We start from the raw sequence: 72,089 nt of genomic DNA, 5'->3' as shown, positions 1-72,089 counted from the left end.
TGACATATTAATTTATAAAGAACTACTGTATACTTGAAGATGATACCATATTAGTTTCATTTGGCGGAAATAAGGAGAAAAGTGATAAAATCGGCTTTCCATGAGGGTAAAATTTCAAACACTTTCACAAAATACAGCTCAGATTTACACTTTTGCACATATTTTCTAACGGAATTGACTTTTGTTTTATATGCTTCATCATTAGGTGAAATTTCATTGCATTTGATATATAAACGAGCAGCATATACCCGATATTATGTTAGCGTTAAAAATGAATCTTGAGATTGCTCAGAAAGATGGCGGCTTCAAGCATTGAACATCAAAGGCACAAATGCACCTGTGGAATTCTTTTGTCCATCCATAGAAAACTGACAGCTGATTAAATAATTATAGTCAGTTGTAACTCCATCTCTCGAACCTCCTTGGAGATACCAAGACCTATTTTTTTTTTGTCAGTGTAGTTAGTTGCCATGGCATTTCATTGACATTATAAATGAGTAATGTCCAAGATATGATGGACCCTAAGTAAAGCAGGTTGAAAAAATGTTTGTTAAATACTTAAATCTATTTCTAACACCCCAAATTATATCAGTGAACAAGATAGTTGCCATCTGTATGGCATTTCATTTACATCATGAACTAGTACGTATATGTTCAGGTTACAAAGGGCACAAATTCAAGCCGTATGAGGTAATGCTTATACAATACCCATACAATATTCCAAATTTTGTTGATATAGTAGATAATTGCCATGGCATGTCAGTGACGTCATAGATGAGTACTGTAAACGTCAATATTTTCGCGCGATTAATTTTTCGCGCTGAGCGGCTCGAAAACATATTCGCAGGTTCTTAAATTCGCGCTCGGCAGCGGGTTAATACACAGTCGCTGTTTTCATCCTGCGATGCCAGCGTACGATAAGCGACGTAGCGAGCGGCGCGAGTGCGAGTACAAGCGCTCAACTACGTAGTACATGTATTTTACTCGATACATGTTCTGTAGGACTAGTACTGTAGTCGCGGGGATGTAGCACACCAATCGGCCGTGGGCTCGGTGTGTGCGGTGCGTGCGATGATACTGCTATATGCGTAAACATGTCTGTACTACGTAGCAGTATCATCGACGAAGCGCACCAGGCCGTTTAAAATGTGCATAGAAAATTGCGAAGATATATTCACGCGTTTTTGAATTCGCGCTAGCCGAACGTAGCGCGAAATCCGCGAAAATTAATGTACCGCGAAAATTTCCACGTTTACAGTAATGTTTGGGGTATGAAGGACCTTACTTTGAGTCGGTCGATGTCATGTATGTGAAATACTTTGCCCCTCTTTATTCTAGATTATGCAGAAATATGTAATCACAGCATTTCATTGAACAACACAGCTGTGCCATGGTTAGATGTTAAGGGCCCTAAGTTGAGGGGGATTAGTACTGTGTTTTGTTTTGTTTTTATATATGTTACCCCACTCCGGCGGGGGTGGACGGAACATAGGTATACTGAAGGAAGAGAAAATGACGTCCAGTCACAATGGATGCGGGAATGAAAGTGTGTTTCTTTATTCTGGTATAAATCATACCAGGTTTCAATGATCATATTAATCACAATCAAAATAATTATCAAACACTTCTTTTTATCAACACAATGTGAATGACACATGCTAATTGCTGACATGAATAACCAATTCTTCATCAGTGTAATTGATAATTTACTTTGCTCAATATTATGCTTAATTTATACCTCAAAAATCTCTAAAATCCCAGGTTAATTATAACACTTACTCATAACAATCAATCATAATATTCCTTTAAAATAAGCGTAATTAACTATAAAATTCTCCTTTAATAAAACAATCTAGCTTTACCTTAACCAATCATTTAAAATATTAATGATTTAATCAAATAAACGCAACTACATATCATTTGATTAATCTCTATTTGTATACATAAATAAATCAATCAATGATTAAATAAATCTAAACCTGGAATGTATTCACTTCTTTGGCAAGAATTGTTTCCACACATGCTCTCTCTCTGTGGGTGTGACCCTCTCCGTTGTTTTGTTTTCCCCTCGACAAGTTTCCTTTATCAGGTAATTATGTAGACAAACTCTCGCATGATTACTCGCGAGCCTCCGCTGGCTGGTGTGTTTATCCTCAATGTTATTGATGACGGATACAATTCCTAGTATTGAAAGCTACTCGACATAATATTTCTCTCTCGTGGCCGATCCCAGACACCGCTTGATAAGCACACGACTTCAGAGGCGGCCGCCGTATAATGGGTAAAGATAAGGCCGCCGATTGATAATATCCGAACACAGTAGACCCCTGTCAAAAGTGACAAATGATCTGTAACTTTCTTTAACCCCATTGTTTCACCGCCTACCGGAGATGTGAGTCATCTCCCTGCTGAGATTGTGTATAAATAGTGATTGCTGAATATTGTAAAGGGTTACTCGCACTAGTTTCCTTTTGTTTCTCTAACAGCCAGGTTTTCTCTCTCTTTCCTGCTCGCTTCTGTATTTTATTCCTCTGATATAAAACAAAACGCTTCTGTAAAATCCTTTACAATATACCCTTTCGACATTTGAGATGATCCCTGCCGTCAGGCAAAAGCGAAAGTATTTCAAGAATGCAAAACACATGCAAAAACAATCGCTCTGAAAACCAACTTTGGGGACGATCCCTGAATAATTTCCTTTTAGTTTCTTTATCAAAAAGTGAAAGATGGGCCAAAAGTGAGGAACCGAATAGCTGGGAAAGTGAGAGAAGTACTGACCACAACTATAAACACACCGTCCAGAGAGCTAGTGGTTTGCGCTCTGGCCGATAAGATGTGGAGGTTGCTGTGAGTCATACAGAGTGCGTGTTCATACTGAACCTTCGTTTCTACCTTCAGTCTATGTACACTGTGCCACTTGCCATTGTTTCTAGCTTATACAATACTACTATACTATTCTTAACTTTGTACAAATATCCATATCTATTGCATTCACAATTTGTGCACTTATTAAGGCATTAGGAGTATTTTCCATTCAGAAATGACATAAATATCAGCTAACCTGTATTCAGTCCCAAGATAGCCTATAAAGGTCAATGGACTCTGGTGCGGCGCACCACTGAGGAAAGTGTTTACACTGACTGCTCTACTCGTCCTTCTACACTGGATAATACAGCCTATGGCTTGTTCACACTCACACTAGCAGTATTTAATCCGAATTAAATCAGCTTAAGTAGCAATTATGCATTTTCCATAATGAAAGTGGCTAAATCACTACACAAATATGATAATGACACAAGAACTCATATCCATATAATCACTAGCACATCATAATCAAGCAGTCATATCCGGTATTAACAATAATGAATAACTATTCGATAACTTCACTGAGAACACCATTTGTAATCTGAATTCCTCTCTTTCTGAAGGAGGAACCCTGCAATTCAACTACAACACACTAAATATCATGTAATCTACCCAAATTTACCAGTCGAAAAGAATGATTTACAGAATCATTTAACACAAATAAAAGTTAGATTTCTTACCTGAAGGAAGAGAAAATGACGTCCAGTCACAATGGATGCGGGAATGAAAGTGTATGGCTCGAAACCACATCCATCGAGATGGAGTCAGTTTTCAGAATTTGAAGAAACTGGGTGAGCTCCATTCTGATTTCAGGGGTGGGTGGAATAAACTTATGAGGGTAAATTTCCCTATGTATACCATTCTAGAGACTTCCAAAAAAATTTGGGGGGTCTATTTTCCTGGGGCCTTTACATATACACTGTAATCTAATACTGCCACTTCATTCTAAATTACACCAGGAATAAGTTTTAAAGATCGTCCATGCCCTTTCATGAAGGATACTCTTCTTGTGGAATGCTTGTCACATGGACACTCATGTGAATCCTACCTGAAGATAATTTTTAGCAATCATCTAGGAGACAATGATTTATTATTGCAGACCAGTTACAGACCTGGTGCACTCCTGAAGATAAATCTAGTGATCTGTGAAAGGGAAATCCTACAGCAGGTATTAAAAGGTGATTGTACTGTGAAAGAGAGGATCTCAAGAACTAGATTGTACTGTAAAAGTGGAAATTTTTGCGGTGTTGAAATTTTCGTGCATTTCGCTCAACCAGAAACCAGCGCAAAAATAAAAGCACGCGAATATTTTTGCTTGCCATACGTTCCTGTTAGTGATGTCTTCATTCCGCGGAATTAAAAGCACACGAAACTCTTCTTACCCGGCCAAGCAAGAAAAATTAGTCGCGCAAGAATATCCACTTTTACAGTAGATGTTTTGTTCGAAGTGTGGCATCATTTCAGTCATAATGGCATAACTCAGCAGGATTGGTATTGTCTGTTTCTTTGTTAAACTAAGTGTAGACTCATAGACCCCACAAAGTGATGGTGATCTGTAGCACTCGTTAATCTTGTGACTTCACTTTTTTTTTCACCCTTCAGACCGAGACGAGCTGATTGAAAGGGACCAGGTGGAAAGATTCCAGGAACAAATCCTGGAGGCGATCCAGATGGAGCTGAGGACCAACCATAGCAACCACCGCCTCCTGCTTCCTCGCCTCCTCTCCCTCCTCGTGGACCTACGGCAACTGGTCCTGGACCACATCAAGCAGGTCCAGCAGCTCATGTTAATGGATGACCCCTCCTACTCTGGACCTCCTCCCCTCATCAAGGAGATATTTGGACTCTACTGAAGAGGGCGTGGGGGGCAGGGGCCCCCCCTCTTTACACCAATATCCAAGGGTGCTCGATGTCATCATGACACCTGTGTTCTGGAGCTGAAGTGTTTTTAAAGGATTAGACTCTTCATAGGACTGTGATGTACAGATGTCCACTGGGCTGATACCTCTTGTGTAACCTTGTTTTTGTCTAGACCCTATGTCAGTGCCGGGGGGTGGTATTCTGAAGCTCCGTGCTTTCAAATTCCTCCCGAATCTTCCTCTTCTGATTCAGACAAAGTGCTACACTGGCCGGCCGTGCTGTTTCTGTGAAGCAAGTCTTGTTCAGCTACTAAGACTGGGACTAGCCTATCACACACCCTCTACCAGAGTCAAGTTCTTCCTCTTTCATGTGAAATCTTGTTGATTTTTTAATCCTAAATATGACCGCACAATTGCCTTCCAACAGTTAGTTGTAAAAAAGAAAATATGGCCTCTTGTTCTAAACTCATGTAGCCAGTAAAGTTCAGTGAGTATCACTTTGAGATATAGAGAAGCATATCAAGAGATCTTGTACTCTGTGTCTGCGCTGATCATATGTGTTTTTATTGTGTGTTCATGGCAGATTATAATTATTTTAATACACACACACACACACATGCTTGCATGCACATGCTTGCATGCACATGCACACACTCATGCTCACACACATACACTTTATCTAAAGGCCTTTAACTTTTTATGTGCCACGTTCACACACCCGACTCAGTCCACGGCATGCCAGACTCACATATTTTGCTCAACCGCACAAACCCGCCCAAACTGATCAATAAATCGCCAAATGCCACAGTACAAATAAAGTTTCACTTTCGATCCCATTCCTGTCAGATATATCTTGCATTGTGTTGTGATTCAATATCAAGCGGTGTTCCCTGTTGAATTTTTCAAGTAAATTTAAGTATCTGTCACTGTTTTGTGTGTAAAAGTCATACCTGGACAATAATGTAGCTTCTAGTCATTTGAAAGAAATATAATCATAGATTTGTCATAAAATTTACATCAGGGGGGCATTTCATGAAGCATTCTGTCCGACAAAGTTGTCAGACAAATTTGCTCTCAGCCAAACTGATGCAAGGATTTCAGTAGCTTGTAACAGTTTGTCAGAAAAAATATCTGACCAAACGCTTCATGAAATGCCCCCCTGAGCAACATTTGAAATTTTCTGTACAACTTTGCTCATTGCATGTCCAGCAAAGCGAAGATATATAAATATTACCTGGGGATGAAAAATTGAATCTTTTCCCACCTCATGCCGACTTTGCAGTCTCAGAATAATGTGGCACACAGGAAGTTTACACAGTGGCACATAAAGAGTTAAGTATTAACGACTGCATAGGCTTCTTTTTTCTTTTCAGTCAACTATCGATGAAGCAGCCCTATTTTTGACAACAATCATGGTTTGCACACGTGCTGTTGAGTATTTTTGGAACAAGTATTTATAGAGATATTCGCCTTGAAAGTGCACTTTATAAAAAAAAAAGTAGGCCATTTGTAGCCTTAGGTTCGATTTCCATTGTCTGTATTCTTACTTTGAATAGAGAACTTTGGCCCAAGATTCCAAAGTTTTTCAGCCCTGTTTATTTTTCTTCAGAATACCACCCACAATGCACTGCATCTACTCTCTGCCTTATTATTTTTTTTTTACTGTATATTTTGTAACATGATATGAAGTCACTGATTTTTTCTTTCTGGTTTTTTTTTTTTGGGGGGGGGTGGGGGGGGGGGAGGGGCTGCAGACCTACTTATGGCACTTGACGTCTTAAGTGCTTCTTTGAATATGCATGTATGAAATGTGATGATTAGTGTATAGTTTTGACTGCCAGTCACATTGATTATTAAGCAGTCAAATGCCCATTGCCATTTGTCAGATGGGGGTAACATACAACTTTCCTACAGCACTGGACTACTCAGTACTATAGTACTTATGGATATAGGTTAAAATGTTGCTAACCCACTGCGCTTTCTGTTTCATTTTCCAAACCACCACTGTAAATGCTTTGGGTTGTGCTTTGTACAAGTGGTCTGGCCCAGTCCTGAAGAGGTTAAGTTAAGGGGCAGAATGTTATTAACAGATGTGGAAATTATTTGATAATTAAGATGGTGAGACAAGGGCTTACCAGTATGAGTTTATTACTAAGGAAATCTCTATTTTGTTCAGCTCAAGATAAAACATTTTTGTTGTTGTTTCTTTTGTGCTTTTACAACTCAGGAGGTCTTGGCAGATTTTCTGAGAACTTGTACATTTTGTAGAGGCTGCATATGTTTTTATTTATGTTCATACTAATTTCAGTATCTATGTATATATGTATCATAGCTAAAGAAAGTACTTTTTATGTTGCCTAGATTAATATTTGGTGTAATTTTATGTTTTTTTGCCAAAATATACTTTCAAATCATGTTTGCTATTTACTACAGAATGATTTGTTAAATATCATTTTCATTACAATTCTCCATGATTTGATTGTTTTTATATTTTTCGTCATGAGAAAAGTTCGTACTTTATAAAGCAATAAATTCAGCAGTAATTTATTGTCTCGTATCACATCATTTTCTTATCAAACTTATTATGGAAGCTACAGTGTGCATGTACCAAATGGCGAGATATCACTGTATTTACTAGTCTCGTGTTTTCACATTCTCAGACAACGAGATGTTATAGCTACACTATTACACCTTCACACATACACACGCACATACAAACACAAATGATAAATTGAGTAAATATTCCGAAACAAACCAGCTACACATATTATTTCCAATTAGTTACTATATATATGTGTGACCCGCCACAACAAAAGGATCCTAAAGTCGCTGACGGCTGAGCTGTGAAAATCGAGTTTGAAGTCATATCATCAAAACCGGTCAAAACAATCAGATTTCTGTTTTTGGCATAATTTTGTAGTCTAATGTATTGTCTGTCATCTGCCGAAATTTCGATGCTAAATGATCAAAGAAAAGGCAAGAAATTAATGTCTTCTCCGACTTTCAACGGAACAGAAATGTGTCCGAGGATTTGGATTTAGCGCTGCAGATAGACTCTGCCCCTAGCAACGAGGGAGTGATCATATTGGTCAGTGTGTGGCATCCTGGTTACTGATTGCTCGGGCGTAGACCGCTAGCGCTAAGCTTGAATGAACATCGCGGAGGTTGCTAGGAGCGCTTGAATGAACATCGCGGAGGTTGCTAGGAGCGCTTGAATGAACATCGCGGAGGTTGCTAGGAGCATACCTTTTATTGTCAAGAGGTGAAAACTGTCTTGCCTCCCCTTGATCATGAAAGCGTTGAATGGAAAACTTTGAAGGCAGTTTTCTCGAAACTCTGATTTCCTAAACCATTCGACGTGCACTAATAAAATCATCTATATCTCCACAGTCGAGTACTTTTATGAGTCGTGTTATATATGAAATTAAAGAAGAAGAGTAAGGGAATAATATCATGTCATTTTCAGAAAATCGTCCTCCCCCGATTTTCAGATCCTTTTGTTGTGGCAGGTCACATATGATTTCTTGATCCTTGATGGTTAAGGCACCAGACAAAATGATAAGAAACTTGCCAAGCTTGTTGAAAAGGTCCTGAACTTATCTGCTTGTGAGGTTTTCTGTAGTTTTTTACTTTTTTTTTTGGTTTATTTTTAATAAGGAAAGATCACAGTATTATCACTTTATGTGCCAAAGGGGTTCATTTTCAAAATGTTGCTGCTATTGTGCATAAATTCCAATTACTTGCATATTTTTTGCAAGGATTTTTTTTTCCCCATTTCAAATGACTGAGAGGAAAAAAAAAATCACAAAATTTGCGCCTCTCTCTGACTAGTGACTGTCTTTAAGAGTTGTACTTGGATGTCCTTAGGTGATTAATTCAAATTGTGATCCATCAATTTCTGTAAATTTTGTTATGTCAATGTACTGTATGTACCATATGTTTCCAGTGGACTTTGTTGCAAGTTGAGTGTCCCAAGTTGATTCTCTTTTCCCAAATTAATGACATGTTAAATCATCTCATGGATTACAATAATTATGTCATGTTGAATACAGTGAATATACTGTAAAAGCAGATATATTTTGCATGAGTAATTTTTTTGTGTCGACCGGGTCAGATGAATTTCGTATAGTATGATTCAAATTTTGTGGACGGTTAACAATTGATATGAATAATTGATTGATTGATATCTTCTAATCCACATTTGTGTACTCTCTGTAGTATAGGACACCTGTCATTATCTCGGGCTAGAACAGCTTGTGGCCTGCGATGGCTACTGTCAATATGAGAGTCCTGTTCAAAGAGCTCTGTGATTCTTGTACCACTGAGCAATGACAAATCACTTTTACCAAGAGTTAAAAGAATCATGCGAGAAAGCCCTTGGTTTTTTAAAAGAGGGTAAGGTATAGTCATAACATTTACTGGTCATCTGTGATGTTCATGATACCAGTCTTAAGCTGCATGTGCTGAACTGATGATCAGAGATATCAAAGTGTAACACTGCAGGGGTGAATGACACAATGCACCTTCAATAGTGGTATTCTTAGGGCATGGTGAAATAAGAACTGTTGAAATGGACCAGATAAAACGTGTATAATTTCTTCTTTCCACACATCCCTTGCACAACTCAATTTCCTACAGCCTTCATTGCTTCCTGCTGTCCAAAAAAAGAAAAAAAAGAAGAAGAAGAAATCTGCTTATGATGGCTAATAATATGTTTGCATGGTAGTAAATGGTAGAATAATTTGGTGGAAGTTACATTGACCTACATGTATGTCTGGCACAGAAAAGTGTGAGCGTAGCACACAGGAGGGCACAGAGATTTAGATTCAAAGTCCAGCAGACAGACTGGAACCAGGGCAATCAGTGATCATGCTCAGATAAATCAAAAACAACAAAATTGACTGAAAAGTAAATAAATAATCATCAAAGCCAAGTCTACTCTCCAGTTATATCTCTCAAGTGCTGTGTTCTTCTGATATCCTAATCTCCAACGTGCCCTAAGAGCACTCGTTGGCTGAGAACGAGATGCAGTCGAGACTGCCTTCGCCCAAAGGCTTCACTCATGCCTTTTGTTTGATTGATCTTCATATTTGCCAGTCATGCCAACAATGTGTGTAAGGGAGTAAATAATAATTGTAATCAGAAGTGAGCTTTATGATTAGGGTTGTGATATGACCGCTTCAAGCTGTAGAGATCAACAGTGTAGAATGTCCATGCAAGTCATACATTGCGCCCGCTCCGTGCCAGTGATCTCTATTGGAAATATTTCCTATAGATATCAGTGGTGTGTGCAGGTGTTCTGCTGACGTAAAGCCATAGTTAAACATCTCTTCCACTTTTCACTTTATGTACTCCGCACAGTAGTTGACACAGCCGAAAGCCACACAGTATTTGGTCTGTTTACGCAGTTCAAAGGTTAGCCGTGCTTGTTGCTCACAAACTTGATGTGTTGCTGTGTGCTTGGTACTTGATGTGAGTAATAGTGCAAACTATGCCTCTGCTGGGGGGGGGGGGGGGGGGTGGTGTGGCATTTCATATCTTCTTTGTTTCAAGTTGTTTGACAGTCAATTGTTCAATAAATACATTTCTTAGTATGCTTGTTGATTAAAAAATTGAGTGGGAAAAGATAATTGAATTGAACACTCAGAACCCTTTGTGGAGTCCTGCATCTATTATCTTAAAAAAAAAACAGAAGTGTATTTTGCATCATGCAAGTGAAATATTGCCTCCATGGGAACTTTTACTTGTCTCAAAAGATTTGACTCTCACAAAGTGGCATAGATTAATTAAGCAAACCTGACTGGTCGTCAAAACAAACAAATAAAAAAACAAAATTATATTTAAAATAAATTCTAAGAATATTAATAAAGTGAAAGTATTTTGGTGCTAAACCTCAAGCCTTTTGTGAAAAAGTGCAACTGATTCAGGCTTACACATTTAGCCCTTTAAATTTCTGAAAAGTGACAACTTTTGATGATATTTCGTGATGCTTTGTGCAATCTGAACTGACCAGGCCTTTTCTACCTTTTTTGAAGATCCATCATGGATGAAAGGTCACCGTCAAATTTTTACATATTAAAATTAGATTGGCAGAAACAAGGAAAATGTGAAATTGCCTTAATGATGATGATGATGATGATGATGATGATGATGATGATAATGATAACTAAGCAACCATCAAAAATCAGGGAAGATTACAGAATAAAAATTGGCTACCATTGCGTTGGATGTCGAGTGTGTGAATATTGCGAGGATATCACTTTATCTATACAGTTTTTACTCAAAAGTCTGTTAGAATATTCTGTTGGATCCATGAAGTTCATTATACTTTTGTTTCTAATCACGTTTCACATGTGCTAATGAAATGACTCTCATGTGAACCTTCCATCATGTACATTGAACACAATGCAAAACCAGGACATGGAGTATTAATGGCTAGAAAGAATCCTAAATATTAATTGTTTTATTGTTTTTGTTTTTGTTTTTGTTTTGTTTTGTTTTAGTCTTCTATCATATACAAGAAGAAACAGATACAATTTGGAGTGCTGGCACAGTTGTGCCTCCCAAACTCATTTGCAAGTTACCAATACCGGCAGCATACGTCTGTACTTCTGCTACCTGTTAGCGCATTTCCTTTAATCACCCCTAGGCTGATGAACAAAAGGATCCCCTTAATATACAGGAGAATAGAAGGAAAAAATGTATATATAGATATATATACATTTTTTTTTCCTCTTAAGAGCTTGTGGCAAAGTCTGTTACTGATATACATGTACATGTATCTAATAATATATCGTTGCTGGGGTGACAAGACCTCGTATCTCAAAAATGTCAATTTTTTTTTTTTTTTAGCTTAATGGTCAAATAATGGGTCAAGTGATGTCTTGGCCAAATCCCAACTGTCTTACTCCAAAAATGAAGCCACCATGACATGTCAAAGGAAAGGCTTTCCCATTCACTATAGTGGTTTGGTCGCCATGTTTTTTGGCTCTCCTGAACATTTGACATTTTTGAGATACGAGGTTTTGTCACCCCAGCGACGATATATTTTTTTCCTTTTTTTATTTTTTGAATACGTTCTCGCGATATTGTGGAAAAACTTGAAGGGAATTGGATGTTTGTAATGATGTACATTATGGCATTGATGTATGTGGTGAATATGTATCAATGCCCTCATTGTGATGATGAGGGTACAAGTGAATTAGAACCAAAGAAGTGCGTACAAAGACGTACTATTATTACATGTGTCTGTGTGATTTTGTGTACTGTGTTTCTGGTACAAATATATGTGTGCATCCTACATTGTGTATGTGTGGAGAGTGTGAAATCAGTATTTTCAAGCTCAGTGGTTGTACTGGTGCCTCATAATTGTATTGAGATTGTTGATTCTTTGGAAAGAAATCAAATAAAATGCCAAATGACTTCCATGATTAACCCCGTTTAGAAGCTACAGGGGAAAATGAATTGTGTATATATATACTCGGAACCAACGCTGAGGTAAAGTTCTAATTTCGTATATAAAGTACATGTGTGATAAAGTCGTAAAAGTGCAAGCTTTGTCCTTTCTTGCTATCAGATTTCATGTGTGAGCCGCTTGCTGTGCTATGATTGATGGTGAAAACGAAGGAAACCCACATGCTCAAAGGTACCCAATAACTGGAAAACGGTGGCTACCACACATCATTGTACAGTAATTGATACCACTTTACATTCTTTGCAGTGAATGCTGTAACACACAGCAGATATCACCAATATATTATGACACTGAACCATGCTACGTGTGGAACCTTACTGATCACTGCCCATCTGAGAGTCTAACAGCACCTCATTCAATAAGGCATACATGGGCGACACATTGTTCCTTTGGTTTCAAAGAAAACACAGAACCAAGCTCGGGATAGAGATGAATACGGTGCATTCCTGTTAAAATGATCACAGTTACTGAAAATGAATTTTTCGACAACAAAGTGAAAATTCAGGTCCCAAAATTATCAAATATACGTCTTTATACATTTGATTTGTTCGGCTCTAACGAAATGTTCAGATAACAAAAGAAAACGGCTGGTCCCAAGGACTTCATTATAACAAAATTTCAATAAAACAGAAGGAAACTTCCAGTCCGTGTCCCAAGTATTTTGTTATAACGGGAATCGCCTGTAACATCACCAAGGGTTTCACAAACAGTATGTTCACGATCAAACTGTTGTTGTGACAGCATTTTGAAGACAGAAAATAATTCTTTATATAATATACCTACTTTGGGCTGTGTTTTGTTGTTGTTTGTTGTTGTTGGTTTTTTTTTTGTATGGAGGCATGACTTGAGAAACTACTTGACAAACAAAATACAGGAAAAAAGTCACCAATTGTACAAAAAACAAACTCTTCGACTTTATTCACAGAACATTACAAACGGCAAGTACAAATAGAAGGAATGTACTTGTGACTACGTGGTGCAATATCTTGATCTACAACCCTCGCAGACCCAGCTTAGCACCACCGACAAACTCCCGGATAAAACAGACATAAACAAGCCACAATCCCTAACATGGGATGAGTCGTGGAAATTACTCCAAAAATACCATGACTAATTCGGATTCATGAAATCCCACCAAAATTTGCACTGTCCAGAGCTGTGACAAGCTGTCCACAGCTACAGTGTGTGTTCTTTTTTGTTTTCATTCTCTCACTCCCCATACCCAAGAAAAATAAAACACACACATGTACACAAGATGAGTGTACTGTTCCAATTCTTAATTGTCTTGTTTTTGTTTTTTCTTGATTTGCCTTCTTTAATAATGCAAACCCGATATAAACCTGGAAATTAATTCCTTGTAAATGTAGCTAATCGAACATGATGAACATTGCAGTGCACATCAGCGACGTGATGTCGTAATAAAACAACAAGTAATTTCATCTTTCACATCGAGAAGCACAAAAAACATAACAAAAAACAGAAATGATGATATTGATTATAAGAAGAAAAAAAGAAGGGTGGGTTCTTTTTTTTTCAGGACATAAGGTTGCACTTTGAACCTGAAAAAAGAGATAATTGTGAAATGTTCAAAATGTCATGTACAAGCAGTGATGGTTCTGTCAACTACCAATACTTTTTATAATTGGGTAGTGATTTATTCAATACACATACACATAGGGGCCACACACTGTATTCATCCAGTATTGAGCAATCATCAGAAACATGGTATTTTACCCAAAAAAAAGCAACTGAAGTTTGTTTGAGTAAGGACGTCAGATTACCTAATTCCCTTCCGTATCGCTAATTTATATAAAAAAAGCACCTGCAACATACAAAACGGATATTACGTTTCAAAATAAGAGGAAAAAATCCATGCCACAACCTCCCCCCCCCCCCCCCGTGAAAAAAAAAAAAAATAATAATAACACCCAGCAAAAAAAAAAAAAAAAAAATTATAATAATAAAATAAAATAAAAAATACGCCACAACAAACTTTAAAGGAAATTGAAAGAAAGATCAAATGGCATGAAAGGGATTAATTTTGTAGAACTCCCACTTTGACAGTGCAGTTTTGCAATTCTGATACAAGCACAGTCCTTGTAGCGAACGAACTATCCTACAACAATTGTGCTGTATAATTTTACGCGTGCAAAGCTAATTACCTTGGGGTCTGGATATTACTCTCCTATACTGACAACATAACTCAAAGCATGCAGAACTTTTTTTCCTCAATAATGAGTGGTTCAGTGTACTACACTCTTTGAATAAGCTGAAAATGCAAATTTAGCCATTACAGAGATTGGAAGACCATTTTCAAAAGAAAGTGGGAATTCAGAGTGAAATTCTACCATCATCGTTAATAAACTTAAGGCTAAACCTTCAAGCTAAATCTGAACGTTATCATATTGACTGCTCGACACTATGGAAAATACTTGGAAAATAGTTGTTTGCAGAAGACCTACAAAAATGCACCCACGACAGCACAAATTTTTCTAATGAGTTCGTAAATTTGAGACTAACTGCCACCAACACAATTTACAAACCATGCACAAAACCCAGTTCAGTACTGTGTTCAGCATTACCCTTCAGGGGGGAGCCTAATATTAAAGGGATGGTGCAGTTTCCGCTGAGATGGGGCTTCAGGTTTCCATTTTTTTTTTCATATTATTATTATTTTTTTTTAGATAATGAGAAACCTCTCATGAAATATGAAAGAACATAAAATTCTAAGAGGAATTCAAAGTTTATTTGATGAAAATTGGCTTTGAAATGGCTAACATATCTAAAACAAAGCAATCCTTATAAAAGGTGGGACTCATCTTTTCTTAGGATCACTTGGTTTTTGGTGGGTTTTTTTGTATCTCCGCCCTTTCAAAAAAGATTTTCATCAAATAAACTTTGAATTACTCTTAGAAATGTATGCTCTTTAACAGTTCATGAAGTGGTTTATAATTCTCTCGCAAAAAGTTGAAAGCTGAATCCTCACCTCAACCACTACTACTGTATATGCCGTATATTTCATGAGGCTTTCATTTTCGCGAATTTCGCGAGTCAGGTGCTATTTGCGAAATTAATGACGTGCGAAAATAATGACCTTGATCCCGATATGAATGTGATATACACGCATACATTTCTCCATTCAATACATTACTCCACGATCGCGAATTCAACCACTCGCGATATCGTCAGAAGTCCTGATTCGCGACAATTTAGAATCGCTAAATACATGGCGTATACAGTACTATACCATCCCTTTAAGAGAACATGAAACCATGACAATTGCCTTGTTGTGTTAAGTTTCTCATTATATCCATGTACAGTGTTAAAAAAAAAAGGGAAACACGAAAAACAGTTGAGACCTGCAAAATCAAATGTGATACAAGGGTTTTGTTACATTCAAACTCTTTGTAACGCGGTTCCACTGTATGAAGGCTCTTGCCTGCCATGTGGGCGATAGCTTTGAGAACACAACCATGACTTGGGTGGGGTTCTCACGGGTGCGTATGCAAGCACGCCAATCTGTATGGTGCAGATGAAGTTATGCAGCAAATCGCGTCCCCACTTCCTCGACTGCGCCATCAACGAATGACGGTTCACCATAAAGCAAACCTCTCGTACCTTTCCATGCTCATAAACAGTCAAAGTGTACCAAAGGAAATGAGCAACATTGACTTTGCACTAGGAAAACTGCAACACTTTATATGTGACATGCACTTCAATTCTACATGCAGTCTTTACGAACTAATTTGTCCACGCATCAGGTACATTATGCCACTCCATGATTACCCCGGAATACAATGATTTATCATTTCTAATCTTGTCCAATCCCCTGTTTGTTTCATCTTTTATTCTTTTGAATTTTTTGTTATTTATTCATTCTTTAGCAGTAGGGAAAGGAACGGATCAAAATGCAATGCCACGGTCCAAACCTAAACTTGTATCATCTCACACTACCGGCTAAGACGAGTCAACAAGAAATGCTGGGTGTCAAATCACTCTTGCATTGACCCACGGTATACACAGTTCTCTAAGGACTCTAACATTTCCCTGCAACCTATTGACCGATTCACTTGAAAAAGAGACCAATGTGAAGTAGACACTCCCAGGGATCCATTCAGATAACGCAAAGGCCAGTCAATCGGTCAGTTAGTTGATGGTCAAACACTGCCGGTGTTTACGTCTCTCTCCGCTGTTCACTTGGGGACGAGGGAGCGCCTCCCTCTGCTTGTCTCGATGTCCGTCTTGATGTCGGCGGCGTTGATGTATGCCTTGTCGGGGAAGTACTCCAGCAGTTGATCAGTAGCAGACAACCACCTGTAGATAGGTAAGAGGTGATGAGGACATGGTACATGTAACTTTACAGTCACCCACACATTCTACCAGACTGTGACATATTGCAAGCAAACAATGTTCCCTGACTGGGGGAAAAAAAAAGGGTCTAGGGCAATTATCTCTTGAGCAATTACCCCAGACCCTTTCCCTGACCTTAACCCTAATCCTAAATCCTGAACCTAACTAAATCTAACCTAAAACCTAAACCTAACCGGCCGCTGACCGTGTTTGACAGGTAACTACTATGCAAAGGGTCTTTAGAATGGCTTTTCTCAAGGGGGGGGGGGGGGGGGGGGGGGGTTTAATGGCTGCACACAGCAGGTGGCCACTATAGACAAGTGGTTGGGAGGTTTAACTGTATGCCAGGCACACTGTATATTCATACATGTGGATAAATGAATATTTGACTGATCTAAAAAGAATTACTTTACATGTGGATAAATGCAGATGTTACTGACCTAAGAATGTTTTTATCTTCAATACAGCCGCAAAAAAATAATAATAATAACAACAACAAAAAGAGTCAACCAAGCTATTAACTCTTTATGTACCATGGTGGAAAAACCCTGTGTGCCACATTATTCTGAGACACCAACATAATCATGCTTTGAGAAAACATTCTGTTTTTCAAATATGTAAAACTTTTATAAATTTCTGTTGAATTGGATATGCAGTGAGCACAGTCGTAGAGGAAATGCCAAGCTTTGCTTCAATCTAAATTGTATGACAAATCTATGATTCTTTTTCTTTCAAATGCCCAGTAGCTACATTTCTGTAAAGACATGACTTTTGCAAACAAATCAGTGACAGAAACTTAGAATTTATACGCAAATCCAATAGGGAACACCGCTTGCTAGTTAATCACCACATAAAATGCAAGCTATGTGTGAGAGGAACGGAATCGCGAGAAACACTTTCATTGTACTATGACATTTGGCGATTTATTGATCGGTTTGGGCGGGTTTGTGCATTTGAGCAGTATATGCGAAGTTGGCACGCCGTCGACCTAGTCGGGCGTGCGAACGTGGCACATATAGAGTTAAAGGGCACCCACCCAAATTGTTCTTCTTCACACTTTGCCTTTAAGTTGTTGAGTCAACTGCCCCACAGTATTTTTCAGACTAATTTTTCTCAGTCTGTTTGGGTCCTTGAGGTGTTGAAGCCATGCTACGGGACAGTGCAATGAGTAAGTTCAGGTTGGAATAGAAAAAACGAAGTGAATCACTATACTAACTCCTATGACGCAGTTCTTCTCAACCGTGTTTTTGTTTTTCGCTTTTCTTGCAATGCGTACAGTATCAGTGACCTAGGTGAGAGATGTTAACCTTTCCATCTCATTACCTGAGAAACATCTCGATGTGCTTGACGAGGGGCTTCAGCTTCTTGGGAGGGAGCTCCATGCGACCAAGCATTTCCGGCAGCTTCACTGTGGGTGGGAAGACAGGAGTTAGAAACAATACAAATTAACGAGAATTCTCCACCTCTTCACTTTAAAAAAAAAAAAAATGAAACACATTTTTGGATCCCGGCACGTTTTGTAACATGCCCAAATATGAAACGCCTACACTGCTGTAAAATGTGTCACAGACATGTATCTGTTAACACTTGCTAAGAATACAAATCTGCCATTTCCTGTTTTAAAAACGACTAAAAAAAAATGAAGAAATGCCTGCCACATCATGTCATTCTGGGGCACTAAATATACAGCACTAGTGAAGATTTCAAGCACAAATTGAAAAATCATTGCTACCTGCTCATTTGATGACAATGCGATTAAATTGTCATAATACATGTATTCACACATAAACAAATGGGAGAATTGGAAGGGCACAATATAAATTATAATCACCTCTTCTACTTATCATGCTTTAACTGTACGACTCTTATCTTTATTAAGAGAATATGAATGAAACCTTTTTGCACCTATTTCTTTAATTGAATCTTTAAAAAAAAAAAAAAAAAATGATTTGGCTTAAAAGTTCTCTCTCTTATAATCAACAATAACCGCAATGCAGAATTCCACATAAATTTTCAGCATGTATGCAGTGCTGGTTGCAGACAGACTCTGTGGTGCGCATTCATGAAGGTAAAATTTATCAAGCCCATAGTTCAAATTTAGCCCATGGATAATGAAACATGTGTGTTTTCATTATTGTTATGCATTTACACAATCAAAATTTCCACCATCCATATCAAAACTAGCCTTAAACTACCTTTGTTAAATCAAACTTGCAAGTCTTGTTGTGAATGATAGATGATAAAAACTTTCATATACATCGCTCAAGGGATGGTGCAGTTTTGGCTGAGATGGGGCTACCGGTTTTCAACCTTTTTTTGATGATGATTTTGTGAGATAAAGAAAAACCTGAGATATCTAAAGCAAAGCGATCCTAATAAAAGGTGGGACCCACCTTTTATAAGGATCGCTTTTGTTTTACTTTGTCCAGGATATCTCAGCCATTTCAAAACTGATTTTCATCAAATGAACTTTGAATTCCATTCAGAATTGTATGCTCTCCAGCATTTCATACAGTGGTTTCAAAGCATCTTGCAAAAAGTTAAAGGCTGAATCCTCACCTCAACCAATACTATATCATCCCTTTAAACAATCTTAAACGTATGCTCAACAGGGTTGTGAAATATGCAAGGGCAAATGCTGCATAATACAGCCTTCGTGCCATGGTCTATCACACAATGCAAATAACTCATAGACCTCCAAGGCACAATGACAGTCAATCTAGTCCGGGTTTGATTAGGAAACTTGAAAACATAATGCCTTTGGCAACACTTCGTGGTGGTGTCATAAAATCCCTCACAGATCTGTCCTGTCCTGCTATGACCTCGAACCTTGCTCACTGATAATTAAAAAATCGTACGTTTTTTATATTTTGTTGCTTGTTTTCAATGCATTCAAGCTTTAGCTTCTCAAAAAATTTCTGTGGTAAGTTTTTGTGTACCTGCTAAGAAATTAGACTCATCCAATTCTTCAGCCTTTGCAAGGAGCCTGTGTGCCAGGCCTTCCTTATGAACAACCTTCCTGAAGATATAAAGAAATGTGAATTACCTGATTCCTTTAAAAACCACCTCAAAATGTATGCTATACTTTTTAAGCGATTGTGTCAATTTTGTAAGGACCTTAATTTGTTCTTTGTTTACTACCATTTGAGCATTGTGCAGAGTGGATTTGGCACATTTTACAGACCCTGTAGCCTGCGCATTCATGGGTGGTTCAACTGAATGAATCTTCATATGCTGTCCACCGGTGCACAGATGAAAACCAGGAATAGTGTCCATCAGCCACTTGTCAGCGGATATGGCCATGGAAGCATGTATTCATCAGTAACAGTTGACTCTGAAGAATCTCGACTGTGCGTAAACTTACACAGAGATCAGTTATAAAGCCATACACAATTTGTTACGGGGATTCCCGACAATATCCAAGTTGGGGGAGCCTTCCCACTCCACGGTATCCCCACAATACCGGGTCTTTAAGTCCCATAAATTATCATGATTAGTAATTATCATAACTCACCAAACAGTCGGAGCAGGTGTTGAGCCCCATAGACTCTACAGGGAGGCTCGGCTCCGTTGTAGTTAGCATTATCTGGGAGCAGCTTCCAACAATTCTTCTCAATGCTGAAGACCCTGTCATCTGTCGTTCCCTCCTCCTGCTTGATGCTCACGTCCGACATCTGCGGAATCTTGCCCACGTCCGCGGCGGACGAAGCCTTGTCCCTGGGCTTCACCGCACGGTCGGCGTCCCCGTTGCTAAGGGCGGCCCTCGTCGGCGACGACCCCGCCACGGGCAGGGTGGGCTCCGACGCCACGGTGGAAGCCTCCAGCGACGGGATGCTGTCCATGTTTGGGATGATGGGTGGGGAGGATGCGGAGGAGGACGAGGAATGGGACGCGAGGCGGGCTGAATGCCGGACATTCCTGATCGGGAGCTGATGGTTGACTGTTTCTTTGGCGTCGTTGTCTTCACGCTTGTGTGCGGAGACAGGCTTGGCGTCGGTGCTCCTCCGTCGACTGTTATCAGATGAGCGCAACTCTCTCGTAGCTGGGGTCGGTGTGGGCTGATTGTAGTTACTTGTTGATGATCTATGGTATCATCACAAAGACATACCGGGTAGATATCAAGGTGTAAATGTAATAATGCAGAGACTGTCTCCAACCACACTTTAAATTAATGAAATTCACTTCATGGTGGTGTGTTTGAATGTCAAAGCTTTTAGTGCTTCTGTTCAAACTTCTAAATTCTTTTTGTTTTGAAACCCTCTACAATGACTGAAATATACAAAATATATTTTTCCAACATCACAGGAAAATTCAGGATTGCTCTGCTAACAATCTTGTTATCTAAAGGTTCTCGTCAATTCTATCCCTTCATGGCTTTTTATTTTTCCTCTACCCTGTCTTAATAGTTACCACATTTAAACAAGAAAAGGGGGCTATGGAAGTGTTTCAGCTAAAATAAGACGAGGCATGTGGTAGTTCTGATTATGCAGTGAAAGTGACACGGGATAACTTCCTCTTATTGACTTTTGCTGCATCTTTAACTGGGGCTCCTGTCTGACAGGGGAGCACTTTTACCTCCTGGTGACTCTCTTGGCGGGGGCTGGCTCTCTCTCCTCCTTTTCTTCTTTCTCCTCCATCAAAGGCTCTGGTTTCAGAATGGGAGGGGGGTCGTTAGGACCCGGTGTCTGGGGCTCCAGGATGGGCGGAGTCTCTTTGCTAGGCGACAGACTCCGCCTTCTCGTGGTCTTCACACTGCCATTGACAGTTCTGGGGGACAGAAGTGAAATCTTTTGTTATTATAGAGTTTGGAAGAACATCACCTGCATCTCAAGTCTTTCTTCTTCTTTTTTTATTAGAATGCAAAAAGTAGGTTCATACAAATAACAAAACTTTGGTGATCATGAAGCACAAGGTACCAGGGGGAAAAAAAAATTAAGAGCTATCATAATCAGGGCGGTGAATTAGTTCAGTTGGTAGCACGTCTGCCTCACAATGCAAAGGACCCCGCTTCGATCCCCAAGTCCCACTGAGCAATGATGTGTGTAATCACACCGTCCCCCTCTAGCAAGAGGCAAAACACTCTGTCCCTCAGATAGGACATACAAAGCAAGTGCCGTAATGTGTCTCGCCCACAAACGTACAACACCTTTTTTTTAATTTTGTTCACAAATGGACCTATGGATCAAAAGTTAGGAGTCATAATTAAATGCACAGTACATTGGGCCCTAAAAGTTCATTGACCCCTGCCTGTGACCTTTGACCTTGTGGTGACCATAAACTCTCCAAGGTACCATCTACCATCCAAGTTTGGTCACAAATAGACTTATGGATCAAAAGTTAGGGTCCATAATCGAAACGCGCCCTAAAAACTTAACATTGGGCCCTAAAAGTTCATTGACCCCTGTTTGTGACCTTTGACCTTGTGGTGACCATCAACTCCCCAAGGTACATCAACCATCCAAGTTTGGTTACAAATAGACTTACGGATCAAAAGTTATGACCCATAATTGAAACGCGCCCTAAAAACTTGACATTGGGCCCTAAAAGTTCATTGACCCCTGCCTGTGACCTTTGACCTTGTGGTGACCATAAACTCCCCAAGGTACATCTACCATTCAAGTTTGGTCACAAATACACTTACAGATCAAAAGTTATGGCCCATAATCGAAACGTGCCCTAAAAACTTAACATTGGGCCCTAAAAGTTCATTGACTCCTGCCTGTGACCTTTAACCTTGAGGTGACCTTCATACTTGGTAAAAGGTAAAACTTTGTATGACCACTCTTCCCTCCAAGTTTGATTCAAATTGAAGCCCAGAGTACAGAGTGATTTAAGTTTTTATAATGTTACGGACAGACTACGGACGGACGGACGGACGGACGACGGACGGACAGACGCCGCAGGCGATCCCTTAGTCTCCCCTTACCTCCGGTGGGCTTGACAAAAATAGAGGTCCCGTATATAAGAGAGTCACAACTCATGCACGTAAAAGATCCTGCTTCATTTATTCATCGCAAAGAGCAGGTTAGGGTGTTTAACCCGGTGAGGCTGTCCCGCCTTACATTCAACTGGACCCCATGGAAGACCAGCTATTGCAGCTGAATATGGGCTATCCAGCCATCTTCTCAGTAGTCATAGATCATTAACCTAATGAGATCTAATCTAATGAAATGGAATTGGAAATGTAACCATTCTTAGTATGACAATATAAGGTATCAAAGCGATGCATGACTGCCACCACAAATATATCATTTGAAATTGAGAGGTACATATGAATAATTTTGTAGACAATTGCACATGCCAGAATAGCATACAGTTTTGTCTTGGGTCCCTCCTTGGGGCTGTTGCTGGAGATTTGTCGCTGTGCGTAGAGCTGCCTGTGCTGTGCTCTCTCACAGTCGTACAGGAGGTTGGTTGGTAGCAGGAAATCAAACAAGATCCTGATGCCATCCAACACTTCTCGACACAAGTCAACACTGGCAGTTGGAAAAAAGATGGGGGGAAAAAGCAAAGATGAACGTTGTGAAATCAAGACTGCAACTGTAAGACACCAGGGCCCCGTTTTATCAAAAGATAAACTCGATTTTAAATTTCCTTACCACACAGGCTGCCACAGACTTACAGTTGAAATCAACTATATAATCAATTTTAACTCTTCATAAAACAGGGCCCTGATAACTCAAAAAAATGACTAGATGATATTAAGATAACTGCTATAGAATAATGTGGCATTGTAATGAAAATTTCTAAGTACATGCATGTAGCACTTTTACATGCAACATCTGCTTAACGTTTGTATGAACACTTGAACTACAACATTTAAGGAGAAAAATCACAAGTCTTGTAGCAATCTCTTAACCATCAAATAAGAACAAGCAAACAAAACATGTCTTGATCGTGTGCTGGCATACTGTAAAGTGCAATATTTGAGTTCATGCTCTCTCAGCAGGTTTCTCAGATCTCCTTTGTTTTGTTTGTGTAACTCTACAAATGCACTTAGGTAAGCAAATTCAAGTCATCCTTTGCAACACAAGTCCCATTAATCAAACATTCCATGATTACCACAATGTGAGTGTGGTGAAACAAATTAAACCCACAAAGCTGCAAATGAGTAACCTCCATCAAAGGTCCTGTTTACCTTTGGGAGCAGTGATATAAAAATGTTCAAGATACCACATTTGATGCATACATGTAGGTCAGTTGTATCACAAAACATCCTACCATATAACATTTTTGCAATAAAGCCTAAAATATGAGGAGATATCACAATTTTTCTCATTAAACCATAACTGTAGACAGTTTAGTCTGGAAACATTTTTATTATAACTATTGTTCACATTTTGTATATATGAGAATACTTAACATCGATTATACCGGTTCAAATTTTTACATTGGTAGTTTCTATCCCTAACTCACATTTTAGAACTATTTCAAAGCATTGATGCTGGGTTTTTGTTTCATCTGCAACTGATAAATTATGCCTTTCAAGCACCAAGCTGGCTTGAATGAAGACTACCACCTCTTTCTCTATCACTCATTTTTGAGTGACTCTGATTTTTAAGCTGCTTGTGTTGTACGATAAAAACCAAGGTGACATTTAGCTATGGCCTTAAGAGCAGCATATTAGGGAGCTTTAGATTTGCGGCACAGACGTTTGAGAAGAGTGCGTTGGACGTTTTCCTCTCCCCTTGCGTCGTGCTGAAAAGTAGCTTTAGATTATGCTGGGACGCAACATACAAAAAAATAAAATGGCGCCCCCATATGATCGGTGCATGAAGTAGCTCTCTACATTGTGAATTGAGCAGACGTAAAAATAGCACAAAACGCGTAGTGAAAAACTCAGACAACGCAAGCTATAAATACTGTAAAACGAGGAATTTTCGCGTGCACTTTAATTTCGCAAATTTCGCGAGCGCCAAGATTCGCGAAATTAAAATGCACGCGAAAGTCCTTGTTTGCACTATATGCATTGAACGCCAGTGGCACTTCGCGAAAATTTCATGCCACGAAAAAGGCTGTCGGTTCCAATTCGCGAAAAATTCATGCCGCGAATATATCATGTTTTACTGTAGATCGACTTGACGCACGTTTTTGTGCATGCTCAGAACATGTTTTTTTTCCTCTGAACATCCCCATCGTGAAAATCTAAAGCTCCCTATTGCTGGATGATAGCCTACTTGTACTGAGGGAGGGGAGGAGGAGTGATGCTGTCCCCGTTGTTCGTGTTCGCCGAGGCCAGGCTCCCCGGCATGCCGGCTGTGCCTTGCTGCCTGACGTGGACCCGCACGTTGTGTGCCTGGCAGCGGTACGCAAAGTCACGCAGGTAGGTCTCCATAACAGCAAGGGCAGTATTTTCAGGGGGCAGCTGAACCAGCTACACAACGGGAGGCAGAAAAAAAAGAGTAAAAGATGTAAGAGCTGCTATTGGCGACTGTACACTGGTAAACAAAGTAGGCGGGGAAACGAGAAGAAAACCCAGTTTGGCTGATGATGAAAAAAAAAGAAGAAGAAAGTGACAGAATGAAAAATGAAAAGGAAACTTGATTCTCCTATATTAAGGAAAGATACTATGAAATGGACAACGATTTGAGAATACAAAGTGCAGAAAATACAATTCAACGAATACAAACACAGGCACATAGGAGAAGAGGGACCAGACTCAGACATAAGTGCATTCATTATGCAGTAATAAACTTCTCATGATGATAATGATAATAAGAAGGTCTTCTATATCCAAGGTAGTGTTACCACTACCCTACCAGAGGGCCCTGCCATTATTATTACCCTAGCATTGCAAGGTACCTATTTATACACTTGGGTCAAGAGAGACATTGTGAGTAAAAAACATCTTGTCCAGGGATTTAATAAGCACTGGGCGAGGAAACGAACTCGGGTCCTCCCATTTGGAGTCGGGAGTTTCGTCCACCATGACACAGGGCCCCAACAATCATCACGCTTACCATCTGCTTGGTAGTGATGAAGTAGCAGTCATCCTCCAGCTTGGCGTACAAGGCCTCAGGAAAGGTGATGGGTACCTCCACGGCTTCCTCATCGCTCTCGTCATCACTATCACTCTGACAAGATGATTTATCAAGCACGAACAAGCACAGCAAAATTTAGTAACATAATCATACAACAACAAAGTATTAATCTTGCCATTCTTTTCCCAATATCATTGCTGGTACATACAATGAAAACCTTGCAACATTTTCGAAGTAAGTATGAGTGTAGAAAGTAAAACATTTTGCCTCAATCTGATCATAATTTTGCAACAATTTTAAAACCCTCTTGAGGATGACTAGAAGAAATAGAATGCCCCCAGCTTCTACCATTATTTACAGTCACAATTAAACCTGGGCTTAGAAGATGAAGTTGATAAATCTTGACCTTTTACTATGACGACTAACCTTCAAATTCCTTTTTCTCATTATTTTGCCCGTCTTACCTCAATAAATACCAAACGTTAGATTTCATCTGAAAGAATCTGAAAGATCAAGAAATCAAATCCACAGATTACAGAATACTTATGAAAGCGAAGGCTGCCAGAACTTGACAGGTGTACGGATAATGGGGAAAGTTCACACATACATGGGGCTTGGGAACCATTGCCAAAATGTTCTTAAACTTATTGTCATAATCATCTAGTTGTTGAAATCACTGAAGATGATGAATGAGTCCAGATTTTTTTCCACAAGTACATGAAAAATTTGAAGAAAAATTGAAAGGCACATAAGGCAAATCCATTGGATGGGCTCTTTATTCTGCACTTTGTAGAAAAATAATATAAAATACAGTTTCTAAGGATTAATAATGATAGTAACACTTACTGAATTATCATCATAGCTTCCTTCTGTAGAGCTTGCATTGTTTTCTGAAAAGAGACAAAGCATCATATTAAAACTAGGTAAGACAATTCTTCCAAAGCACATACAGTAGTCCACTGGAACACCAGCATTTCTCATGAAATCACTATATTTTCCAGAAGTAAATGCATATAAAGGCCTTTCTGTTGATTAATTTCACTGACCTTGCCCACTGACTACGTATTGACCTTTACTCGTCTCTGCAACAAGAAAATGTGGTGTTCCCAAAGTATTTTTATCCATTACACAAAAAGATATTACCAAGTGACTTATGCCACAGTAAGGCCATAAAGAAAGAAAGAAAAAAAAGAGATCTGGCTAATCTTGTGACCTTTGCACTTTTCCTCTAACAGTTCAGCCAACTAATTGTGTATTCATTTCCAATCCTTCTTGTCAAATATTGCTACTGGACATCCCGAGCTGAAGTTATGGGGGAGAATGTTATCTTTTGACCAACACACAGTGACCTTCGACCCATCTGCACTATCATGGTCATGCAAATAATTGCAACTTACTAGTACCGTACTGTAAAAAGTGGAAACTTTTGCGATTTTGTGCATCCAGAAGCTAGCGCAAAAAAAAAGGACCCGAATATTTTTGCATGCCATGTGTTCTAGTCATTAATATCTTAATTCTGCGGAATCAAAAACATTTGAAATTCATCTTACCTGGCGAAGCACAAAAAATAACTCATAATCACTTTCAGAGTGTTTCGACCCTGTCATCATCTTATATCTTCACTGGACAGTCTTGCCGAGTTTTTGGAAAAACCTCTTTCTTCGTAAGTACAGTGACCATTAAAATTAACATTTCACCACTAGAATTTCATGTATGTAGTAGTCTACTTCATTGCAGCCCTTCCAAAATATTTCAGCACTGGAAATTGTGTGATAAAATGACAGTTTAAACTGAAAAGGTCAGTTTGAGCCATGACCTTCACCAATGGACCAGAAGAATTTTGCCCATGATCAGCACATAACAGGGGCAAATCCAGGAATTCTGTAAAGGGGGGGGGGGGGGGGGGGGGGAACAATATTTCTGGTGCTATTTCCGGGTTTCATCTCATTTTTTTCTTTTTATTTCTTTTGTTTCATCACCAAATAAAGAGGGGGCACATGCCCCGTGCGCCCCCCTCTGGATCCGCCACTGCATGAACATCTCATACTGGTATACCTTGGCCAGATACAAAAAAGAGAAAAACTAGAAATGTCGCTACGGCGACTGGTGTATGCCTCCGCCATAATGCATGGTTCTCCTAATAGGTCTATAGTACAATGTCTTGACAATGTGTGATGACAGTTTCACACAATTGGCAAAATATTAAAATGACAGGTTTGCCACAAATGTGCTGAATGTTCACTTTCCTAGAACTAGGTTCAATTGGATGAATGATTAAAACGTCGGAGTGCAGGTATTTGGGGGAACTGATGATTTTTACTTGACTTTTGACCCTTGTATAAGTTTATGCATTGAGTAATTTTCAAGGTATTGAGAAAAAGTATAATTTCAGTATCAAATGGTAAAATAGTATTATCTAAACCTGGCCTTTGACCTTTGACCTCACAGTTCCAAAGAGAATCACTGTTAGGTAGAACATGCATAAATATGTAAGTTTCATGATAATACCTTGAGTTACTTTTGAGATATGGAGGAAGAAGTGCAATTTAGCACTTTCACTTGACCTTTGACCTTTTGGCAAGAAACTTCCCACAGAATATATATAGGGTTATACATGCATACATCAAGTTAAATAAAAATCCTTCAGGCATTGCATAAATATAAGGAAAGTAGTGATATTTTGAGGAGTTGACCTTGACCTTTGACCCCCTGTCCTTTGACCCATGACCCCCAACTTCCCTAGATAATAGCTGCCCATTGGTACATGCATATATACTAAGTTCCATGAAGATACCTTGAACCATTTGCAAGATATGGAGAAAAACATGAAATTTCAACTTTTTTTTCACAAAATAACCTGTGACCTTTGACCTTTGACCCCGTGACCCTAAAATCCAAACAAAGTATCATCCCCCCAGGATATACCCTCATACCAAGTTTGATGCAAAACCACCTCACGGTTCTTGAGATATCGACAAAATCAAAACGGGACGGACGTACGGACGGACGGACGGACGACCCGAAAACATAATGCCTCCGGCCACTTCGTTGGCGGAGGCATTAAAAAAAAAATCTCCATGGAGTGTTTTGTTTTCCATACATGCCGAAAAGGGATGCAGAATTAATGAAAACAAAACACCTACGGTTGCCTTTGATGTAGCGGCTTGATAATAATGGTGATATCATCACTGATAAAAAAGATTTGTTTGAGCAGATGATACAAACACATGCCTTTAGGGTTCCCTATTTAGCCTGAAGAATGTAATACACGTCAGACTGCCTGTAATTATACAACTAATTCCACCTGTTTTACCTGCACCAATTTTCTACTCAATGGCTTTTAATGATCCTGCACTCTTATGCAATTTTAGTGCTAATGCACGAACATGATATGTCGGCAACTGATTGTGTCAGAAAATTGTTCACATACGAAATCAAATTTACATCATATGGCTACTCCATCAAGTGGCTAGTATTCTGTAGTCAAATGCATATGACAAGTCACACGCTTGATCATCTTTGCAGCGTTAACGAGCTTAAATACCCGGTCACACCCTGTTCTTTTGATGCTATCTTGATGTCACTTAAAAATTCATCACATATCTGTATCCAACATGTTTAACATGGCGACAGGTAGGATGTAAAGAAACAAAAGAAAATCTCTGAGCTGTTGTAGTTTCCATCCCTCTCAACATAAAGGGTAAGTAAAGAAACATTTTGGTGAATACCTTTGGCTAGTTTCTCCCTCTTTAGCTTGGCTTCCTCCAAGATCTCTGACCACGTTCTCTTTCTCCTTTTCTTTCTCCTGTTGATACACAAGTAAATAAACAAAAGAGCGCAAACATATAATGGTACCAGGGGTCCATTTCACAAAGTCATCGCATCAAAGTCTTTACATAAATCTCAGAATGGCCCAAATCGCTCATACGTGCATGTAGCTACACTGTATGTAGAGAAGTAAAATTCATTTCATGAAGTCTCTCACAACAAGTCACAAGTGTGTCTCATGAGCAAAAAATCTCTCATAATTAAATAAACAATTAAATAAAATCAACTACTCTTCCCCGATAGCCTTTTTAGACTGGGAAAGCAGCCAGGAAAAAACAAAACAAAACAAAAAATGCTTGAAATGACACTTCCCTTCTCATTTCTGATGCTTTGCTTACTTTCACTTTCTAAAAAAAAAAAAAAATGTCGATATTTGAGCTTTTGATCCCGCAGAAATCCTCGCCCAGCATGTCAAACAAGAAGAGTAACTCTTCCATGCTAAAGGCCCAAATATGCCCTAAATGCAACAGAATGTAATTTGACACATACAGTATACTAAACATGGCATGTTTGATGCACAGAAGTACATGTAGAAGTGGGCAAAGCTGTGCAGTACACACATTTGAGGAACATGTTTACACATAATGTACATTGTACATGTATGCCATGTATTTTGCTGGGTTTTATATTTCTTTTTTTTTTTATTTTACAAATTTCACGAGTTAGGTGCTATTCAAAAATTTGACAACATGCAAAAATATTAACTCTTAATCTTATCAAAGAAATTCATCATATTCTTCCTAAACTGTTTCGAATAAGTCTGTAAGAGCAAAATCATATTAAATCTACATGTACTGTATGAACTTGCGACTCTATAATACTACCAGCCCAACTTTGCAAATTTGTTCACATTATTTCCTAATTTCACTGATACTGTAAACTGCACATGAAGATTACACATATCAAAGTTAGTATGCCTAACACATGTTACTCAATCAACATACACGAGTATAAAAGGGAGTCATTTAAACTACACAAATACTAGAGAATTTGTAATAGTGTAGGTTGTTTCACAAACGCTCGTCACTCAAACAAGAGCAAACTCTTCAACGATTTTGATGACACTTCCTGCCATACTGCTGCTTCGTCAACGGAATTGGTTGTTTCAATTTCATGCTGTTGATGATCAAGTAAACAACCCTTGGAATACTGAGATCAGCCATGTAGCCTCTTGTAGCCTCTTGATAGTGACATGTACATTTGTTGTTCTCTGTGTACTTGCGTGGGACACGGCCATCAATTTGCTCCCTGTCATCGCGAGGAAGCATGTTCCACGATCACATTGCACACAGCTAATGCTGTCTTCTAGGGCTTCTGCAAGGTCGTGGGTCAAGCGGTAGATTCAGATTCAGCTGCGTTTTAGCAGAGTGAAGCTGTTGTGCAGCAGCTCAGAAATGTGGAAACTCTAAATTGCATCTCTACTTCTGACGTAAGGGCAACACTTGGCCATCAAGAATCATCAGAGGTTCTGTTTCTAATATGCCTTCACAGGATGTGAAACCCTGGCAAAGTTTTCCCAAGTGGAGGGGGTGGTAGAGGGCTCCCCTGATTCCACCATGAACAAACGTAAAACCACAGTCATCATCAACGTACTATTAGCTCTATCACTTCTGATTCTAGAGATTTAATGATTCCTGAATTTTGGGGGGATTCAAATAGGCCCCCTGGGCACCTCCCAGGTGGGGCATGGTACCTATTTGGACAAACTGAGATTCTATCCCCCTGGGGATGCTACCTGTCAAGTTTGGTGAAAAGTGGTCATGTGGTTTTCAAGAAGAAGATGATTTACAAATTAACAATCAATTTAGGCCGCCATTTGGACAAAATCCATTAAAACTTCATAAAAATTCCTGGATCACAATCAAAATTTAATCATCTGTTCCTTGTGTCATTATCAACTTTTCCTGTAAGTTTTTTGTTTTGTTTTGTTTTGTTTTGTTTTGTTTTGTTTTTTTTTTTGGGGGGGGGGGTTTGTGGTTGTTGGTTCTTTTTTTTAAATCCCAATCTGTTCAGAACTTCATGAGTTATTTTGTACACTGACAAACAAACAAACAAAGCAAACCAACTTCGGCAAAAACATACATGCATAAACCTCCTTGGCGGAGGTAACAAACACCCCGTTCAGACTGTCCCCCGTCTCCCGGGGGAAGGGGGAGAGAAATTTTTCTCATTTTATGACCAACCGTCCACACATCCCCCGGTGTGCGGGAGATGGGCACCGGGTGATGTGTGGGCTAGGTCAGCGTCGTGGTAACGTAAGGCGCGCCCGCACATGGTAGCGCGGGAAATGCAACTACCTTGAAGCTACTTAGCCGAGCACAGTATATACGGTACGGTAATAATATTAGCACAGAACAATTGCATGGCGATCAATGTTGAATTGTCGAACTTGATAAAAGGCTTGCTACATCGAGGATAAATGACAGTGGGATTGTATTATTCCTCGGAATGATTAGCTTCATGCTAATGAAGATTTTCAGTAGTGTTAAACTGAGACAATTATACAATTTGAAGCGTCGCAGACAACGTTTCCAGCTGATGATTGTAACATTGTTATTAGCAAAAGTCAACATTTTAACCTGAAATCGCGGTGTATGACATGTACCGAAGCACCACTGCACTGGCCTGGATGGAGCTGTAGTCACGAAATTGTTTACGTTTACCATGGTCGACCTGAGCGGAAGCAGTTCTCTCGACACCCCATTTCGCGCATGCGCACTTATGATTAAAACAGGTGCGCGATCTCGGATTACGAGCCAAGGTCGCTCTTCCTTCGAAAAACCCGGGGGATAGAACCGGAAGACGGGGGACAGAAGAGCAGAGCGTCCAGACTGTCGATTTTCCGGGGGATGTCCTGGGACACGGGGGACAGTCTGAACGGGAGGAAAGAAGGTGTTTATACAAAAAGACCTGCAATGAAATTAAAAGGGACATTTCTCTGCACAATTAACAGAAATGCACTTTCACTGTGACACTGGCGCGACCAACATGTGACCAAAATATGCAACAAATGGCGTTCTGTCACCATTACTCACATCTTCTCCTCTGCCTCCTTCTGCAACTTCTCCTGCAGCTCCAGGTTATCATCTGTGTATTTGAGGATGAAGTTTTCTGGAGCCCATCGGTCCCAGCTGCAGATAGGACAGACGAGATTTACACATCCGTGTTTACAAGCATTTTATACATGTGTCCGGAAGCACTCACACGGAAACATTCCCAATCAAAATGTTGCATCTTTTTTTTTTTTTTTTTTTTGGGGGGGGGGGGGGGAAGATGGGTGGAATGAGGGTAATGCAATGCTGACCACTGGCGCAGGTTTAACGGTCCCTGACCAGCAAAAATCACTGTCAGACCAGTAACGTTTTTCAGGAATGGACCAGTAAAACACATAAAAATTGGGTACCTATTAGTCCGACAGACAGATCGGACAAGTAGAAAAAATGGGTTAGCGTGCAGCCCCGGGTAATGTATCCAAAGTAAATTGTACACAGTGTATCAAACTCATGATAAAAGGGCCAGCATTGTTTACAGGCAGAATACTCGGATAATCTGAAAGAAAAGGAAGGCTGGTTGCATTCATAAGGATAATACTAACAACTTTCTTGCACAAACAGAAATGCCCTCCTGGTCGGCTTACTACTGGCCCCAAGTCCACTATCCATTCTTGGCATTCAATGTCATAGTACCATGCATTTATAAATGTTAACCATCCCTTGACCATCAACTGCACACGTATACATTTTGTATTCTAAACATTGATAGACATACCATAAAGTGTACATAAATATAAGCACATACAGTACGTACACTGTAATTACAATCCATCAATTATTATCCACTGGAATCCCTGATTTGTATCTGTATATATGCATGGTATATTTTTGTATACTGTATTATGGATGGATGGTATACACTTTCGCTTTTCAGTACCCTTCAGAACTGGAAACGACCTTATATCACTTTCAATTCACACTGAAAATGTTAAAATGTAATCAAACCTGTAGATCATACAACTGTACATGAACAATTATTGCACAGCATCGAGGGAAATGATGTTGTAGTTACTAAATCATCAATGCGAAACATAATCATACAGTACACTATCTTGTATCCAAACCACCAGTAGACTTGAGATTCAGTAACACTATTGGCCTATGTCAGTGGTGATATTATGCTTGCTACCAACAGCACCATCTTGTGAAACATGTACATGCATGCATTTGTATTCCATACCCGTACTTCCTTATCTTACATCCAAATTTGATTAAAAAAAAAAAAAATTAGGACGAAATGTACCTTTCTGCTTGATTGCACTCAATCTATTATCCCCCATGAACATTGGGTGGTATTCTTGTACATTTGAGCCCATAAACTTGTCATAAAGTCTCATTTTACAAAAAGAATGTGACTTCCCCTGGTGCCTCTCCATAGCACATAGCAAAATTGAGCTGAAATAAAATACCTCTTCAGTGGCCTTTAACAAACGATTCAGATGCCTATAAATTCTTTACCTCTCATGGCTTTTAACACACACTACTAAACTCAAATGCACAAACTCGTGGCCCAGAGCCACCTGTGCAATTTGAACAACTTTGTATCCTCTGCTCCTAAAGATTGATATCTTGCTTCATTTGCTTTCATAGTGTGGAGAAGCAGGGTTGGGTACTGGTTCTTTAAATACCAGGTAGTAGCTTGTGATAAATTTCAAGCATTCTATATTATTAATAAAAAATGTATTTTCCTTCATCAAAGGTTTCTTTGATAAATAGATTGATTTTATTTGTGGGCTTGTTCTGTTATGTTGGCCATGACATCAGCCTGTATATGCACTGTGCTTTTCCTATGGAAAGGCTACTTTACTGTGTACACCAAGTCAAAGGGTACAATACAGATTTGGCCTTTTGGTTTCAAAGCACGATGCATACTAAATATACCAAATGTCATATTTACTGAAATTATGATGTATCTCACCTATGATTCCAGCCATTAAAATGGACCAAGTACTCCGGAACTCTTTTTCCCCCTTCATCACGAGTCCAATCCACCTTCAGGATCTGTGGGGAGAAATATGATGGTGCAACTCTTACTGTGTATGCTTACAATTTATGATTCCACAGGTTACTAACTTTTAAATTACACAGTGCATGTAGTAAAAACTTAATTCACACTTAGAATATCTAGTGAGGATACCCAATGTGATTCTACCAATTAGACTCATAAGCATCAATTCATTGCCCCCCCCCCCCCCCCCCCCCCCGACTGAAATGCACAACAAAAGCAAGTGGAAGAAACGGTAACTTCTTCAGAAGAGGGGGCTTGATGATATAGGGACACGGGCAAGTAGAAAAATGCAGTTAAATGAATCTTTTTATCTGCCTGTAAAGTTTTGATATTCAAACAGCATACCACATACAGTGCAGGAGGGACTTGACACATTATAAGCAAAACCAACCAAAACACTATAGAGTACAGTAAACACCAAATGCGTATTTCAAATTAATGGGTTTTATTTTTGCAAATTTCATTAGTGGGGTGCTATTCATGAATTTGAAAACACATAAAAATATCAATTTTGATCCTGACATGAATGTGATGCGCATGCACATATTTCTCTGTCCACTGCTGTACTTCATGAAAACAAATTTAACCACTTGTGACTTCTCTGGCACTCCCCTTCCCCCCCCCCCCCCCCCCCCCAATATCTAATGGGAGAACCTATAATGAACACCATTGACAGTAACTCTAGGTGTGACAACTTTTCATTTATGTTGTTATTTTTACTCCTTAGCCACAAAAAAGCTTATAACTGTGCGTCTAACATAGCATTATCTCTGTTACCACCCAAATAACCTTGCGAGCACAATGCATCTTTCTAAATGGTTTTTAAAACCCGTTGAGGATGGACTGATTTTACTATAAACACATTTTCCCATAGACACCTGCCTGAGTATTCTCAGGACTCATCTACAACGGGTTAAGTGGTCCTCATTCGCATCAAAGCAGGGATCTTGCATGCTGATTTGACGATAAGCATATTGCAGATGGAGACTTCTCATGTACAAAATGACAGTCCATCTGTTGTTAAATACACCCTTGCTTCTAATATCTGTAGCCAGGTATGGTCAACTACAGGTGTATACACACAACTGCACACTAACCTTTTCTTTTTTTAATGGCTTGATTTGACAAGTGAAATCATTAGCACTGAAAGTTTGATGGTCCAATCAGAATATCTCTGGACCAAAATAAATGAAAAAAAAATGTTCTCATTTTTCAACAAGGAAAAGTAGAAATTACGCGATGTGTAATATATGTCCCCGCCGGAAGTAGCATTTTGTAGCAAAATGTACAATACAGGTCAAAAATCAAAGTCAAAGGTCAAAGAAGTCAAAGGTCAAAATTCTGTGTACAAGTTTTGAAGCCCTTACCTAGTGCCATCACATAAAGCAAACAGAATCGAAATCGGGTTAGAAATGGCGAAGGAGTAGCATTTTGTAGCCATTGTACAATATAGGTCAAAAATCAAGGTCAAAGGTCAAAGAAGTCAAAGGTCAAAATTCTGTGTAGAAGTTTTGAAGCCCTCACCTAGTGCCATCACATAAAGCAAACGGAATCGAAATCGGGTTAGAAATGGCGAAGGAGTCGCATTTTGTAGCAAAATGTACAATATAGGTCAAAAATCAAGGTCAAAGGTCAAAGAAGTCAAAGGTCGAAATTCTGTGTACAAATTTTGAAGCCCTCACCTAGTGCCATCACATAATGCAAATGGAATCGAAATCGGGTTAGAAATGGCGAAGCAGTAGCATTTTGTAGCAAAATGTACAATATAGGTAAAAAATCAAGGTCAAAGGTCAAAGAAGTCAAAGGTCAAAATTCTGTGTAGAAGTTTTGAAGCCCTCAACTAGTGCCATCACATAAAGCAAACGGAATCGAAATCCGGTTAGAAATGGCGAAGGAGTAGCATTTTGTAGCAAAATGTACAATACAGGTCAAAAAAATCAAGGTCAAAGGTCAAAGAAGTCAAAGGTCAAAATTCTGTGTAAAAGTTTTGAAGCCCTCAACTAGTGCCATCACCTAAAGCAAACGGAATCTAAATCGGGATAGAAATGGCGAAGGAGTAGCATTTTGTAGCAAAATGTACAATATAGGTCAAAGGTCAAGGTCAAAGGTCACAACTGAAATTCTGTATAGAAGTTTCAAAGCTCTCATGTAGTGCTATCATATAAAGCAAACAGAATCAAAATTGGCTCATAAATGACAGAGAAGTAGCAAATTGAAGATTTTGATCACACACGGACGCACACACGGACACACGGACACACACACGTACGGAGCCCGTTTCATAGTCCCCTGCTCGAACTCGTTCGGCGGGGACAAAAAATCTTGTACTGATATCCTCAAATAATTGTATTTTGTTAACACTACATGTATGCATAGCATCACTCAATGTCACATCTATTCCAATTTTTACAGCCCAAACTCCAGACTTGATCACAGTTGTACCAAGGAGCAAACTCTTTTGTACACGTACAGTACAAATACACTAGAACAAGTGTAATGGTCACTGTGATATCATCAAGTACTGTACAATTGTACATGTATGCAATACATTCAAAGTGAGTTGAATTTTTTCGCAAATCAGGACTGCCCAACAATTTCATGAGTATTAAATTCATCATCAAGGAACACAGTAATTGATGCAGACATGTATGTGTGCATATGCCCTTCACATCTGGTTCAGACATAAAAAAAGCATGTTGTTGTTAAATTTGTGATTACCATGCGATTTGCAAAATTCACACAATAAAAACCTTGTAAATAAACAATGTACGGTGTATAAAGTTTTGTGTCTAGACAGGAAATGATTATGCCCCTTAAAGATTGGGAAATTCAAACTGTTGCAGAAAGAAAATACTTTTGGTTTGAAAAAGACTTGCTGATCAACCTCTGACTAAACAGCCATAAAATCCAGTGGGAATGAAACTGTAGTACCAGTATATAATCTGGTAAGCATTGTAAGCGCTCATCATTTGTATTAAACGTGACATCATGCTAGGGTACCATAGAGGATATTACTGTTCTCACCTTAAAATCTTACTATCTTTAAAGTCTTACTATCATACAATAAAATGTGAGTACATGTATGAGTGCTCAGTGCAAGTAAAAACAGCGTGGATCCTCCAACATGGTGGCAGATCCAGCAGGAAGCTGCATTGTTCTGAAGATGGGTAAAGCAGCTCCTTGGAATAATGTTGGGTCGGCAGTGGTTACTACCGGTCCCAGCAGGCGATTTCATGGTCTCGGGTAGAATGAATACTTGTGGGAGTCAATGGTGGACCTATAAACTGTGTATTTGAGTTGGTGATCTTGCCTACCTATGTTGTAGTTAACCGGGATGATATCAGGTGGAAAGGACAGGACAACCAGGTGATGTTGGATTTTGTGAAAAAGTACACAATGTGCAAGGCGGTGGCGAGAGTGAAGGGTCATCATTTAAGGCCAAACCATATTTTAAGTACAACTGAAAACAAGTCAGAATGCTCGAAAAGACATGGAAAAGCTGAAGTGTTGATGCCAAATTAAGAAGAGTACACCGTATGAAATCATTTCATCTCATATTTGTGTTTGGTATCCAGGATGGGATCCTGCTAGTTAACCTGTTCCATACTGAATTCTGAAATGCCCATTCACTTAATACGCAGGCCGCCAGGTTCCTCTGTGGGATGGGTTTATACGAAAGCGTCAGATAATTCATTTGTGGGATGTTCTGTTGATAAGTCTCATTCAATTGAACCAGCTTACAAGTGTACATGAAAGTCTAAACTTCCTCTACAGTATTCAAACTCTTCAAGAGAAGCTGCACTATCAATGCTTGCAGTGGTGCAGTTGATGATACAATCAAAAGTAACCCAACCTAAGTCACACCAAAATGCCTTTTGAAAATGTCACATGCACTGTACAATTTTGTATTATACAAATGTATGATCCAACAACAACAACAACAAAATTACAGTTGTCCTCAAAACTATTCATACCCTTGTTAATTTTTTGTTATCTTTGAAATGAAATAAATTATGCATTTTTACTAAGTTTGATCATGTGCTATATGTGACAAACAAGTGGCAGAATAACAACAATACACAGTTTGTTAAATTCTTCATTTCAGGAATCTTCTATTCATGGATTTATAAGAAGTGCCATGTTCACAATCATTCTAAGTAGAAAATGAAAAAACAAACAAACTGGGTATCTACTCATCCGGCAAGGACAGGTTTGTCCAATAGAAAAAAAAAATGGGTTAGGTCTAGTAGTGTGGTGGAGCCCTGCCAAACTGTAAATGTAATTGTTAAAGAAAACAAAAATGTCATTCTACTTTCTTTACGACTTTTGAGCCAAATTATCCATATTTTCAGTCAGAAAGGTTGGGAGTTCTGTACAGTGTATTACAAAAAACAACAACAATGACAACAACAACAAACTAGCAACAACAACAACAAAAACACAACCCGTCCAAGGCAGGTTCGACCTGCGGTGCCACTATTTGACCAAACACAGAGCATATTGAATTTATGTAGCCTGCAGCCAAATTTTGGACAGCCGTTGTATACATACAAACAGTTGAATGTACTGTATGGTCGAATCATGGGTGGCTTGCTTTACAACCATACAAGTGTGTGGCTGTATACACTGCCATGTAGTAAACTTGCAAATTAATACCTTGCCTGGCTAGGCTGGGCTGTGGGCTGGGAGGCTGGGCAGCCATGCATAATTCATTCCCATGTTTTGTGCGTGTATTAGGCCAAGTAAAAAAAGATAGTAGTTGCTCGTCCTCGCGCGCGTCTATTTTGGCCGCCGCATGCTTTTTTTTGGTATCGGATTTTTTTTTTTCAATTGGCTTTAAGAATATCAAAAACTGTTGTTTCTCATCCCCGCCCGCACCCCTTTTTGATTGCCGCATCAATTTTTTGTTATTTACTATTTTTTATCCGGCGGTTGTCCCGCTGCGAACTCAGAAAATCCTCCGTACCGACTGCGATGGTTTACACTGAAAATTACGTAGGTCTACGTACATAGTTACCAGTACGTCTCGGCGGCACCTCAGCTCACCGTGGTATGGTAAGTGTCATGCATATACGATAGCCTTTTTTCCAAGTCGACCAGTATTTTTCAATCGAAAGTGCCATGTGATTAAACGTAGCGATGATTGTGAAGGATGTTTGCTGTGTGTAAAATGTTAAATGCTTTGCCATCTGGACAAGAAACTACTTCGTTTGAAAAAAATAGTAAATAGTAAGGACCTCCCTCATCACTTGCGTCAACCAACCCGGACGAGAAAATATATTTCATTTTTTAAAAGATAGTAAAATAGTAAATAGTAAGGACCTCCCTCATCACTGATCTCAAAAAACCCGGACGAGAAACTACTTTCTTTTTTTTACTTGGCCTTATCCAGGAGGTCTCGGGTTCGAATGCTGTCAATTGTACTATTACTAGCTACTAATGCTGGAATCCCATTTTCTTTGCTCATTTTTCGATTAATAAATCACATTCATTTCTGGTTAGTTTCCTTCTGTTTGCATATATGTTAAACCATATCAGAGATGGAAGATCAAATGTGACATAAACTTACATGCATTGGCCGATGATGTATTTATAAACTCATGTGGTTAAGGCTTGTGTTTGAATCTATGGCCGGCCTTTCAGCAAATTCAGGTTTGTAGAATTGTATCAAATTAAATCTAGAGTAAAATATCCCGTTTGCGGCAGTTTAAGCATTGTTAAGGGTTTTTCCAACTTGTAAACAAATCAGGCAAATTATTTTCATAAATTCAACCATTTCATATATCATAGACAAGATTATTCATTAACAAAATTGTTTTCATGAAAGAAATTTATCATTGACCAACGCAGTTTTCATGATTTACCAGGGCAAAACCCGGCACAATTTTCGCTGATAAGGGCGATATGCGACGTAGTATTTCTGCTTGCGGCACGATGTACAATCCCTATGCAATACGCGCGTGCTCCGCGATCTTTAGCTGAACGCCTTCACATGTCTCGCGAACATTGCGTAAGCGCCAATTCCCATTGCGAAAGCACGTGAAAATAGCGGGCGCACATGCATTGGCCGCAAACAAGATCGCAATTCTGGCGGTGTTGTTGATGTCTTTCTCGTGTTTTTCTGAATTTTTTCGATGGTAACATCCACTTTCCGAACAAAAATGGCGGCCCACATCGGCTCGCGAAAGTTCTATTTTATGTGAGGATATGTTTTCAAAATCCATGAGCATCGGGAAAACGACAAAAAATCAAGTTTTTTTTTACCATTATTTCTTAATTGGTATGTTAAGAAGTACCGAAAATTTTATTTTGGATGCGATATGTTGTCATTTAGGTGAGAAAATTTCACTTTCGTCAGAGATCGTGCCCATTTTATCGGTTGGTTTTTGTTGATTGTTAGTGTGTTAGTAATAGTATATGTGTAGTGTGCATGTAACAGTGCAATGCTGTGTTTAGCTGTATATTACCGTGTATGTTGTACCTGCCGCGAACAGCTGCACGGCCGCTTACTGACGCAGTTACTGTCTCTATATAGTATATGATAGGGCTGGATCTGGATCTGGATGTTTACGATGCAGGGCCCTACTGGGCATAACGCATCGGATGAGAGAGGGCGCAGGGGTGATTAGAAAGTTATATCAATGGCCTTTTTGAATGAGGCGATTGTGGCGTCACTCAGGTGAGCTGAGATTGAAAAGCTTAAAGAGCAGTTACCATAGGACTAGGAGTGTGTAAATTTAATAAAATTACCAAGAAAAATGGGAAACTCCTTACGGAACTCCAAATTGAGACTGTTAGATGTTAGTATTTACTCTGCCTTACTTTTTAAATATTATACCACCTACACTGCGGAAACTGACAACCACACACAAATATCAAGATGTGGGACAACGTAAACTTCTCACGCGCCTCAACCATTGAATAATGCACAAGGATATCTCATGGAATTTCAGAAGTTTCCCTTCCTTCCCGAACATTGTTTTACTTTCTCTGTATACTTACTTTCGAGTCATATAAAACCCTGACCTTCGTCGGATCGGGTTCGAAACAAAGAACTCTTTCTCCCACACCAAAAACGGCAGGTTTCAGTCCTCTCGTCGCGATCATGTTTTCTGTATAAAAGTAGCGTGTGCTTATTACACACACGCGCCCCGACGCCGTGTTATCCAAACAATAATACAAAGGTCAAAGCATGCAAGAGTGCAATGCTGAGCATGGTTATTCCTGTCGGCCAAGAACTCGTCCGAAAGAATTTCGCCCAGCATGCCACAAGCAGGGGGGTCCCAGAATCGAAAGCCTCCATGTGTGAAGTAGGCCTATATTTCAAAGATTTCAAAGATTTTATTCGACTCTTCCGACCCCATTCCGGGGTATGAGAGTACAACACATAAATACAAGATATGGTTATAACAATATCAAAGAATACATGTTTGTGATATATTACAATGATGTAGGCCTATATATCCAAAATAGTCTATACCTACTAAACATATATACAGTGATATACAAATTGGCAAGCAAGGTTAACTAATCGTATGAACCGTACGACCAAACAATCGTAACATACAGCTAATGATATATGTAATATATGTAATAATATATGTAATAATATATGTAATGTGTTTTTTTTTTCTTCAATTTTTACCGTAAGAGTTTCATCAAAGTCAGTTCCAGCAAACACTGTTGTAATTTAGACGCAGGACACTGTATTTCGCCTTCGATCTTAATGTCCCGTCATTGTGCGACTTTTTTTTTTGTGTGTTTATCGTCAGCGTACATAAGGGCCTATACTTGTACTTCCATACTTTACTGTTAAAACTAGTAAAATGATAACATGATTATAACAAGAACAAAAGTGACTCCAATATGGAGCCCTGTTTATACGAGGCACTTTAATTGAGGTTGACCTCATAGAAGATTCGGTTTCTCTCACTATGACATAGGTCCTACACATTTTGTATAGCTTTCTATCTTTAAGACATGGCTTAAACCATTATAGGCCTAATATGGAAGCCCTCTGATTCCAATTTACCCATTTTAGTTTTGCTAATAAAGGGAACCTACATTCGGGTCAACAGCGTCAAATGTACTCTTTAAGTCTCCTGAAGATGAAGACAATACCAGACACACTTGTTGATGCAAGAGCACCAAGTGTGTCTGCAGTCGAATGACCGGGTCCAAACCTAAACTGAATCCTATGCAAATATGTGTATAGCCTTTTCAATAAGTTTACTTACAATAAGAAGAAGCGATACAGTCTTTTTTTTAACCAAGGAAAGATCTTAGCATGCTCTCAATCATCAGTGTAAATTCCGGTGCTGAACGATCGGCAAACAATCAGACGCTTTATAACCTGTATACACCTGTGTACAAATTCTTTAAAAAGACGTGCACTGATACCATCTGTTCCTGCGGCTTTTGAAGCATCTATTAAGTTCACAAATCAATAATTTACAGACATAATCTCCACTTCACAAATGAAATGATGATTTACTAAACAATTGCGTTCCTAACCAAATAACATACTTTTGGATCAATATAGGTTGTAAGAATAGATTCAATAGTGTAATTATTATAAGCTCCTGCTATGACATATTCATAATCATCACTGAGAGCATAACTGATCGCGATTAGTCGTGATAACAGGTGATGAAACTGATTTACTTGATTAACAGATGACGCAAATATTTCCATATTTGATTTGGTTTCTTGGAATATTTCTTAACATCTGTTTTATAATACCTACTTTTACGGTGTGTCATAGTGCTATTTACATTGTTTCTAAACTTTTTGTACTCTTATCCGTACATTCGCTCCGGTTCAAATTCAATTTTCAGATTCACGCCGCGTATATGAGAAATTGGTAGAGGTGTATCGCTCTCATTATGAACAAGAGACCGTGCGGAACAACCGCTGTGCAAACGTCTTGCCAGGAAATGGGCAAACAACAGGAAAATGTGCAAGAAAATGTGAAAATGGCGAGATAATAGCGATCGAGGTTTCCATGACATTTAACTCTTGCGACAATATTGCTCCCATGATATATCATTCTACACGCTAGACCAAACAAAAATTCTACCTACAAGCATAACCTAACCCTAATCCTAATCCTCACATCCAACCAACCCTATAAAGACCAACCTAATCCTATAAGTCCTTTGAGACAAGACAGGAGCAGTTGTCACCAATAGCGAGAGCTCGAGAAGGCATAATGAATCATTCTCCCTCGAGTCCTTCTTATACATGGTTCCGTTCTTTGACTGTCGCCATTCCCTTTTTGTATTATAGCCCTTTTGCAAAATATATACTGAAGCGGATGAGATTGCATGCACTGATATCTGACAGGGGAAAATGAATAATGTTAAACTTAACAAAGTATGTCATTAATGAGTCACGGGAATGCATACACTCGTCATAAAATGACATTTTGTGAGATTCTCTTCCTATACTTTTTCAATAAATCTTCTCCAATGCATCATCAGGGATTATTAATTCAACTCTCTAAAATATCACTAAAGCTATTCCAAAATTTTGGTCCAACAAAAGAAAATTTAGATTGAGTAGATATAGTCCTAATGAAGGTAAATGAAATTCATTAAAGGTAAATGAAATTCATTAGAATGACGAGTGGATGGGTATCTGTGGAAGGAGTTTTTTTTTAGGGACGTCCCAGTAAAAATGGGAGATAATAAATTATTACTAAATTTATGCATTTTATACAATTTTATACAGATTATTTGGATATGCCCACTAAAAAGGCAACAATGAAATTCTAATCAAGACTCTGCCGGTGGCATCATCTGTCAATCTTTACCAAAGTTCTGTTATGATACACCACAATGCGCTTTTCCTTAGACTGTGCATAACTCAATGGTTTCCATATTACTAATATGTTTAATAACAAAAAGCAGTGCAGGGAAACATACATGGGCTGTATAAAACAATGTCGCATTGCAATCCGAAAAGAAATGAATTAAAACTATTACTGCAGCGCGATCGCATGAGAAACTTGTCGACGTTCTCTGGCTGCGAATTGAATGGCTTCGTTGTGATCTGAAGATCCACTGTATACTATACGCGTTATATGAGTGAAGAGCAGAGGATAAACCATGGAGCTTCACGGATATACAAGAACAAGGAGCGTGACATTACATCTCTCATCTTCATCATCATCATCCCCCCCCCCTCTCCCTCTCTTTCTCTTTCTCTCTCTCGCGTGTGAAATGGCGGCCGTAATCAGTTCTGATGGCCAAGCCGCGTCTAACCACTTCCTGAGCAGTGTTGATGAGTTTTAAGCGGAGGAACTGAAAAAAGCTAAGTATTTCTATATCAAGGTGTGACTTTTCACAGTGGAGCTCAAACACCAAAGCGATTACTCGAGTAGCCTATCCCGAAAAGCTGCTACACAACACGGGTGTAATTCATAAGTGAAGGCACAATTAGTTCCAATATACTATAATATGTTCTTTACCATACTCTAACTTGTGTAACGCTTTGCGTTTATTACATTTCCTTTTTTTATTCGTTCTTCTTCTTATTATTATTTCATGTTATATTTTGTGCGGATGCTTTCAGTCGGGAATAGAACCACTGTCAGATGTTTTAAGGTAATAAAGTGTGATGCTTGCTGTTGCGATCTGGAAAAAAAAAGAGATTCCTTAATGAGAATGTTGTGCTTAAAACAACTCGTTAAGAATTTGAGTTACAGAACTGGTGCTAACATTGCCACGTATGAACTACTACAGATTCAAAGATGAACCACTTACTGGGATGCCGGTCATAGGGGGCCAGAATTTCCATCTTCACACTGGATAAATGGGCGGCGAAACAATGCCCGAAAGCCCCATATTGATCACAACATAAAAACAAATACATTCCTTGTGAGATAACCTTAAATACATAATCATAAGATGGTAATAAGGCAATTTTATTGATTAAAAATGTCTCAAACATGTCAAAACTAATATAATCTGCTACCCCCACTCCCATGCATCTCGTAAACCCCATTCCAATGGCACAACCAAGGTAAATTTTGGTAAAGTACGTTGAAAGGCTGCTCATTCACATTTCTTGACCCCTGGCGTGAAGTTGCACATCTTTGCACCACATTTATTCTGTGAATGTTAGTAATTTGAAAACACAGAAAATAGATTCGTTTAAATTCCAAAGACGATGACATTATATCAAATTAGCTTTTAGATATTATGATTTCATCGTTCCGATAGGTATCCCCTTGGTGGTTTTTGGAGGAGATGAGGGGATGTAGAGATGGAAGTGAGAGAGTAGGGACAGGTCTGGAGGAAATTGTTATTTCTTCTTATCCTAATTGTCACTGCTGTCTCCGCAGTGGAAAAGTAGCAAGCAAGTAGAAACCAGTTTGCAGAAGTTGATCCGTCAGAGAGAGTTTTGCCGTGGGTAAAATTTGATAGTGATTTGTTGTTGCCTATCCTCGAGTGTGGCGAAAAAAAGATAACAACTGTGATAATCTTCCCATATACCTTGCTTACATTTCGTAATCAATAAAAAAAAAAAAAAAACCCCGATGTGAAGTCAGAATGCTCCAATCGCGACGAACCTGGAGGCGGGGTACACGTTAATCAGAGGTGCATCCACGCTCACCGACCGACACCCGGCGCCGAGATGGCTTCTGGATTGTGTTGATTTGACGCAGCGCCGTTCGTCATCACACGCACGTATGGCTGGAACGTGTGAAAAGAAGCCGTCTTTCTCAACGCTCTTTCCCCGCAAATTGACACAACGGACAATAGCGTGTGATTAGGAGTTGTGTAGATGGGGGAGGAGGAGGAGGAGGGGGATTGATATATTCCTAAAGGTTAAACCCTACATGCTCAAACTTAGCATTTACTCTCCCTTGACTTCGATCAGTTATATCATCTCATCAGACTTTGTGGAGCGAAAAAAGGAACTGTCGAAACAATACAAAACAAAGAAATGATCTTGAAGAATAACAACTGTGGTGGCTGAGTGAATATAAGACCAGACACTGTCATCACAAGATCTCTACTGGTTCGAGCCCCGTGGCTATACAGTGGTTGTGCCCCTAAGCAGGCACATCATACTCATTACCTCGTCCTTCGGAGGGGAGCTTGAATTCAGACCGTCGGTTCTGTGCATCCTCAAATTCAAATTCAAATTCAAATTCAAATTCAAATTTAATTAAAGTAAATCGATTCCAGTTCCTCTGCCTTTTCCCTTTCCTTCACTTTTATAAGATTAGAAGTTTCTACTTTTACTCTTACTTCTTCGGGGATAAATTCATATAAATTTTAGAGAGCTAAAAAAAGAACAAAATGAAACTGATACGACTTCCAATACTTAACTTGGATACGCCAAGTCTGTTTTGACTTGATATAACATGCATGTGTTTCGATTTCGATTTCCTCTCAAAAAAAAAGTTAATTTTCTTTGGGTTGTGCGGCCGACAAATGATGCCTTATTTTGCTTTACTTCGTTCGCAGCTAAGTCCAATGATCTCAAAGGTTCCTGATATCGATAATTATTGCCTTCTGATGTGAATAGGTCTACAAATTATTACAAAAAAAAATCAGAACGTGTGCGTATATAATTATATGTATTATAGATCTTTGGGTGTCACTTACAACTTTGGATATCGATATATATCTAATCACCACATTAGGGAGACATTTTACCTTAAGTACTGGTAGTCGATTCAATCCATGCTTTATTGCTGACATCGCGTTGCACACGTTTTCCACACACTGTCTCCCTAAAGTTGGATCCAGAGTAATAGTATATCTATCTATCTATTTATAGACATATTCATCTATTTATCTATCTATCGATATATATACATACATACTAGGTGTTACAAAAAACATTTTCCACTTTTGATGCTTAATAGCTCAAAAACTGTATATCAGATAAAACTGTCATTGATGTGAGTAATAGCTGAATAGTGTACAATTTAGTTGGAGGTGATTTGAATATGAAAACCTATATCAGTTTCATGAAATTCATGATTAATTTCAAAGTAAGACCCGATTTGGGTCAAATTTTAACCCTCTGTACAAAACCTGAACTTTACACAGGAACTAATGATGTGTATGTGAGTGTGTACTTACAATGACCATGAACAATGGACCTCTTGATATCACCTGTTCAGAGCTCTGCTCCAAGTCACATTAATGCTTTATTAATTGTTCATGATGGATTGCCCTGGGGCACCGCTAGTCTAAATTCCTAGCAAAGGGTGAAATGCATGCACATTAAAAAAAGTAAGCACATGTTTCCTTGTGCTTGCATACACCACATTTCAGAATGAATAAAGACTAGTTGTGATAGTGGAATTCCTCATGAATAAAAATGGAGCATTCCAATCCTGGTCATTGTCCAGGATCATTGTCTGGGTGTCAACTACACACTCCCATACACACCAATTGACTTCTGTGAAAAGTAAAAGTTTTGTACAGAGGGTTGAAAATAGAGCAAAATATGAAATCTTACTGAAAAAAATAATGTTTAATTTAATGAAACTGAGTTATGCTGCCATTTTAAAATTGCCTAAAACAAAATTGTACACTATTCAGCTATTGCTCATATCAATGTCAGTGTTATCTGATATATAGTTTTTGAACTATTAAGGATCAAAAGTGGGAAATATTTTTTGTAACACCTAGTACATACATATATATATATATATATATATATATATATATATATATATATATATGTGTGTGCGTGTGTGTGTGTGTGTAGACGGGTATACGTGTGTGTGCACCGCGTGTTTTTGTAAATCACTAGGTTTTCTGCTCATGCTATGCTTCGCTCCTAAACAATCAACAACTCTCTAACCTTTCGTGATATGAACTTCAAACCAGCTGAACTATCATCAAAATACATTTGATAATCAAATGTACTTCGTACAATTGGAGCTGCAGCTGAGCTTTACATAGCTTCCTGTACATACATCATAATGGGATTGGAGTATACAGTTGGCAGTCAGATATTTTAGTGCAGTAGGTTACTTGGTAAATTTCAACAATCAACACAATCCAAGTCAATGGGACGTTGTATCAAGAGTTTTGTTTTTTCAGTGTTATCAGTAAGAGCATCTAACTGTGTCCTGTATTATGGGCTTAGACACAAGTAAGGACGGTTATAGAGATAGAAATAAGAACCTAAACACGTGAACAGAAGGGAAAAGATACAATAGTGCAGCGCATTGGAAAACACACTGTATATTACTGCTTGATTTTGACAAGCTTGTGCCAATGTATGTCATAATATACCACAATATCAAAATGTACCCTTATTTTCATATCTTGAATATGTTTTTCGTTATAAAATTTGTGTTCATGAAAAAAGTTGCAAAACACAACAAATTAAATGAAATGAAGAAATCAATTTGAATTACTTGAAATGAAAATAAGCAATTAGCAAGCAGGGAGGAGGTGAAATGTTGCGATTCAACAATACACCACTGATGAGCAATACTGTTGCTCTTGAATCAAAACAACAACAGCAACAACAACAACAACAACAACAACACAAAAAACGATTTTGTAAGTCTTCCTCGAGCATAGGTCAGCTTTATTCTAATTTGTTTCTTGGGATTCACTCTCACGTACATGCGCAGAAGTCTTCAGAGCTGGAATCTGAATCGCTTGTTTGTCTTCCACTCGGCTACAGGGATACACCACTGCTACCTAACTAGCTCCTCATTCATCTGGGCTACTGGTGTGAGATCAAGACTGTTCTGGAATACAATCTACTTTCTTTACAACAACAACAGAATAAAAAATAAAGAACAAAAACTACCAAAATGTCTATGTCAAGTCGATCGAAGGCGTTTTCCATAGAATCCTTGCTGTCAGGCAATGCAATTTCTGGTGATAGCGAAGATTTCAGGGCGTTCATTTATCACATTGATCCGCCAGATATCGGCTCCCAATATCTATCCCGTTTTCAAAATGGCTTTGGGAACAAAGACACTCTTCGGGCGATGGCAAGTGGCCAGCGAACTCAAGATATCCATGAAAGAATATGTCAGCAGAAATCTGCAAGACATGTACTTTCGGATAACCAAACGCTCTTTGCAAGCTCTCTGTTCAAGAAATGTGATCAGACTGACGAAGAAAAGAACAACGAAGGTTTAAACATGCTGTGCTCTCCTTGTGCGGGACCTCCGAGTTGCAATATCGATGATACCTTCAACCATTTGAATTCGCCAAGGTTGTCATGGCGACGTGACGGGCTTAAATCATCGACATCGTCAATCTATTCGTCTTCGTCGACGTTTTCTGCGAATTCGATGAGCGACGTCAACTTTGACGGCTCCGGCATGAGAAGGGTAACCAGCGATTTCGACATAGGCAATGACCACATCTATGGCGGCACACCGACGTCGAGTGATAGCAACCTGAATTTTTATCGAACGAGCAGCGACCTGTCCGTACTCTTTGGAGAAAGAGATATGGACAACGAACCTCCGGTCACGGTAAACGTTCACGGAATATCAGTATCGTTAGCGAACTCGGCCATGTGGAGAAAATTCAGCGAATACGAAACAGAAATGATCATTAACAGATCTGGGAGGTAAGCGAAGATTATTGTTTAAAGAAAAAGAGGAATATTTTTTTTCGAAGATTCGTTCCTTCAATGATTGTACATTGTATAATGACTCCTGCAATGAAATAAAGTTCCTTATTCCGCAGGTTCGCAATTCCTAAAATGAAACAACGTTCTTAATTCCTAAGGTTCGTTTACGTGATTTTTTTTCAATTCAATTCGTTTATTTCACATGTTAAGAAGTATACGCAAGTTCACCTACACAATACATCCCGTTTACAAGGAAAACAGAAGAAACATACAAAGAATATAAGGGAATCAGAAAAGGCCATATGAGGCCTATCGAGGTCGATTCCCTTACGAATGAATATATAGGGCGTAAGTTGCCAGCAAAACGAAAATACATTTACCGAGGGAAACTGTACAGGTTAAGAAATACACACTAAGCAGCAAATGAAAATGGACAACACTACAAAACATTGGGCAAATTACTACGATTATTCAATTCCCTAACCCTTATTCCATGCACGAGTTGTTGAATTCCCTTGTTTTGCTTTGTTTTGTTTTTTGTTTTCGTCGTAATGATATTAGCTACCGGTTGCCAAACAGTCAAGCTGTGTGATTATTCTTGGCAATCGTTCAAAATAAGATGTTACTCATGTAATTATATTACAGACGTATTGTATAATTGATGACAATTGTGAAAATAGTCATATTACCGTTATTTTGTATGATTTTGATGAAATTACAGAAAATTGATATACTTGAAAATATGGCATATAGAGAATAAATCAAATCAAATAAAATCAAATCAGTTGCGCTTTGGATGCAAAACATTTCATATTTAGGCTAGAATATGAGTATTGGAAACTCTTTGACAATAGCTGCTAACTCATTCCAGCGCGTTCTTATAAGAACCTAATTGTAGTCTTTCGTTGTCTTTGAAAATTTAAATGACATAGGGCTCATTATTCCGAGGATTCGTTAAACCGAAAATGAAGCTTCGTTTATTCGAACATGTGTATAAATATATGTTTTAAAAATAAACGTATTTTATCGAAGCCTTCGCAATTACTAACTATATTTCGTTTTTGGATGAACGAACTTTCGAAATAATGAACCTTATTTCATTATTTACATCAAAGAACCTTCGGAATGTAACATTCATGTTCCAATTTTGGAATAACGAACATTATTTTGTTTTCGGAATAACGAACCTCTGGGATAACGAAGATTCGGAATAACGAACTGTAATCGTGTTGTCACTGTCCTTTGCTTACCACCCGCAGCCTTTACTTTTACCCAGTACTCTGAGGTCAGGTGTCTCGTTTCACGTAGAGAAATGGCTGAGATACCCAAAACAAAGCGATCCCAATAAAAGGCGGGACCCGCCTTTTATTACGATTGCTTTGTTTTACCTTTTTTTTTGATATGTCAGCCATTTCAAAACCGATTTTCATCAAATAAGTTTTGAATTCCTCTTAGAACTGTATGCTCTTTAACATTTCATACAGTGGTTTCTAAGTATATCTTTAAAAAAGAGATAACATTTCCCGCGCTCTGGCAAAGTTCACACAATCTATCATTCATGTTCATATAGGAAGACATATATATTTGTTTGTACGTGCACGCATTTTGGAGAATGTTTAGGAACAAACTGCGTAAGTATTCAAATTCATGAAATTCTTCCGTCGAGATGTTTTGTCAATCAGTTGCAAAAAACTGCGTAAGGTGTATATATTAAATAGGACCGGCGGAACCGGGGGGTGGGGGGTGGGGGTGGAGGGGGGAGGGGGCGAGCACCATTTTTTTTTTTTGCACCATACAAAGGCATACATAAGGTGTCATGACCGTGGGCCCCACTTTTTTCACCCCGGAATTGCGTAAGTGGCACTAGGGCCTATATAGAAAGAAATAGAAACGTTGAGGCGGTAAGGCTTTTTTTTGCGCCTTTTTTTTTTTTTTTTTTTTTTTTTTGCTTGCCAGCTGAAGAAACCCAGGAGTGGATTTTTTTTTCTTGTTAGCTCATGAAACCCGGAATTACCCCCCCCCCCCCCCCACACACACACACTTTTGAAACGTGGCGCCGGCGGTGTATTATATACTTTACATTTGGAATTACGTATAGATTATTTCCTCCAATGTCAAATCTGACAGTCAGATATAACAAATGTTTACTTACATTCACAAGGTCACAGTACTCTATAGCTTTTAGTTCCTCGGTTGCGACGCTTTTAGTGATTATTTCAAAGTAATTTCTGAGATGACGACGAGTCAATGAGTGACTCTAGGTAACAATGATAATTAGCAAGATAGCTAGCAACAGCAAGTTAACACGATTTGAGTGTATGTGTATGTATATGTGTATGTGTATGTGTATGTGTATGTGTGTGTGTGTGGGCGTGTGTGTGTGTGAGTGTGTGTGTGTGTGTGTGTGTGTGTGTGTGTGTGTGTATTGCACATGTTAAAGTGAGTTTTACATTTCTGACAGTATTCAACGGGAAAACTCATGTAAATTTGATTTAGGTCTGCACTGAAATCATTGGAAGTGTATACTGTTGTATCAAGTATCCATAAAGTGATTTGTGGTCTTTTGAACGGGTACGACGTCACCAGAATTGCTTAAAATCATATACGATCATGCTATATTATGATAATCAACAGATATTTGCAAATCAATTGAAATCAATGCCATGAATACTAGTACGGCATAAGTTTACTCAATAAAACTTAGTCTTGTATAATAGCTGTCGTACATGGTCGTTTCGTGTAGACCTCACCAATGAATTACTATTCCGGATACCAATCCTCCTCGGGCTAATCATATTTCATATGTATGCATACAATGTATAAAGTGTAAGTCAGACCATACAGGTGTAATGTTTGAGTAATGACAAATCTTGAAGTTCATTCCCTTTATTCGCATTTCTCTGTGAATGATTTATCAATGGTATGTTTGTCTGTTGTTTTTTTTTTTTTTCAGGAGGATGTTTCCATGCTTCGCAGTAACTGTGAACGGACTTGATCCAGAGGCATTCTACAGAATTTCCGTAACGATTACATCGGATGACCGGTAAAGTTACCATCTATACCTAATTCCTTCTGTAATTTATCAATCTGTCTTGTCATCATGTTTCTATCTGTCTATCTGTTTTTATCTTCCCCACGTTCCTTCTCACTCAGCACTGCCACTTTCCTACAGGGGAGTATAAAAATACCCACCAGTGAATTGATTGTACATTTTGTAACGATGTGAGCAGAGTTATAGGATATAGTGTATTCTATATACTCCCACTTTGATATAAAAGATATAGGAACGTCCATGTCAGTGTCATGCCGATTCCTATAAGGCAACTCAGAAGTACCGAAAGGAATCGTTTTGATAGCTAGCAGGAAATTGATCCTTGTTTCCGTTCCTTTGTCAGACTGTAAATCGTCATTAAAATGGAAAAAGAAATCATAGGACCAACCATCTTTTTGATAAACCAGTGGCGGATCCAGAGGGGGGCGCAACCGTCGCAAGCCCCCTTTATTTTTCGTTAAAAGCAAAAGAAATAAAAAGAAAAAAATGAAACGAAACCCGGAAGTGGCACCAGAAATATTAGTTGCGCCCCTCCCCCTCCGTTACAGAATTCCTGGATCCGCCCCTGTAAACCGCTGAGGTGTATAAAACATCATTAAATTGTACAAACAAATTATCTATAATCACCATCAAAACACTTTTGATTTCATTCTCAGAAAAGCAAAATACAGACATTCAGCTCCTAGCATGTTATTGTTGTTGTTTTGCCATATGCATTGGATTGGGTGAAAAAGATAATTTATATTTATAACCGCCTTTGACTGGTGACAAACTAGTCGAATAGTCTGATACAAGTACATGTACTTTTCAATTTATCAATTTCCATTCTCAATATCATGTTGAATAATGACAAATTAACATATAGAAAGGAGGTCGAGTTTTGTGCCCTGCTTTCATAGAGGTTTGAACCACGGAGGCAAAGCGAGTTTAGCTGACTAATCTGACAAGCACACATGAAAAGGAACGGGTGATGCAGACTTCGGCTGGTATACACCCCGTTTCATTATCTTCTTCATTTGCTTGCAATAGACACGGAAGCAATATCAATGATAGTAATTAAGTAGAATCATGTAGCTCAAATTTTTCCTTGTTGCTGTCTTTTGAATCATTCCTTTCTTTCTCTCTCTGCTGTCAACTGGTTACAGAAATCGGTACAAGTTCATCAATTCCACGTGGTTACCCGTGGGAAAGGCTGATCCCGAACTTGCTAACGAGCCATCTGAGCATCCGGACTCACCAAACGTTGGCTCCTTCTGGCAGCGGAATATCATCAGCTTCTCAAAGCTTAAGATCACCAACAACAAGGACACCAAAGCCAAAAATGTAGGGGTCTTGGATTATACTTTAATTAATCTCGTACAACAATTCAATATCTAATAAACACGTCACGGTTTCTTCGTTAGAATATATTATTTAGTATATATTATCCGAAAATAGCAATCAATTAATAGATTCTGATTTTTTTTTTTACATCAAGGGGCAGCGTTTTGCCAAATGTTGTAGCTAAAAGGAGATTACTTTTACACAGTTGTGGAGACAGGGACTTAGATCAAGTCATTGTCAAATAAGGTTCTTTTGGGACCTATTCTTAACAAGCTGCTTGCAAGTAGGTTTTATCATATCTCTCTAGCATATTCTACTTACATTTCAACGTTAATTATATTCATTGCTATCTTCTAATGCCTTCTTGTATGTCCTACTTGCATGTTACATTTCATTTTCTTATATGTCATGCAATTCATTAAGAAGTATGAAAATAGATTGAAATTGAACTTGAAAAAAAATGTGTGTTGCTCCGTTTTGGTCTTTGGGTTGTTGTTTCTTTTCATTCACTTTTTATAATCGGTGACATGATATGAGATAACGACTTTTTCTCTCTGCAGCAAATTGTTCTTCACTCCATGCACAAGTACACGCCGAAGCTCATCATCGAGCGGCTCTCCGCGTCATCCCCGTCACAGCCGATCGTAGGGGAAGGTCATCACGATCCAGCCTCCCACGCCATGAAGCCATTCAGTTCTCCGATGGCCTGCCGTAACTCAGTCCTACCACCTCAGAGGGAGATAGAGGCGACCACCACCGTGGCTTCTTCGGACGCAGCAGCATCAGCGGCAGGAAATGATAATGGAGCGATGCGATTTGGCATCCGAGCAGGAAAGGAAACGACGCCCCCGACGACGGAAGAGCGAGAGTGCCGCGACGACCTGCGCAGAAATAGCGAGACGTATTACATCTCGTTTCCGGAGACGTCCTTCATTGCTGTAACTGCATATCAGAACGACAAGATCACCCAGCTAAAGATTCAGAACAACCCTTTCGCAAAGGCCTTCAGAGATGCTGACGTAGCAGCGTTAGTATACAGTCAAACCTGTCTATAATAGCGGCCGCGTTAGACAGGTGGCCGCTATACACAGGGTCTTTAACAGGGCTTTTCTCACGGGGGAATTTTTCAGTAGCCGCTCTAGACAGGTGGCCGCTAAGGCGCTTTAACTGTATATCCTACATGACTTACTGAATGTGGGGCGTTAACAGCAAAAATATCTATATGATTCAGCAGAGCTCGATACTAGCCTCCTTTTTTTTTTTCGTAGTGGCCCGTTCGAGATATTAAAATCAAGTTTTAAATTTTGATAGCCGTATAACTAAATGTATTGGCACAAGAACAGAAGAAAGGAAGTATATGAAGAAGAAAACATTATCTATCCATTTCGAATCTGAGTTGCTCGATCGGACCAAAAGAAGAAAGCCTTTTTTTGAAAATTTGATGACCCGACCGCGGACATCAAATTCTAGTGGCCATACCACTGATGTCTATTCCCGTAAACATTAAATATGATATAATATGTTATAGCTCTGGATCCAGCTTTAGAGAGACATCGTGTACATAATAAGCAATGTCAGCAGTAAAGCATGCGATTGAATGGGATATGATATAGGCCTAGTTGTGTATACTGTAGGTTGTGGGTCTCGTTAATAAAACTACATCAGTAGAAGAAGTGTGACGGTTGTCTGAAATTTGATTAATGAAACCTATCGATATGGTGTACCGGTATCAAAGAGATACTCCTTGACCGGTATATTATTTTTCATGTGCGTTTTACCCACGAAGCCACATATTATGCGATGTCCTGCGCTTATGACAATTAATCAAAGCTATGGGCTTTGGTGAACTGGACATTTCAACGTGTGTGTATGTGTGTTGGTGTATGGTTGTTGTTGCTATTATTGTTATTTGTACAGAACACTAGTAAAAAGTAATCATAGATGAACTTAGTTACCACTGCTTCCTTAACAATACCATTGTTTTCCTTGTCCAAACACAGAATTCTTCAGGGCGTGTACATGAATCGTGACGACTCACACGACACATATGAGCACGGACTTGCTGAGCAAGAAGGTAAAAAGGTCATTTTGATAGTTATGTTATTGTCGTATTTAGAACCGAAAGTCTTCAACGTACATGTATTTGATTAAGTATTTAATGAATCACGAATTAAGAACAGAGATGGAAAGAAACTGAATCAAATTTACGATTACCTCAGTAAACACGACGCTTTGATACGTGCTTTCAGGCATCTCCGCGAGACGGTGCACAAGAAATATTCCAAACTCTGAAAACGAATTCAATTCAATTCAATTCAATTCAAATTTATTCCGTTTTTCGACAATAAAAAATAACAGGACATACATCACTCTTTCTTCAGTGATAGGAATCATATAAAAGAACAAACAAAGTGAGTTTAACAAAGTAAAGCAGTCCTTATTATACTTACAGTAAAGATACATTGCAATGCCTGAAGTAAATTGAAATAGAGTGGAATATACAACGTACACAAGGCGAAAAACGGAGGGACCCACTGAAAAGACGGAGCTTGTTTACAAAACATGATAATTTTCCGGTTCAGCCTCGCTGAACGTGAGGTGCGAAAAAAACAAAAACAAACCAACCAACCAACCAAACAAACAAACAAACAAACAAAGCAAAACAAATGTAATCAGATCACGTTTATTTAATTATGGAACTAGACATATTTGAGTGAGATAAGTGTTATGAGAAAATGAGAAACAATAGGCCTACATACACCCAGCCCGGGAATCGATCTGTATAGAATTTTCTAGGTCTAAGTAGCCATATAAATCACGTACTCAGTATGCATAATATCTCACATCATCCTGTGTGTACTATACCAGTACGACAGTTCATTTTTATTCAATTTTGGTAAAACCATCTTTCATTTATTTCATTTCCAACAACGTTTTCATACACAAAATAACACAACATCAATACAATGTCGTAACAAAGAAAAATACGTGAAGTTAACAATGATACGCATGAAAAAAAAAAGCAAGAGAATATTGAATCAAAACTAAAGTTGCAGGAAATGGAGGAGACATGCTAAAAAGCATCTTCAAATAACGAACGTGTTGGTAACCTCCCTTTTCTAGCACTCTCGTCCGCCTACTCTGTCGCTGGTCATATGACGGAGAAACGTCACTGTGGGCTACCCGTCAAGTGTTCTTCCAACGAACCATCCCACTACGGGTCTGGCTCCATCTCGGCCTCGCTGGCAAATATCCACTTCGGTTGCCGCGGAGACCCGGAAAGAAATAATATGAAATGGAGTGCGTCGTCGGTTTCGAACATCGCAGACGCCAAGGAGCGGGATGACCAGCATGGCAGCTACCAGTTCATGCCCATACTGAGGGTAGCGCAAAGAGCCACCAGTGACGTCAGTATCGAGGCTAGGAGTATGGAAAGAAGCTATTTTGGGTAAATATACAATGGAACCCATTTCAGCCTTAAATATTTCGTGTACACTTATCAATTAGTTAATTAATTAATTTATTTATTCATTTATTTATTCATTTATTCATTCATTCATTTACTTTAAATTTATCTATTTATTCATTCATTCATCTATGCATTTATTTATTTATTCATTTATTTATTTATTTATTTATTTATTTATTCATTCATTTATTCATTCGTTTATGTATTCGGTTTTCTTTTAGCAGGGTAGCCCTTTCAGCTCACTCGGGCCAAGGGGCCCTGCATCACGTACAAAATACAATTTGAGTAAAAAAAAACCATGCACACACACAAAGTTACAAACACGGTAACAAAAGGGAAACATAAAACACACGGAGCCAATGAAACAACAAAAAAAAAAAAAAAAAACCCAGAAAACAAATACAGTCAGGTCCGGGAGGGATAGAAAATAATAGTAAAGAAAAAAAAACTCACTCACACACACGCCAACACGAACACACACACGCACACACACACACACACACACACACACATACACACTTTCACCATTAAAAAAAATCGCTTCTGAACTCGTGTATAAGAGTAGTATCAATTCAATTCAAATTTATTTCCACAAATTCAGTTTCAAACACACAAAATGACAATCAATCAAAATATACATAAGTATACAATACAAAATTATTTCAGGTAAGTACATATATATCAGTATCAATTGCAGGTAATATACAGTAATTTTGCAGTTATGAAAGAGGAAATACAGAAATGTGAAAATGAAAATGTCAAGCGGAAAAGGAAGGAGATGTGTTTGCGAATACATTGTTGTTACTTTCATTTCGAATAATCTGACTCTCGATGCCTTCGACATGTTCGGTTGTCACGCAGCAAAATTTGAAATATTTTGCGTCAAAATTGTAAAAGCTGTCATTCGCCTTGAATGATACATTGATCTCTGGCTCACTTCCTAGCTCGTTCTCTGCTATTCTAGACCCTTACGAAAGCCTCGAGTTCGGCTTATCAACAGTGAATCTGCCATCTACCAATCGCCACGACTACCGGAAAGACAGCCCGCCCTGAAATTCAGTCTCTACCCGTCTTGGCCACTGGACTATAACCATGTCAAATCAGACGGCGTTGAGCCGAAGGAGTTAACCGCCCAGTCCTCCGCGGAGACAATGCCCATTGGCGGCTGCCCACCGGAAGCTGAAGGAAAACCATTTTTTTCTTACCGCCCACGGTTTGAGAGCTGCCCAATGGTCGAAACTAGAATCAAGTATGTACAATGCCTCCATGTTACCGCACCTTGTCATTTTGTTTTTGTTCTTCTATCAAGTAAGGGAATTCTTTGATAAAATCCTTTTATCCGTAAGCAAGTCCTCCTGTGTGGGCAGATATGGTGATACTGAATACGAGACTAAGTGATCAAGATTTTAATGACAGATTCCTGTTACCTATGGTTTGAAATGGAGAAGAAAAGGGCGGTAAAATAAGGCAATGAGGCAAGTGTGTCTGCAATATACCCCACTGTCATTTTTTATTTCAATGTTACGGATGTAGATTTTGCACTTCCCACGCTTACCCTGAGCAACAGGAATAAACGTGTAATGGGTTTTTCCCTCACCCACGATTTTATTCATGGAAACTTAAAAATTAGACGTAATTCATACGAATACGTAGGAATTGCATGAATGGAAGATTACCCTTCTTTACCCCCTAAAAAAATCAATACAGCGAGCGGAGCAATGATGCCATTCCAGACAGTACTTTACGGAGGAAGACTATAGCCACCAGCGATCCTTACCGGCTCTTGGTCTCACGGCGCCTCGACACGACAGCAGAGGCTCGGCGAGGCCTGCAGAAGAGTTCGCACTCACCGAGGCTACAGGGCAAATTCTACGACTGCTCCCCGAGGCTGCGGAAGAGGAACAGCCATCCATCGGAGTCCAGCCCCTGAAACTATGAATGGATGCCGGGTAATCGTCTGACTCATTTTGCCTCACTGCCATTTAGTATGGCTTCGGTGCTAGCAGATTGATTGATTAATTGATTGATTGATTACTTTATTGTCCATTCTGGAAATTCTTTGTACATTGGATATCACAACAAAATAAACATTAAATACATCACAGGTACACCACAGACAAAATGAGAATGAAACTGATTCATATTAACATACGATAACATATGCACCATAACGACATACATTGTAATACATTAACCCCACTTTTACAACTATACAAACACTTCAAAATTGCTTCAAAAGATACACCACATTCCTCAGTTACACTAAAACCAGACCAACGTTGTGCTCATAGATCCCATCATGTAAGTATATGATAGAACAAAAATTCTATTTCAATATAGACACAACGGAGTTCTCTCATCGGTGATGAAATTAAAATGGAACATTAATGTCTTCAAAACATCAACATCTTTTCAGAGTGGCCAAGTTCAAGTTCAAGTTCAAATTTATTTTCATTTCCATAGGTGTGTGTATGCATTGATAGAATATTTTGTCATATGCCAATGAAGAGATGTTCAACAGACTCAGTTCAAGATACACGTGAGTCACTGATAATCTAGATCAGGCATACATTCAACCTTGTGTGCTACTTCAGCTAGTACAGACCATGGCGTTTTCCCAAGTCTAAATCAGGTAACAATAATCTCAGCAAAGCAATATACAGTACTGTAAACAAAAGTTGGTCTTAACGGGCGGTGCCGAGAGGGGAGATGGTGGGAAGGAGGGGGGGGGGGGTTCTATTTCTTTCGTCACTGCAAGACATTCATTATTAAAGAGACAAATTAAAATGCAAGATGCTTCTTTTGTCATCACCGGCGTATATGAGATTTCTTCATAATCTCCCGATGATGCACCCGTTTAAAACCAAATGTAAATATACCTTAAGAAGCACCAATACTCACTCACAACAAGGGATAAAACAAAACAAAACATGAAGTTCGAACCAGGTGGTTAATGTTGAGATTTTTTTCCTCTTTCTTTTTCAGACGATTGACTTCATACTTCTCGCATAACATTCACACTGCATCAAATCATAATGCTCTTAAGTATATAAAGTCGTTGTGTTCCTTATTTCGGTGAAATTCAATTTAAATTCCATTTCGTGTTTCAACAGAAGACAAACTTAATCAACAAGGTACAATGAGACAACGACACAGTGTAATCAAATGGCAGTTATCATTCTTTTAAAAACAAATGCTTGTCATGACAATTAAATTAGGTTTCAGACATGTTAAACGAAAAATGGAGGCACCTACCACAAAGCAGCGCCTGTAATGTGTGAGTCCCTTATGTAAATATAAAAACAAAATCAATCCATTTCTAAAGGCTTTATAAGTGGTCACTTCATCGTTACCCTATATCGTTATGCCCTGTAACCACTATAGATTCTTCATCTACATTCCCGCTCAACTGTGTATGCATAGCTAATTGTTATGAAATATCCGGTCTGTACAGCATTTCAGTTGAAGGATATGTATGTATGTATGTACGTTTGTTTGTGTTTCTTTTTTTCAGTAGTGATACATCCATCCTATGATTCCTTATGAAGGCAAAATATGATAACTTGATAGAAGATCATCCTCCACCTTAAAGCATAAACTGAACTGAACTGAACTAAAGCTTAAATGATGGCAAGGTTTTAGTTTGATATTTTTCGTTGTCTTTTTTTTCTTCTATACTTCTTTTGCCCTCTCTTGCTATATTAGCATTTATGTAATTATGTCATCAGTACATACTTTGTGTCCTATCTCCATTGCGAGACGTATTCATATTGGTGTATGTTTCCTGGAACCTGCCGTTAGAAGCTATGCTTTTGCTGTTCCTTCATATTTCTAAATTCACATCTTATTGGGAATAGTCTTTTATGTATATATCGTACGCTGACACACTTTCTAGTTATAATCCACTGTATATACATTTTGTATCTTGTTTGTTTGCCTTTTTTTGTTTAGTATATGTATTACATCAACGTGAAGTGAAATATGGAATACACGTTCTGGAACTGTCCAATGAGTCTCGAGTATAAGACCGGTGCAGTTTCAGTAATTCAATTTAATTTCAAGTTAAAAAAGAGCAACAAAAAGAAGGCTGTGATATGACTTAATTCGCACAGTTCATTTGCATACATTTTTTGATTTAGCAGGTATACCATGTGAGCGTGTGTTCTTTGTTGGCAATCTTGTACGGTGAAAATAGGTGGCATTAACAGTATGTTGTTGATTATTATTCATTTGCACAAACCCATTTATTCTTTTTAAGGATAGTTATAAATGAAGCGCATGCTATTTCGACAACTATTGAGAAACGATTTTCCCCCAAACATTGTTCGCCAAATACAATTAATGTTGGACTATAGTTAAAGCATGTCACATTTATACTTAGATTTGATTATTCTGTAGAAAGTTGTCACACGAATAAAAGTAGCAACAACATAGAAAACAAACAAATGATTGACACCTTTGGAAATGGGCTAACTGCCTGTCTCGCTATAGCTCTTTATGCGATATTTGGTGAAGTACTCTGTCGGAAAGTGAAACTTAAGCATGCATGGGTTCCGGCTTTGTCTGGCATGCAGAATATTGAGTTCATCATACCATTGTTTGATGATACCTTTCGGTAGGTAATCATAGTGGAAGTTGATGTATCTGTTTCTATTAATAAAGCTTTTCTGTCGTACACATTGGACATAGACAAACAATTACAAGTCTGGGAACCTCGCGATGAATGACATGTCTACGTGCAAAACGATAATGTTGAATCTGTAGATCGCTGTCCTTATATGAATTCTACTAAATCTGCAGGCAAATGAATGGCATCTCTATCTCTCATGCTTTGCACATCGTAAGCAATGCCGACTTTTGCTGTAAGTGATTGTTTGAAGGTGTGTAGGCTCTACTTTAGCTCACAAAATAGTGAACTAAGTTATCGTACGTTACAGTGATATATATTATGGTTTATAGGCATTTGAGATATGCACAGTGCAATGTCATATCTATGTTTTGCCTGTGTGGTTTTGTCCGCATCTTTTATTAGTACATTTGAATGTGCTCTGTATATCGACAACTCTGAATCACAGCTGTAAATGAGATTTGATATCTATACATAATTTTGTTCCATTATATGTCGATGTCCATACTTTCGAAGACAACTGTGTTTCATAACCTTGGTAAATCCTGATGAAATCATGGTTACGAAGGATTGTCGATATGATTATGGTTCCGTCATGTCGTAACTGTTCTACATGTTTTCGGCTCTTTGTTATCGACTAGGATTGTGTCTTATTCTTAACATAATTTTATCTTAACAAATAAATTCAACTGGTGATGACGATTATATACACGTGCGTATCCTTCTTCTGTTGTGGTTTGAAGATATGGTTTCTGAGACGAAACCATCTTTAACCTGTTTGAAATGATAACACATCATCTGAATACATTCATGAAATTTAGAAGGTTCAAATGTGTTGATAGGTCCGTAGAGTCTTTCTCAAAATATTTAGAAATTAAATCCGAGGGTACTTTTGAGTATGGCTGATGAAGTCTCTCCCCCTTGATTTGTTCTCATCTAGATGTGGAAATGGAACAATTCAAATATCAATGTCGACATTAATACCACGCCATAACAAATTTGAACGCTAAATATTTTTTGTTTTGATTTTGGCTAAAAAAAATAAAAATAAAATATATATATATATATATATATATATGCACTATTAAAGTATTGCGTTTGACAAATCGTTAAAAAAATGACATGCACATACTAGTATTGGGTTGCGTCATACTTGACTTCTCTTGAATCATATACTTATCAGATATATTATGGTCATGAATTATGACATGGCGTAAGAAAGTCAAATTCAAGAATAAAGACCTCATTTATTCACTAAATCCGTATCCACCAATTTATTAATTCTGACATTTCGCAAACATAGTATTACATGAGTGATAAATTTCATGAATCTTTGCCTGCACATCTCGAAGTGTATTATTGCAAGACTGTGTTTACTACGTATAAAGTCTTCTTACTTACAGTATTCACTCAGTGGACTTCAGAATCGTTTTTTTCCTGAACGCATGCCTGTAATCCAAGGCCTACTTAGTTGCTTTAGTTGATCGAGGCCGAATTTGGCTGGATAGAGTTATCAGATCATGGGTTGGTTTTATAAGTACATAATGAAATATTATATATATATATATATATATATATATATATATATATATATCCATTTCAATAGTTTAGCTATTTTCATGAAGAAAATACGAAGCGGTACATGTTCCAATTCGACTTTTATCCATTTTGGAAAGACAAGATCATGTACACTCAGCAAACGCTTTTTCAAGTTTAGATTTCTCATAGAACATTTGGCTGAAAGCTAGTGTATTATAAACCATATTGAAGGTAATTTAATTGGCTATCAACCTGGTAGATCATCAAAAAGGGAAATTTTACGCATGAGTGAACACCATTGTTTTTCTCTTTCCGGGCACAAAAGTAAAAATTGCAAAACTGAACAATTTGCCATTCATGCGTATGTGCTCTTCCATAGAACAATAAGAACAAACAACAAGTTTCACACAAAAAGAAACATGAATTAAGTTGCAAAAATAAACCTTTGATCTCTATGATCTCTTTAAAGACCAAAAGATGAATGAAGACTAAAAATAAAGGGGGAAAATAAAGCATATTATGTCAAATCTAAATTCAAATGAAATGAGAGAAGAAGTAATAATTAACAAAAATGGTAGAAATTTGAGGGTTTTTTTTCTAATTTGGAAATTGTAAATAATGTTCGGTTCTTGAAATTGTCACATGGATTCTTAAATCACTAGATTGAAATAAATAAATAAAGAAATTCTGCTCATTTAACCATCTTTATGCTTATTATTCCCTTTGTCATTTGAAGTTTGACTTAACAGAAAATTTTTGTTTTTCCCCCTTAGTTTCCCACTTTGTTTTCTTAGAGGTTATAAAGAGATAAAGAGAACAAAAACTTATTTTTCCTATTTCATTCATGTCTCTCATTGTGTTAAACTGGTCTTTTGTTGTCAATGTTATCGTGAAAGGCATTTGCAAATAAAAGAGAACTTGTCAATTTTTGCAATATTTAATTTTGTGCCTTGGAGGACAAAATCGAATGTGCTTACTCATGCGTAAAGTTTTCTTTCTAATTAACCTATTAGCTTAATAGGCAATTAAATTACCTTTAATATGGTATATAATACATTGATTTTCATAAAAATCTATGAAAAATATGACCTCGAAAAAGTTTACTTTCTTTTTTTGCTGAGTGTATAAACAAATAAATGAATATATATATATATATATATATATATATATCAGTATCATTGTAGGAAAAGTATGTGTGTGGTTGCTATATACACATTATTTCTAGATGCATTAATATAAAAAAGAACCTTTCTTCTGCTAATTTACTCGCGCCGGCTATACTCATTTACAATGGCCCTCTCTCTCTCTCTCTCTCTCTCTCTCTCTTTCTTCATCTCTCTCATTAATTTTTGTCCCCTTCGGTCCTTCTTGTCATATACCATAAATATGACATTGACAAAAATGTACATTTCATCATCACGTTTTATTGAGATTCATGAGATTTATTGAGCTGCAGAACAGATTGCGTAACTGTTGGCTGTAATTATATATAATGAGAACATTAAAAGCTCTACTTTGCATGCTTTTGTCTGCTTCGGTGGTGTGACATGTTGCAGCGATTTCCGTACCTTTTTTTTTTTTACACGAATCCATCACCTTCATAGAGTGCATACATCTTAACAATCACGTATATAAAAAGTTAGGTATACAGCAGTGAACAGTGTCACTAAACCGACATTGCACTTGTATTATCTTTCCAATAACGATAGGATACGATAATTTACTTTACAAACAAAGAAAATAGGTAATGAACACGATGTTCCCTAAAGTACATGTGGCATGGGAACAGAGGAATAGTGTTTTAAAAGGGATATCCACTCCAAAATTTTATCAATTTCATGAGAAAGATTAAAAAAATGATTGTGACACAGTTTGTTTTTGTTTTTGTTTCCAGCCCCTCATCGTATCATACGTGTATTGTTTGCATATGCCTGTCTTGTGGGGACTATTCTGCCTGTCTACTTTGCTAAATGCTAATGATTCAATTGTAGCGATATATATTGTATTATAGAAATATGTATATATATATATATATATATATATATATATATATATATATATGTGTGTGTGTGTGTGTGTGTGTGTGTGTGCGTGTGTGTGTGTGTGTGTGTGCGTGTGTGCGTGTGTGTGTGTGTGTTCTGCGCCTAAGTTTTTTGTGGACAGAAATCACAATTCAGGGAGTATGAAATATAAATCGTGGAGAAATGCTTCAGATTTCGGGTACGCTACAGACATTTTTTTTTTTCGGGGGGGGGGGGGAGGGGCAAACATTCAGAATATAATATTTCTCAACACGGTTTATGTTTCATCGTCTCTTGTGACATATGAAAACATATGTGTGTGTGTGTGTGTGTGTGTGTGTGTGCGTGTGTGTGTACGTGTGTTGTGATTTCCTTCTATTATATCCCTTTTGTCAACAAAGATGAAGGTACACATCCAATATTATAAACGTGGAAGCAAAACATGCAAAACACCGTACACTGCGTATCAAATGAGTCATATTGTGCACAAGGAAAACAAAACCAAAGAATAATTACGAGCTAATTTCCTAAAACTGTGCGGATTTTTTTTTCTTCACACGCAGCCTTCGTCCGCCTACGTTTGAATAATCCCATTTCGCCTTCTATGATTCCCATTTTGTCAAAGAGATAATTATGAGGAACTACACGACTTCATTTTTCTTCTGTGTGTTGTCGAGGATAATCATGGGCGAGAACTTTTTCGAACAGAAGACTCTCTCAAAAATATTGAGATATCCCAATCGCTAACATTCTCTAGTGACGCAGATCATGACATAGTAATCCTTATTTAGCCTAACTTAAAATTAGAAGATAACCACTAATTATGATTTATCATGAAACCACACCTCATCACCTCATGAATCAGTACTATTACGCTGTGTACCGATTTATAGGTTTATCTCACGAAATTCATTTCTCTCATTACAAGTCATATGAATCCAAAGATAGGGTCGCCCAAGCTATTCGCTCCGATGTTTGTTTCTATGTTGTTGTTTTTTAATCGACTATTGATAGCACATAACTATTATCTCTCCAGTAAAGAATTCAGGATCCCTTTAACAGGTTGACCTATATACTTGGGGTGTAAATCACTGGACCAAGATGGGAGATTAGAGATGTCATGAAAATTAGAACACAAATGTCATTTTTTTTCAGCCTTCTAGATATCATATTTCAACAGTATAATCAGAATATATTTCATAAATAGTACATGTAGGATTTACCTTACATAGATTCAGATTGGAAATGTAACGCATTATGAATTATTTAAAAGAAAATCTACTGCCATTTAACATCACAAAAATCTTGTTTCAATTATTGCACAGAGATGATTGTGTCTTTTAATGTTCGACTGAATTTAAGCATCCCTCATTTTTTACTGTATTTCTTTTATCCTTCAAATGTTGTGAAGCACTAGGAATTAAATTAAATGCTTTTGAGAGTTAATGATTTATAAAAATTGAAGTTGCAATATCAATAACATTTTTACCGTTAACACTGCTACATTTCTGATATTTTTATTATCATTACAAGGTACAGTAAAGTTTATCTTAAACAACACAAAACATATATGAAGCAAGAAATAGCAAGGCAAAGATGTGTTGATAGATTTTAGATGCACCGTACAATACCATATAATTATCAAATACGATTATTATTTGTATTTTGATAAGATTGCCCTGGTAACATAAAGAGCTAAGAGTAGAAAAGGAGAACTATAAATGCATTGCATTATGTCTATCATTACCACTATTATCTAAGGTATTCAATTAAAAGTTGCGCTTAATATCTATTTTGTCTCTTTTAACGAGGCAAATAGGCGAACGCAATCTCTCGCTGCTCTAATGTTACTCAGATAGATGCTGTTCAAAGTCTAACAGACACAGCACTGTTCATTTCTTATCTGTGACGTATAGGAGAAACCCTAGATGAGTAACAGTGCTTCTAATGTCACTTATGGCTGAGAATGACGCTGTATTGCACAGTAGCATCAACAATACACACGACGACGAGTCTTTCAAGCAACGAGTGTCACGATTGTTTAAAACGTTTTCACACATCCAGCCCATAACACTCCCCTTTCTGCTCATAATCAGCTAGATAAAACAAGAATGTGTCAACGTATTCATCGGAAAGAGTGCACTTATATTCCTACTTCACGTTTTGATATTCCTGATTCGATACAAAACACAGAGTAAAACAAGGTTGTTGTTTTTTCCACAGCTCATGTTCTTAACACGAACGATGCAATCATTGATTCTTCGTCATCATTATACAAGGAATGCTTCTTACATTAATGTCTTCCTCTTTATCATTAATGTGTTTCACTTTAAAGGTGCTAATAGCGACAAGGTTTTTGGTATATATAATAGACACTATGAAGTGCAGTGAGGCAAGGCCTATATACATCTCCATATAGAACAAGGTTTTAAATTGTCACCCTCCTTCATGCATGGTGCTGCTATTCCGTCAGTACCACTCATATATAAATGCATGAACGTTAATACTTGATTTCCAAAATAACACTTAAACAATAATATATTTCAGTGCTTTACAACAGGATTCCCATTTCCATTATAACACTCCTACTTAATGTTGGCAAGTGTTCTACGGTATAGCACAGATGAAATTGTTACACTTATCAAGAAGGTTGGCATGTTATTTCTTCCTAAAATTTGTGGCCTAATTGAATTGAATTGAATAACTGGAACTGCACTGGTCTTACACTCGAGACACAGTGAACAGTTCCAGCACGTTTATTTTCATATTTCACTTGACATCGAGATACATCAAAAAAAGAAAAAAGAAAAAAAGAATGCAAACCAAGCAAGATACAAAATATGATATAAATCGGGTCATGAACAGAAAGTGTGTCAATATACATAACGTACATAAGACAATTCCCTATAACTTTTGAAGTATGATAGAACCGCAAAAGCAAAGCTTATAAACGCAGGTTCCAGGAAAAAATACCAATGTAAATTGTTTATGCAATCAATGGAGATAGGACACAAAGTAATAATGACGAAACTATATGAAATCTAAAATATCAAGAAACAAAGGGAAGAAGAAATAGAAGAGAAGAAAAAGAAAAAGGAAAAAAAACAAGAACCCAAAGAATAAGAACTGAGTAAAAAAATAGCATATAGATACACAAGTATACGAGCACATATCTACAATCAAATTCATAACGAGTTCAAAATGCAAATACAGGTACGGATGCAATGATTATGTAATGGGAGCATTATATCATCACTGGTTATAGGTTGCTGTATTTCTTTTTTTTTCTAAACGCTGCTTGCTGCATCAAATATAACAGATTTATCGGAATACAATTTCCCCTCTCCTTTCTTTATTTTCATTGTTACAAATTAGTGTTCATGACAATGAATAGCTATGTTCATCCCCTATAATAGAACTATCAACACATCTATTGTGGCTGTCATCTTGCGTTCTGTCTCAGATTGCAAGTTTTTACGTAAATATGATACATAATGCAAAGAAACCTTCGAATTTTGTTATTTCACCGTTATGACTGTGCACTAATTTGGGTCCGGATCATTTCTACTTGCTTTTCTTTCTAAAAACTGCAGACAATGTGCGTACGTCATCGCACGCAGAACGGATGGAAAGTCAAGATACCCTGAACGTTAAGGTTTTTTCCTCGGATCTTTCGGGAACTTAAAGAAAAAAGAAAAAACAATAACTAGATGATTAATGACCCTCGTAATCTAATACCACTGATCATAAATATTACGTATGGATGCGCATTGTCCTCTAATTTACAAGAATCAAAGATCTATTCTTGTCATGATAATTGTATAGAGCCATAAACTGTATACTCTCGAGTGTGTGAAACCTCGGCAAAGATAATAATGGAGATGACATGACATGTACGAATAACACCTGTATAGTTATCATACGTAATGAAAGTGCAGACGTTGAGACACAGCTGGACTATTTTTGAATATGCAAGAAGTATTTGAACATTTTGATTTTGGTTTATCTTTGGAGAAGGGGTTTGTTTGCTGTTTGTTTCATTTTTCTTTTTTATCTGAGAAGATGGCCGGATAGCCCATATTCACTGCACTATCTGGTCTTCCATGCGGTCCAGTTGGCTGTGAGGCGGGACAGGCGGGACCACTTCACCGGGTTTTGCACCCTGCTTTCTACCATGAATGAATGAAACGGGATCCTTTACCTGCATGAGTTGTGACTCTGTTGCACACGAAAGTTCCATTTTATGCCCTATCCGAGGGACAAAGTGTTTTTCCTCTTGCTAGTTCTGAGGGGACAGTATGATTACACAACATTGCTTTGTTAGACTCGGGAATCGAACCCGGGTCCTTCGGATCTGGAGGCAGACGCGCTACCGACTGAACCAAATTACCGCCCTGCTCTCTATTATACCACATTATTGTGCACATGCAATCGGAAGATAAAATGTATGTTGGTGTCTATGAGCAGAGAACATTGACATATCGGAAAGCGAATATCTCATTCAAAGGTATATTGATAAGTGGCACATATACAGCGGCTCAAATTCTCAAGGCAAATCATCACCATCCATGTCTTTTATATGCGGGAATTATACCTACGAATAAAAAGAAAAGTGCTACTTCGCAGCTGTTGACTCTACGCACACTAGAACACCCTTCCTATAAATCTACTCCATTCTACACGCGTTCTATATGCTATATTGCAATGCCATCAAGGGCATGGAAATTATGAAATCATAATTATTTCTTGAGCTTTAAATTTTGCACACACAGCAACAGCAACAGCAACAGCGACTAAACAGGTTCGCAAAGACTATATTGATACTTGGTTGTAACTTATCCACACGTCAAATACACACAATTTAGTGGTTTGAGTAGTTGATAGCCATAACAAAATCATAATGGCATGTAATACCCAATGTACGTCCATGATATTCATCATGGCGCTATTACTCAAGACACTCAATGTATCGTGACTATTACTCAAAACACTCAAAAACAGATATGTATTACGCCGGTGACGGGCAATTTGTCGATCATTTGCAATAAAAACAAGTAGCCGTAAGAATCATTAATTTGAATATTGCCACTTGATTCTTTACATTCAACAATGGTCATGCAGTTGTGGTGATACAACCAAGAAAAATGACACCGTTAACAGTAGTGAAGATGGTAATTGTAATAATGATGTAATCATATTATGACAATGATGTATAATTTCCGATTAGATTGATATCTACGAACTAAATAACGATAACAATATTTGTTTCCGCTCTCTCAAATGTGTTTCTGCCGCTTATGTCCATGCTAAACGGTCACTGTGCAATGGACACGCTCTATAGCGGGAAAATCGGTAGTTTTCAAATCATCTCATGCTCAGATGAAATTTGGCAATGCAAAAGTTATAGGAATTATTTCATTGAAGCTCATACTTTGATGTTCGAAAATGACAAGACTTTGATACACGAAATAGATACAATTTACTGAAGATATGATTTCTTGATAGGAAGAAACCTAATAACATTGTATATCATTGTTACTCGTATGATTTCAGCTGTTCACATGCCTGAATTTTGAACAATCGGGCAACACTAAAAAAAACCCACACAAACACACACACACAAAAAAACATAACAGACCCTTGCACATGTACAATACCATCATGCACGAATCAAAAATATCCTTCTCCGTTTCAGATCTTGACAAAATGATGCGCCCAAAACTATAAAAACGTACATCTAGTTTTTTCCCAAGTTAGCGACAAGAGAGAAAATGCAACACAGTCGTAATGTCTATTATCTGCGGGATACTATATCTTACAATATAAGAAGAACATTTTCAAAACTGCATGTATCAAATCAAAGGTATCCATCTAATCTCAATACTTATAGATCGTAGCTAGGAACCACATGTTAGTGCGATCAGGTGGAGATACATTTTATTATAACGTATGGTTCCTTCTCCCCTCGTCAACAGACCAGCAATAAACCACTTAACCCCGTCTGCAGCACCATGGGCACCTCATTTTGTAAGAAAAATTTGTGAAGTGACGTGCTCAAAAA

The 72,089-nt window shown here is 38.2% G+C and overlaps 2 protein-coding genes across 2 annotated transcripts in view; one reads left to right on the top strand and one right to left on the bottom strand.

Annotated features, from left to right (window-relative positions):
* The window catches only part of LOC139728792 (peroxisome proliferator-activated receptor alpha-like), a 5,819-nt gene extending 1,101 nt beyond the window's left edge, over positions 1 to 4,718 (top strand). Inside the window, exon 2 of the mRNA XM_071639732.1 lies at positions 4,468 to 4,718. Within this exon, the coding sequence (XP_071495833.1) occupies positions 4,468 to 4,718 (251 nt within the window). The remainder of the gene's footprint in view (positions 1 to 4,467) is intronic.
* An 11,673-nt stretch (positions 4,719 to 16,391) lies between these two features.
* Positions 16,392 to 41,540, bottom strand: LOC139728791 (MSL complex subunit 3-like). Its single transcript, XM_071639731.1, has 12 exons — positions 41,421 to 41,540; positions 34,329 to 34,411; positions 32,393 to 32,488; positions 29,258 to 29,334; positions 26,370 to 26,419; positions 25,509 to 25,622; positions 24,726 to 24,922; positions 22,863 to 23,024; positions 21,124 to 21,315; positions 20,063 to 20,631; positions 17,872 to 17,956; positions 16,392 to 16,512 (listed from the first exon to the last, which is right to left on the bottom strand). Exons 1-12 carry the CDS (start codon positions 41,523 to 41,525, stop codon positions 16,392 to 16,394), a joined length of 1,851 nt encoding a protein of 616 aa, XP_071495832.1. The 5' UTR covers positions 41,526 to 41,540.
* Positions 41,541 to 72,089: the final 30,549 nt, after the last annotated feature.

Source organism: Diadema antillarum, unplaced genomic scaffold (assembly GCF_040938485.1).
Source record: "Diadema antillarum isolate AM-2024a unplaced genomic scaffold, OU_Dant_1.0 seq00000201_RagTag, whole genome shotgun sequence".
Lineage (NCBI taxonomy): Eukaryota > Metazoa > Echinodermata > Echinoidea > Diadematoida > Diadematidae > Diadema > Diadema antillarum.
The sequence above is the reverse complement of the archived record's forward strand: the minus strand, read 5'-3'. Positions and strand labels throughout refer to the sequence as shown.

What these genes read in the sequence shown, in the direction of transcription:
- LOC139728791 (XM_071639731.1), bottom strand. Translation starts at nt 41,525, where the DNA reads ATGATCGCGACGAGAGGACTGAAACCTGCCGTTTTTGGTGTGGGAGAA. An exon ending in AAGGAGGCAGAGGAGAAGAT is followed by an intron (nt 29,335 to 32,392) that starts GTGAGTAATGGT and finishes GTGTATCAACAG; the next exon opens with GAGAAAGAAAAGGAGAAAGA. An exon ending in GCCAAGAGAGTCACCAGGAG is followed by an intron (nt 20,632 to 21,123) that starts GTAAAAGTGCTC and finishes ATGATACCATAG; the next exon opens with ATCATCAACAAGTAACTACA.